This window comes from Crocodylus siamensis, chromosome 1 (assembly GCF_052110815.1).
Source record: "Crocodylus siamensis isolate JL-2025a chromosome 1, ASM5211081v1, whole genome shotgun sequence".
Lineage (NCBI taxonomy): Eukaryota > Metazoa > Chordata > Crocodylia > Crocodylidae > Crocodylus > Crocodylus siamensis.
Window position 1 is genome coordinate 153,689,211 of NC_143395.1, and position 72,089 is coordinate 153,761,299.

General features: G+C 43.8%; 1 long non-coding RNA gene across 1 annotated transcript; it reads left to right on the top strand.

Moving 5' to 3' along the window:
* Positions 1-19,089: 19,089 nt before the first annotated feature.
* LOC149873505 (uncharacterized) lies at positions 19,090-47,848 on the top strand. Its single transcript, XR_016439863.1, has 3 exons — positions 19,090-19,308; positions 38,934-38,987; positions 47,705-47,848. It is a non-coding gene; the product is annotated as an uncharacterized LOC149873505 (long non-coding RNA).
* The last annotated feature ends 24,241 nt before the right edge of the window (positions 47,849-72,089 follow it).

Genomic DNA, 72,089 nt, shown 5'->3' on the forward strand with positions numbered 1-72,089 from the left:
AACATGGAATTTTTAAAAAGTAATCAGTGCCAAAGTACAATTCAAGTTGACAGCAGCTTTGATGTTTGTAAAGTGATTCTAGATCCTTGCCTGGATGGAACTGCAGAAATACAAAGCATTATTATTAAACAGAACACTGAGTTATTCAGAGGTATAAAGCAAAGACTTACAAAGGGGAAGGTCTGGGATGATCCTTACAATGGCTCACCAGTGTATTACGTTTGAATGTCAAATAATAACTCCATATACACAGGGAAAGCCTACAGAATTCCCAGCCAGAGAAAGACGAATGCAATTAGTGCTGAACACCATCATTGTCAGGCTATCAGATTATTTCTGAGAAGCAAGGGATTTTACAAGCATCTTGTTAAGAAAAGGAATATGGGCATGGGCTTTTTGGAGAGGTGGGTAACTCCAAAACCTTTAATTTTTTTTAAATCACTTTCTGACCTGAGACCTGGGACTTAAACCACAAGCAAGTCCTTTAATCCAATGCAAGAAGCCTCTATACAAAGCAGGGTGAAGTCAGTCCTTCTGTTCCAAGCAATGATAGGCCTAATGACTGGTAGCCTGTTATTTTGAGACCCAAAAGAAGACAATCTTTTGGAGACAGCTCCTCTCCCCTGTTATCCTCTCTATGACTCTGGCAGCCTGGAGAACTCATGAACATAACGATCTGACAATGTGCATCTGAAGTAATTATTTTCTGGTTTACAAGAAAAGGAAATAAACAAAATTGTTGTTGGTGGCAGTCCCTCACTGTGAGGAAACATATGTTTTGAGAGAGTGTGATGGCTCTTGTCCAGTTTACCACAATTTACCCCAGTGCAGTTTACCTCTTGTCCTGTCATGTGATCCATTACCAGTCCAGTCAATAAGCCAGGGGAGGTTAGAGATGCTGTTCTTGTTTATGCATTTTATGTTCTCCATTAGTGTTAATGGGCTTATAAAAATTGAAGCTCCCCAGCCTCAGTATGTTAACAGTGGACACTTTTATGGACTGAGGACAGCCATTCTACATGGATGGCCACTCGCATCTTAATCAGTGTAGGGGGGTGTCTGTGTGTGGGTGTACAGAATAGCTGAAGTACCATGATGCGCCTGTGCTTGCTTAGCAAACAAAACAGCAAAACAATCCAATATCAGGGCTGAAGAACTGGATGGAGTTTAAGGAATGCCTCACAGGCAACTTTTTAAATCTGAGGGCTTCAAGTTCCTCTGGTATCCCTCAGTTGAGAAGGAGGAATGGTGGTGAATTTGTACCTCTAACCCAGAAAGAGCACTACTTTCTCAGGGTGCTATGTTGCTTGTCAACCTAGGCTTGCATCTTTTCTCTTCCAGCTGTAGAAACTGCCTTGGTTTGGCAGTGCACTGGATATTCTGTGTGCATGCGGGCAATTCAGACTGTATGCTATAACAGAACAGAGCTATAGCTGAGTGAAGGAAGACCAATGTAGTTGGTAGGATCTGCTTGTAACTGTAGATTTGAGATATAAATTAGTGGAGACAAAGCAGTATGCTGATCTTTAATCAGCAAAGGAGACTGACCAGTGCATGGTTACAAGCACATATGCATCTCCCTGAAGCATGCTGAAAATCTGATGCAGTCACACAACTCAGGGAAAGTGTGGGTCCCTTACTGAAGGGGGGAGGCAACCTAGTGACAGCTGATGTGAAAAAGACTGAAGTACTCAATTCCCTTTTTTACCTCAGTTTTCCTAGGCAAGGTCAGCTCCCAGGCTACTGCACCTGGCAGCACAGTTTGGGGAGGAGGTGAGCAGCCAACAGTGGTGAAAGAACAGGGTAGGGACTATTTAGAAAAGCTGGATGTGGAGCTGGATGTAATGTACCTGAGGGTGCTAAGGGACTTGGCTAATGTGATTGCAGAGCCACTGGCTCTAAATGTTTGGAAACGTGGCAATTGGGAGCGGTCCTGAATTATTTGAAAAAGGCTAATACAGTGCCCATCCTTTAGAAAGGGAAAAAGGAGGATTCATGGAACTACAGACCGGTCCCTGGAAAAATCGTGGAGCAGGTCCTCAAGGAATCCATTTCTAAGCACTTGGAGGAGGAGAAGTAGATTAGGAACTGTCAGCATGGATTCACCAAGGACAAGTCATGCCTGATGAACCTGATTCCCTTCTATGATGAGATGACTGGCTCTGTGGATGCAGGGAGACCAGTAGATGTGATATACCTTGACTGTGGTATAGCAAAGATTTTTGATACGGTCTCCCATAACTTTCTCACAAGCAAGCTAAGGAAGCATACATTGGATGAATGGACTGTAAGGAGGATAGAAAACTATCTGGCTCATCAGGCTCAAAGGGTAGTAATCAATGGCTTGATGTCTGGTTGGCAGCTGGTGTCATGTGGAGTGCCCTAGAGGTCAGTCCCGGGGTTGGTTTTGTTCAATGTCTTCCATCAATGGAATGGGAGTGCACCCTTAGCAAGTCTGTGGATGACACCAAGCTGGGGGGAGTAGTAGATATGCTGAAGAGTAAGGCTAGGATTCAGAGAAACCTCGACAAATTGGAGGCTAAGACCAAAAGAAATCTCATGAAGTTCAGCAAGGACAAGTGCAAAATCCTGCACTTAGAAACAAACAATCCCATGTGCTGCTATAGGCTGGGGACCGACTGGCTAAACAGCAGCTCTGCAGAAAAGGACCTGAGGGTTACAGTGAACAATAAGCTGAATATGAGCCAACAGCGTGCCCTTGTTGTGAAGAAGGCTAATGGCGTACTGGGTTGCACTGATAGGAGCATTGCCAACAGATCAAGGGAAGTGATTATTTCCCTTATTCCTCACATCTGGAGTACTGTGTCCAGTTTTGGGCCCTCATTTCAGAAGGGATGTGGAAAATTGGACAGAATTTAGAGGAGAGCAACAAAAATGGTTAGGGGGCTAGGGCACATGACTTCTCAGGAGAGGCTGAGCGAACTGGTCTTATTTAGTTTGAGGAAGAGGAAACTGAGGGGAGATTTAATAGCAGCCTTCAACTACCTGAAGGGTGATTCCAAAGAGGACGGAGTTAGACAGTTCTTTGTGGTGGCAGATGACAATAAGAAGCAATGACTTGGAAGCAAAGGAAGTTAGGTTAGATATCAGGAAAAACTCTCTTATGAGCAGGGTAGTAAAACACTGGAACAGTTACCCAGAGAGGTGGTGGAATCTGCATCCCTGGAGGTGTTTAAGACCCAGGAAGACAAAACCTTGGCTGGGGTGATCTAGTTGGGGATGGTCCTGCTCTGAGCAGGGGGTTGCACTAGATGACTTCCTGAGGTCCCTTCCAAACCTCATTTTCTGTTATTCTGTCATTCTATACCTGCACATAAGAAGAAATAACAATATCAAGTGCCCTTTTCAAACACCTTTGAGCATTCAGGGTCAGATCCATACTAACATCGTGAGAGTGCAAATTGGCATCTGTGCACTCAGGAGAGGCTACTCTACCTTTTAAAGGTAATGGGGCAAGTTACTCACTGCTGCGAATTGTTTCAGCTTGACTTAGGTAAATAGATTTGTGCTCATTCTGTGCCAGCTGGTGAGAGCAGCACCAGTTTATACCAGCTGAAGAGCTGGCACTGGATGTGTACCTAATTGTTAGGAAAATGTTTTGCTCTAACAGAAAGGTATCTGCCAGCCTGTTTGGACAAGTATCTGATTAATGCCAAAGCCCTGTGGTTTTCAAACTTCCTAAAGTCACAGAACCCTTTCATATTACTTCCTTTGCCACAGAAGTCCCATCTCTAACGTAAAGACTGACATGGAGCGAGGCAACCCAGCCCCATATTGGTGACATACCACCTCCCAGCCTATTCTGTTCTTACCCCCAATCTCTTTGAAGACTACTGATGACCTATTGTGGAACCCCAGGGTTCCCAGGAGCAGAGTTTGCAAACCACTGCTATACCCTTTGTTATTGATTTTGGCAGGGGAGGAATAAACCAAAGGAAAAGGAGCATGCAGTTTTCAGTATATAGGCCAATTCTGTCTGCTCTTTGTGACAGACATTCTCTGACGAATACTGTTTTGGACTGTAATAAGGTCAAGACACGGTATAAGAACCTGAATAGAACAGACGACGCTGTTCTGTGAAACATGCAAAAAACCCTCTCAAAATTAAAAAAAAAAGAAAAAAACTTGCTATAAACTATCTCTTTAATAATCCCCTTTTGCACCTTCTTTTGTTTATAACATTTATTTTGGAGTGGGGCAAGGAGGTGGGTTGGCTGCCTACCCTCTGGGGTAGAGAGCGCTGCCTGAAAGAAGACAAGAATGAGAACATCAAAAGCAGGTGGGGGGTGGGGGGGAAAGAAGAGAATAAAAAAGATGTCTCTGAGTAGGGGTGCCTGTTCATTTGTGCAAACTCAAATTCAATTATAATTCTCAAACTCTGATTGTACTGAATTTGTCTCATTGAATGGCCTGCAGAAATGGAATGGAAACTGCACAGCAAGACCCCACCCGCTATCACTCACAAAGTCTGCATGGATTCTTAGTACAATGTAGGAGATAAAAGGAAATGTGTGCGTGTAACTGGGCCTCTAAATCCATTATACACCCATGTCATTTTGCTCTTTTCTGTAACAAGCTGCTATGCATACACCACAGTGTGCTGACATACAGTGAAATCTCGGCAATCTAATTTTATCAATACAGCTGATTGCGTTTCTTCACTGACATCCTTGAATTTTCAGCACTGCACAGACTGAGAGACAAAGCCTTGTGGTGCACATGTCAAAATAAGAGGAAATCTGAATCGGCCTGAAACAGACATGAGCAGCATGGCTTGAACCCTTCTGCCCTTTTTCTCGATACTTACCCTGTATTGTTATGGTTACCCCTTGCTTGGAACACTCTTGAGAGCTCTCTTAATGGACTGAGCAGCATATTTTGCTACTTGATGACAGAGGTAACAGGCTCACGTTAGTATCATGTCGGCTCCTAGGCTACCTCCAAGCCATTAAGCTGGTCTCCCGCTTCTTTGCGTCATATTATTTGCCAAGCCTAAATTTCTCTGGTTTGACACAGCACTTTATCTTGAAAACACCTAATGGAAAATTGCACTGCAGGGGGTATCAGTGGTCATAGCTCCTCCTCTAGGTTCCTGTCTCACAGGCTCTTCAAGTTCTGTTGGCTCATCAGCTCGGCCTGTGAGACTGATGTGCTGATGCACTCATTTCTACCTCCGCTGACATAACAGACAACAGAACACCCCTGGAGACCCTGAGAGGGTCAGTACAGCCAGCCAGTTTTGGTCAGTTTTTCTTCTGCTTTGTTTTGGAGTGCAGCCACATTCACAACCTTCTTGAGCTAAGAACTTGTAGAGGTGATGGGGGATTGTTAGGTATCGAGGCCAGAAGGAACCACTGTGTTCGCCTTGACTGATCTCATGTTGTATGAGATAGGCCTTGGGCCTTATCTAAATCCATGCTTGACTGAAGTACAGCATAGCTCTTAAAGTAATATTCAATCCTGATTTAAAGATGCAAAACTTACCATAGCCTGTGCTAAGCCAGTTAATTACTTTCATTATTTGAAAATTTGTACCTTTATTTCTGGTATGAATATGTCTAGCTTTAACTTCCAGTCAGTGGATTTTTGTGTTTTACTTGTGTAAGCTATGCTACCTAGTCATCTGTTTACTCAATTCATTTCCCCCTGTAGATACCTATAGACTCTAATCAACTTACCCCTTAAGCTTCCCTTTGATAAGCTAAGAAGATACAGCTCTTGAGTCTATTATAAGACGGGTCTGACAATCCTTTAATAGTTCTTATGACTCATGTCTGAAGCCTCTCCCACTTTTCCACAATGGACAAAGAATGCAGTCCCTAGAAATGGACACAGCAGGGGTGGCACCTGTGTCAAATATAGACAACATATAACCATCCTGCTCCTATCTGATGTTCATGCATCCAAAGATAGCATTAGCCCTATGACAAGAATGTCACAACAGCAGCTCATCTACAGCTAATTATTTACCATGACCTCAAGGCTCTATCAGAGTTGTGGCTTCCTTGGAGAGAGTTCCCCATCCTGTAAATATGGCTCATATTTTTTGTTTTTAGATGCATGGCAATATTGGAAGGTATAGTGTTGCACGTGCCTAAATTATCAAGTGATCCAGGTATCAATAATCTGCCCGTAGATCTCCTTTATTTACTATACTTTTTTTCTACATGTCACCTGTAAACTTTGTCAGCAGTGCTTTTTTATGTTCTTTTCCAGGACAGATACTAGAATCATAAAGAAGTCAGGCTGGAAGGGACCTCCAGAGTTCACCAATCCAACCCCCTGCCTCAGGCAGGATCATCCCCATCCAAAAATGTTAAATTGGGACCAGAAATTGACACGGGAGGGTAGTCACGAAAAGCACATACCCACACGATGATGATTCCCTTCTCCTAACAACATTTTGAGACCCTCAGTTCTCTGAGTTTTTTAAATCTATGTAAAGTTGTTGATTTTTGTATCATCTTGTTGCTTAATCAAATGGTTGTGCAATATCAAGTCATATCTGACAAAAGTCTAAATTTTTATTGCATCACTTATTCCCTTTCATAAATGAACACTTATAATTCAATAAAAAAATGTTGTTAGCTTGACAATATCTAGTTATCCATAATCCAATGTTCTTTGACTTTTTTAGTTCCTTATTAATTGAATCATGTATCAACCATTCCATTAGTTCACCTGGGATTAACATCAAGTTGACAGGCCTATGCTTACATGGATCATCCTGTTTACCCTTTTAAAATACTGGCACAGCATTATATTTCTCTGTTTCACTGGAACTTACCCAGTTTCAAGATTTGCTGAAAATGAACAATAATGATACAGAGAAGTCCTTATCCGGTTCTTTTTTTAAACACCTCAGATGCCTGTTATTTGTACTTAGTGAGATAAAATATTCTAGCTTTATTGGTTGTTTGATATCTGCTATTATTTCTGTTGGAATAGAAAGCATTTCATTATCATTGGCCTAAATATAGAAAATGGTAATATAAATATGTTATTAATTGATAATAGCAGGAATATATGTGTAGTTAAATAAATATATGACTGACTTCACTGCTGATCCAGGGCAGGCTTTTAGCTAGTGTTTGGGGTTTTTTGGTTTGTGAAATCTGATTTTTTAGAAATCTAAAACTCAGCTTAAAAAATCCTCTGTTGCTATTCACTTTTTCCACAAAAATAAAAATCGTCTCAATTTCTCTTAATTTTCCTCAGCATTGGGAAATTAGTCATTTTAAAGCACCACATACATATGTGATAGGGTGGTATGCTCTTCAGTTTGCCCATGTTGAATATAATTAGGTTGTGATCACTGGATCCCTGGCAATAATCAACTTTCAGTCCAGAGATTAATTCATCTTTGTAGTCCATAGTTGCAGTCAGCAGTAAGTTTGAGCAGGGGAAGGGGTGTTTAACCCCTCTCCTTAGCTCCAGACCCCCAGCTGGGGGTTTGTCAGGGAGGGTCAGTTCCCCTCCACTGCAGACTGGGCTGCATCCTCAGCCCATTTGTTCCCTCCCCACCCCTTTCTCAGCCAGCCTTCACTGCTCCAGCTAGGGAGCAGAGGGACGGGGCCAGCCCTGTTCTCTGGAGCTGACAGGACAGCCCAACCCAAGGCTGGAAAGCATGCTGGGATGCTGGGGGACTGCAATTTAACTTGAACTAGGAAGGGGTCTGGGACAGAAGTTTCATAAACCAGTTTGACCCAAATTGGTTAAGTCTGATAGTACATTCAACCAGGTTTACCTTAAACCAGTTTCAAAATTGCTGAAACTGGTTTATGTGCACTGAGCTTCTGTTCTGCTACAGATTTAAACCAGTTTCTGATCACCTAAGCCAGTTTATGTGCAACTTCTGTCCCTAGCCTGTGACTCCTCAGATATCCTCGCAAAGCTGTTTCAGCTGTGGGTAGCCCTTGCCACAAATCCAGAGTGAGGTTCACACTCATGCCTCTGAGGGTATTCTGAGGAACCTTACCTGCTCTTCACTACAATTCTCTCCCATGCCAGTTTCCTATAATGCAGGTTTTCTTTCCATTCACTGCACAGGCACTTAACAAGTAACTGCTCTTGTTCTATGCTGCCATTCAGTGGGGTATAGCAGAGACCTCCACTTCCCCTTTCAGAGTGGTGCTAGTTAGCAGCACTGATCAATAAGCATTCAAGATCCCGCAGTTCTGAGCCATGTCCTCTTCCCTTTGCACATGGTTTTTCTACCCGCTTTTTCCTAAATAGGTTATAACTCGTGACTTTAACATTCCTGTCATATGAATCGTTCCACCAGCTTTCAGTAATGCCAATTATTTCAAATTTCTTCTCCATAAGTGAGAATTTCCAGTTCTTCTGGCTTGCTCCCCAACCTCTCACTATTCTGTCGTATAGATGCAACAGAATTCTTGTTTTTACATTCTTTCTCATCTTGGTTGAATTTTGTTTCCAACATGCTGAGTTTGTTTATATGCAGGTTTTCTTTCCATTCATTGCACAGGCACTTAATACGTAACTGCTCTTGTTTTATGCTGCCATTCAGTGGGGTATAGCAGAGACCACCACTTCCCCTTTCAGAGTGGTGTTAGCAGCACTGATCAATCAGCATTGAAGATCCCGCAGTTCTGAGCCATGTCCTCTTCCCTTTGCACAGTTTTTCTACCCGCTATTTCCTAAATAGGTTATAACTCATGACTTTAACATTCCAGTCCTATGAATCGTTCCACCAGCCTTCAGTAATGCCAATTATTCCAAATTTCTTCTCCATAAGTGAGAATTTCCAGTTCTTCTAGTTTGTTACCCAAACTCTCACTATTCTGTCGAACAGATGTGACAGAATTCTTGTTTTTACATTCTTTCTCATCTTGGTTGAATTTTGTTTCCAACATGCTGAGTTTGTGTGTACCTTCTCAGCCTACCATACCTGCATTGCTCAATGCCCTTCTGGCTGCCCTGGCACTCTCCAGCTGAGAAGACTGATGCCCCCACACCACCACTACTTGGGAGATATCTTGTCATCCTGTTCACAGAGATCCCTCTCTATCCAGAATGTGGCCCCACTGTTTCACAAAACCAAAATCTTCATGAAGCTAATAGTTCGTCTCCAGTGTTTTTAGACTTTCCTTTTCATCAGCTCCTTTCCAGCATCCCTGAAATCTTTTATAATCTGTGGAGTTCCACTTGCTAAATCTAGTACCGCTGTGTATAATCACCAGAAGAATCTTGATGGGCCTAATCTTACCCAGGCTGGTTGCATCCCATATTTTTACTCTAGAGACACAGCATGAGACAACTATTGTCTTTGTGACCCTCGCTCAATTCTTGGTCCACTCTTTTAAACATAGATTTGCTACTGTTAATCTTTACCATTTTAGGGTGATGAGAGAACTCCCCTTGGTGCTGCTTGTTTCATACTACAAAAATGCCCATGGCCTACAATATAAATTCCAAATATTCTGTTGAATTTCTCTCTCTAGCTTATTTTTATTTCAGCTTATACAGGCACTTAACAAGTAACTTATTACACGGGCACTTAACAAGTAACTGCTCTTGTTCTATGCTATGGGGTGTAGCAGAGACTACCAGTTCCCCTTTCAGAGTGGTATTAGTTAGCAGCACTGATCAATGGGCATTCAAGATCCCGTGGATCTTTCCCCTTCCATGTGCACTGATCTATATTACTGGTTTGGGCTTTACTTGGCTTGCACAGAACAAATGTATTCAAGTTAAGATCAATTGTGCCTAAGCAGCCACTTATTTTATTCTATGACCAATTCCTCTTCATCATTAAAGACCAGGTCTAATATAGAATGCTAATAAAGAGAATATAACACTTTTTGAGTTAGGAAATTGTCATCTGTATTATTTAAACATTCCAAGGATGCCTCAGTGTTTTCAGTTTGTGGCTTCTCAAATATGCCATTCAGCTGTATCTGTGCTCATGTGTAGTTTGTTAGCTAGTGCTATGCATTAGGACCTCGCTATTCAGAAGACACGTCAAGTGTCTCTGTGAATGTGAATCACATTAAAGGGGTCTGATTCACCATTAAGAAACTACTGTTTCTTCTGCTACATAACAATGGTCCAGGGAAGGTCTTGGGACTGAATATTAGCTGATGTAAATATGGGAAACTCTTATTTGATGGAAACTTTAGGCCAGATGAGGATCTAGCCCTGTGAAGTCTATCTGCAAAATCGTTTCAAGGACAATTTTCTCTAACCCGAAGTCAACTCTGCTCTCTCATTCAACTCATAGCTCAAGCTAGGGAAACCATCTTAAATGCTTTCACAGTCCAGGTGGCTTACTGATGGGAGGAGAAGTGCCTTGTGGATCTCAGACAATTGCTTATGTTCAGGGTGAGACATGGAATGCATCATGGGGAATGAAATGCTCCATGAGAGGTAGCTTTCAATACTTGAAACAAAAACTTCATTTCTAAACCACTGTCCTCAATCTCTGACATATATGCACAGTGACCCTAAAGAGACCTGGCTCTAGGTAGCTGATAAACACTGCTTTTCATTTTATTTATTTATTTTTCTGCCTGTTGCAACATTGGCCAGGGAAACCTGCCCCACCAGTCTTGCAATTCCTATTTCCTATTCATTTCTGTCTTCCAGCCGCACTATAAAGTCAATAGCAGTCAATGAAACAATAATGGGAGAGGAGGACTGGGATCAGACACAGAGCCTTGTCTCTCACCAGTAGACATGTGACTCCAGAGCTAAGTGTTGGCTGGTAATTATTAATAACAAAAGGAACCTGGAGGGTGGAAGGAAATGTGATCTTCCTTTTGTTCAAGGTCTACTCTTGAATACCTGTATAGAAAAACATAATCCTCTGCATAGTGGAGAAGAGTTGAGACTCCCATTTCTGGACCTGCAGTTTTTGTTTATCTATTTTGAGTGAATAAATTATGCTGTGGAAAATTTTGCTTTTTCCAGGTCTAATCTGTGAGTATCAGAAATGTAAGCTGTGTGAAGTAAAAATAAATCACTGTGTTGTTGCTGTTCTCCCTCTGTAACCTCATATTTTGTTCCAACAGAGATGTGATTGATGAGAAATTCCTTTGCTTTATTGTAGAGGGTATTAGATTATCTATCCATGTTCTTCAGCATAACTCAAGGATGATAGATGATTACACTGAAATGCAAGGGTATACTGCCAATCTGGACTGGTGTACAATGATTCCCTGGTGCATTCTATAGCTACCATGTACAGAACTGGCAATAATGGTCCTAATACAGTACCAAAAATGGATTTACGCGGTCCGAGGCCCTGGTGTACTCATTCTTTTATACTCAATAGGTGTAGCATTTGGAAGGCTTCTGAAGAAAATCTGACAGTCTTGATGTGAGATTACTTGGCTCAAGGTGCACTTCAGTGGTTCTTTCTACACTCAGCGGAATTAGCATCTTCACTAGGGCCTGAGAAACCACATCTTTCTCCATGTGCTGCTACAACAGCTGACTCATTTGATACCATCTTTACCCTGGAAAATCTTAGGCAACATTTTCAGTAAACTTTTTCAGTAAACTTGCTCACTAGTTTGGACAACTAGACTGTGAACTTTAAGGCAAATTGTAAGGTTTTCCTCTCATTCAGAGTTTTCACTCAAGCTGGTTGAAGGAGAGAGCTAGATCTCTACTAACCCCTGCTGAGTGAAGATCATCTCTTTTCTGTGTCTGTAAATTGCTAAACATAGGAAGCCTTTGAGGGCTACCATAGTATAAACATGCACCATGCTGGAAGTATATTCTATACATACACTAGCATCTGAACGTAAGGTTGACTCTTTTCAGAGATAGCTGAAAAGCAATTAATTTTTCATTGTTTTAAACATTTAATATGCATGTACTCAAACCAATGATGTAACATTCAGTTCAGTACATCATAGGTCAGAAACCTGTGGCTCACAGGCTGGATCCAGCCCACCAAGCAATTTCATCTAGCTTGTAAAGCCATGACATCAGTGGCAGGAGGAATCAGTGGCATTGGGCAACGAGGGGCGCAGTGGCCAGGTTTGCCAGTGCATTGTTGCATTTCAGTGGCAGCAGGTGGCAGGGGAAGCAGTGGCAACATCTGGGTCATGAATGGAGGTCTGCCTTTGGCCTAAGCTCTGCTAATTTGGCGTGCTGCTCCTACAGTGTTGTGACCCTTACAACACACAATTTTTGGCAGTCAACAGAACTGGGTTGGGTTTCCAACTGGTGGAAATATGAATAGCTGCATTGGGGCTACATGCGTTTACATCAGTGGGTGACCTTGATCAGAATTAGCAGTGTGTTGATGTGGCCAGGTGCCTGGGGCACAGGATCACTGGTGACATCTGGCTGCTACCTCACCAGTGGAGTGATCATGTGGCTGCCAGCAGCAGCCTGGTTTTTTATTTGCGTCCACCTGCCCGCCCTGCAATGGTGCCCAGAGCACCAGGGTCACTCCTCCCTTGGAAATGAGCAACAAGTATGCACCTCTCACACCACCAGCAAAGACACTAGCACAAGTACCAGCTCTGGATTAGGGGAGGCAGCTAGCTGCCACCCCTAAGAAGAGATGCAGGGTGGTCATGGTGGGCGACTCCCTCCTGAGAGGGACAGAGGGACTGATCTAGCTGGTTGGGTCATTCCCCACTAGTTAGCCACTGCCCAGACTATTCAACACTTACTTGGAAGCTCACACAGCAAAGCTCCCACCCTTAACACATTTACCTACATAAGTCACTTATATTCTCTTGAGAATACCTGATTCTTATTGGGTCTGTTCTCCTCCAGGATATTTGCCCTGTGTATAACGTTTTGCAGTGTCTTGGCTTAAATTAGGACAGAAAAGACAAACAAAAATCCAAGATAGGGAGGAAAGTCCAAATGTTGAGCAATGCAGTTTTTAATGAAAGCCTCAGCCTCTGCTTTTGGTAGGATGCCAGTTAAAAAGATATAAAGAAGAGGTGCATTTTGCAGAGAACTGAACGCAAGGCAGGAAGTTACTGAGGAAATTCCAGGCTGGGGGTGGGAGGGTGAGCAAGGCAGAAGGTGGGAGATAGGAGTGGGAGAAGACCACATGCGGGGTCCTTGTCTGGGTTTTGGTTGTCGATTTACATTTGTGGAAGCAAGAAAAAGAAACCGTTTTCTGCTTTTTCAACATGCCACCCTCATGCTCTATATTTGCCATCTGGGACTGGAGCAACAACCTAAAAAAAAGGCATTGGTATAAAAATAAACTGACTTTTTGTTATCTACTATTTTTATCAAATGTTTTAAATGAAGCATTGCAAAAAATGAAAATCATACCCATTCATTTGCCAAGCTCAATACAAATAGAGATGGGCTGGATTATTTTTTTTTTTAAATAAATACCCCTCTTTGAGGTCTTTCTCTGTCTTTCATACCAGGACCCTTTGTCTTTACTGGCTTGGTGTTTGATCCAAAAATACACGGAGATTTGCCAAACCACTAAATGCAAGCAAGACAAAGTTGAATTAAAATAGAGCCAAAAAAAGTTTTGTGTGTGGCTTTTTAAAAAGTTAAATCACTTAGTTTCTTAAACCTTTATATATTATTTGATATTACTTACTAAAGGAGACTGCACAGGTTAGGAGCAGGGCTCTTAAGAAGACAGAAGCCTTTGACTGATCTGTAGAAAATGGATGATGATGTAGAGAATGGAGATCAAGTACTTCTGCTTTAAAACTGGTAGAAGACATTCTTTTTTTCATTCAACTTGTAGTTAACCTAGTGGGGCAAGACATCAATGAGGCCACAGACTTAGGAGGATTATAAAATATTGGACATTTATATAGATTATGAGAACAGGAAGAGTTACAAGAGGAAAGACTTAAAGAAATGGAGCTTGAGGGCACAAACCAACCTCTAAGCAATGAGTAGGAAGAATCTTTCTCTATGAGCAAGTTATGCTACAATTTCCTATTGTCGGCTTTCTTGCATCTCCCTCTGAAGTAGAAGATGCACGCTAGGGAACAGGAGTAGATGAATTAATGGTTTGATTCAATATGTCTGTCCCCGTGTCCAGTATGTAGTGGCATAACTGAGGGGAGGGCAACTGGGGCAGCAGCCCTTAAATTTAGGTGCAGTTAGCTTAAGTTAATGAACATTAAAGGTGCGCATGTGTAGATGCATGCCAGTAATACACATTAAATTAGGCTAATGTGCATTAACACATCACATGTAAATGTGCCCTGCATCTATAGACAGAGATGAATACACCTATCCCCCATGGTGCAGGGATGAAGGTGGAGTTGTATGAGACTGATTCCCATGGATCTCAAAATCAGGTTCCTGGTTCCTACCACATTCTTTTTGGACTTTAACCTCACCACCCTAGCAATTTTTGATGAGAACAAAGTTTATTCCACAATTTTTTCATTCTAGTTTAGAAGCCATTTTTTCACTGCAGAGAAAATAGGATTTTTCCCCAGAAAAAAAATGTTCACCACTCAAAGGAGGCATGTACATTTTGTGGCCAATCCTCCCTCTCTCCCCACATGCTATAGTTTTTCACAAGTGGGCAGATGCATTATGGGATTTTTAGAATTTGTCTTCCTCTAGAATAACTGGGAGAAGTTATCACCAGAAGCAGGATATTGCATTCCATCCTGAATTCTTGTGCTCCTAGGACTGAATACAGCTGCCTAGAGCTAATTCTGTGTTCAGGCTGAGGTGTACTGGGCTTTATTGTTATCCAGGACTAGAATTCAAAAATGAATCTTACCCCAGTGCAAAAAGTGCAACTGGTGGCTGGATATATCTAGGAAAACACTATGGAATTGAAATGCAGCGTTCAAGGGAATCAGAAAGGTTGAAGGAAAGGGAACAGCTTAGATTTCTGGGTTAGTGGGGAAAAAAGGATGACATCATGGGAGGTCATCCTTTGGAAGTTGTCTGCTGGCATTGAGAAGGATGATCAGGGAGCAGTTCTATTTTTTTCATTGCATACAGATCAAATAAGAATCCAAAATATTTTGGGCTCATGCAAACATTTCCAAAGTGTATGAATTTCAATCCTTGTGAATGAATGATTAAATAATCACCAGTTTGCTTCATGCAAATACATTTGGTCTTTTTGCTTTGCTCTTCTTGTCTCTCCATTTGGAACTGTTTTTTTTCTTTTCAATTTGAAATGTTTGTACTTTAAAACATTTGTACTTCAATTTGTACTTTAAAACATTTGATTCTAGAACAGATTTTTGGAGCCACAATAGTACTTAGGCATCTAACCAAAAGTCACTCATTCATTGGAAGTCAATGGGAGTTATGTATCCAACTATGTCCTTGAAAATCTACCCCCTAAATCTAATCAAATAGTCTGTGGGTGCCTCGCCATAGCAACACACTATGGTGATGTAGTGTTTACAGGTGTCTACATGTTACTAGCATCTACTTAGCCTTAGCAGTGTGCCCCTCCATTATAGTGTGTCACTACAGCACAGTATTAAGCATGGTATGGTAAGAAGGTTGCTGTAGGGCAACATGTAGATGCATAGTGTTTGTTTTAAGGCAATGGTATCTTTTGTACATTCCTTGTTGACATGTTGTGCTGTCGTGCTAACTGGTGAATAGAATTGTGGGCAGTCTGGTCCATCTTGCAGAAGTAGCCTCTGGGTTTTACATTTCATGCCATGTTGGATCTAAAACATGACACAATGTAATGCTGAAACATTTAAAAGGACTAGATTATTTATATATATATTTTTTATTTATATATTTATATATTTTTTTATATATATATATTTTTTTTTTTAAGAAAGGAGACATTTAAAAAATGTATGGGAAACAGAACTATCCACCTACTTAAAAATGGCTTCCTAAAGGTGGCCCTACATCTCATGAAGCCACAGACTGAAGGGTGGCTCTTTCAACTCCTTTTTGTCCCTTCATGACAGGTCATTCTCTCCAAGCCAATAAATCTCTTTTTTACTCTACAGCTCAATGTGACACCTTCCTTTTCTCCTTCATCTGTGACTCTCCATGAAGTGTTTTGTTACTCCCTGTTAGAATCCATGCTAGATTTAAACAGTATTGTCAGAGGTGTAGCAGGGCACCTCTGTGCCCAGGGCAGCCACAGACACCTGGGACAGTGTAGGCTACCACCATGCCGATTGTGGTGCCATAATCAGCTGCATTGCAGTGGTGGCTGTTTTTGCACTACACCCTACAAAGGCATGATTTAGGCATCAAATTTAGGCAAGAGTAGTTAATGCACATTAATGTACATGTAGATGTGACCTGGCACTATCTGCCCTGTCACTAGGGGGCTGGCCTGAGCCCAACCCCAGCAAACATCCAGGGTTTGGGGTACTGGGCACCTTCTCCCTAGCCACCCCCCTCCCCGATTACACCCTCCCCGCAATCTGGGCTTGAAGACAAAATATTGTATATAGTTTTCCCCTTGTATATAGTTTCCCACTTGTAAGTGGGGTTTTTATTGTTGGTGTGTGGGGAGGGTGGTGGAGGGGTTCTGTTGGTTGAGGGGGAAGGAAGGAGAGGGTTGTGGTTGTTAAGAAATGTTTTTTGTTTCAACGATGCACATGTCCTGAGAGTGGTGCTGGGGGTGGTCGGGGGTAGAAGGTGTGTTAGTAGTGGGGCAAGTGGGCTGGAGTGGGGAGTGCAGGAGGTAAGGGTCAGGCAGGGACTCCCACAGCCAGTACCCTGGCCCCTGCTGGTAGGTGCACAGCTGTCCTGGGGCCTGGGCAGGGGGGGTTCTGCTGAAGCCAGCAGGGCTAGCACCATGGCCAGCAGGAGTCCTGGGCGCTAGTTATCACTGGCAGGGGCCAGACTGGAGCAGGTGGGTTTTGGCCATCACTGGCAGGGGCAGCGGCTGGAGCAACCCTGGTGCAGGGAGATAGAGTGGGCAAGGAGGGAGCTGCTGTATGCTACCGCTGCACTGGGCATGTGGCTCCTGGGCAGGTAAGGGGCTGGCCAGGGATCAGAGTTTTCTAGATGGCTGCCAGGTGCTGGCAGCTAGCTCTGACTTCAACGTGGCTACCAAGTGCTGGCAGCTGTGTAGCCAGAGGCTGGAGCTCCACCTGGTAGCCACAGGGGCACATGGCAGGGCCAAAGGGTCTTGGGACTAATTTTAGTGCCAAGTGCACTAACTTTTGTCCCAAGTCTGTACACATGTAGAGACCTGCCAAAAAGATCATTTAATGCACATTAGCTTAATGGGCATTTAATTTAATCATACTTAAATGCACGTGTAGATGCACCCACAGATAGGCAACCCAAGTAGGTTTAAAAATCAGGCTGTAGCTGACTGATAATGCCAAGACTGAGGGGTTGCTGGGAATACTGTATAATCTAAAAGAACTCCAAACCATGTAATCATGAGAGAAACAGTGCCTGCAGCTAGAAAGATAAAAAAATGAATAGGAGTAATTCCTGGTTGGCTCTGCTCTAGAGGGGTATGGAGGCAGAGTGATTAAAGTGTCCTGGTACAGCTTCATAGGCAGGCTCTGGAACTGTGCCATAGGCTCAGTTTATGGACCTAGCTATTAACAGGCATGTAGCCATTCATGCCAGAGAGTCAAAGATGGCCAAATGTGAGAGTTGACACAAGGATCCCTTGTGTGCTGTTGGCTACAGAAATTGGCTGAAATAAAACTGCTGTTGCCTTGTGGGTTGCTAGGTTCTGGATGACCTTTGATCTGTTTGACTGTCCAGCTTGGCCTGGCTGAGGCCATTGCTTCTAAACTCATGCAAATACATTTGTTTCCACTGCTGTTTGGCCTTCCTGCCTCTCTCTGCCTCACTTGTCTGTTTACTCACCTGTCTGAATCCTAGATTGTGAGCTTTCTAGGGCTGGTACTGTCTTTGTGTCATTTGTTTGTGTAATGCCTTATATGATGGGAGTCTAATCCCTGCTTTGGGTACTGAAGCACTAGTGCAATAGTATTAATCCTCTCTTTCCACCACCCAGTACAATAGCTGGCATCATGACAGCTGGGTGATCACTGTATCAAGTTTTGCAACAAAGGTGAATACAGGAGATGGGGTCAATGAGGACATGGTAGACGGCACTCTTGGTGAGAAGCAGAACATTGAGAACAAAGAGAAAGAGGCCCCTGATGTAGAGTATGAGGCAACCCTGCCTCCTTCCCACCACCTTTCTGCACTTAGCATGATAAAGTGTGAAAGTGAAAAAAGTGTGGATCCCATGCAGGAAAGAAAAAATATAAGTCTCTTGGCTCTGGGCTCTCTTCCTTGCTTCATCAAACTTAGACGTGGGTCCATCAGACAACCAAAGGAATGCAAGGGGCGGGGGAGAGCTCAGTTATTAGCACATAGTACTATGCAGTTCTGAAAATGTGGATTAGATCCCAGAATGGCAGATGAGTAGGGGTTGGGCCGAAGTGGGAGGCTGATAGCTGTCAGTAGCAAACTCACTTGTGTTCCTCTTAAACCCCCTTTACCTCTTGGCTTCCCTCTCCTGAAGGTTACACAAGCCCCCACAGGGGTTGCCTGCTAAGGCGGCAGCCAGCCTCCAACGAGCACAGGTGTGAATTTTGCCTGCTCTCACTCTCACTTGTGTCTAAGTGGGAGTGCAGGTAGCTGGTGGTTGGATCCTGCTCGTAAGAGCCAATTGTGTGCATGTGCACATACACATGTTTGGGGAGGGAGCCCAGCTGACATCAAGAAGAAAGAAAAGATGAAGCACCCTCATATTCCTCAGCCAAGAAAGAGAGTGGAAGGCAAGAGCCTGGCCAACACCAGGGGAGAAAGCCACATAATGAATCTGATTGTCAGCCCAAATACTTAGTGTTAACTCTGAATTTGCTTGATTAATTCAAGCCATTCCCTTAACGTAACTTCACCTGGACTCAAGTCATTTGGGGTTGTCTCTTTATTTTCTTAGTGAAATGCCGTGTCAGTGTTCAATAACTAATTAGAACCATTTTGCTGGTGAATGTGTGACAGTGAGTGTGTCTGCAGTCACAAGGAAAAAAGCTGCTAATAATTAATCTTTACTTGTGTAATGTGCCTTTAAACCAAAAGTTCCCAGATTGCTTTGCTGACTGTAAGGTCTTTGGGGCAAAGGCTGACTTCATTTGACGTTTGTACAGTGCAGTGGACTCCACATCCCTCACTTGTATTCTTAGGCAGAGCTGCCATGCAAATAATATATATTCAGATAGTGCCTCACCCAACACTGATGTGCAGCCACCTCTTGGATGGAATGTGACATATAAAAACCACTATGATATATTGTCTTTCAGCATGGGATTCTCTGCCTCAGCAAGAAGCTGATACTTAGCCACAGTAGATGGATTTTCTCCTTTAGCTGAGTTGGTAAGTGCTTGTGCTTTCATTGCTGGTGTTCTGTTGCTTGGGATTCAGTGCTGCCAGTGTGTTCACCCAATTTTAGTGAGTCAGAATTGGCCCAGATGCTGAAGCCAATAACTATTTTTGCAAAAGGCACAATAGGATCTTTGACTGCAAGCGTTTGCGGAATTTGGTGTTATGCAGCATTCAAGAGATGGCACATCCACTGTCCCACAGAATAAGCCTGTCAACTGTGGACTCTCAGTGCACATTCCTCCGAAAGCAGAAGAAAATTCTATTGTTTCTGCATCTACAACAGTCTTGGTCACCCTGGTACAGGTACTGTATATGGGATAGTGGAGGTTAATTTAATTTTCATGTACATTTTTCAAGAGTTGAATGGGGTCTTTGTCTTACCTCTTGGCTCAGCTGGGCTTTTCAATAAAGAATTCTGTCCAAACCGGATAGAATACTTTTTGATAATTAGGGGACACCTCAAAACAATGAGAAGCTATCTCTAGCCATTCATTTTTTTCTAAGGGAGAGAGTTTATTCGGGTTATTGATTGAAGGCTTGCTTGTTCTCCTGACTGGAGGAGATCCAACATTGATAGTACCTTGGTGAGTCCTTTGCAGCATCCAACAAGAGTTATGAAAAAGTCACTCTGTCTCTGACAAATACCCTTTAGCAGGCTGCCACATCAGAATCATGAAGACTTACAAAAGGAATAGATAAAGAAAATGAATCAGATGTACTGATGAGTAGAACAAAGATAATAACATGTATCTTGGGAAGCATAAGGGGGCACAGAAATAAATGAGCTAGTAGGGAGGTTTGAATGTAAGAGGGGCAAAGGGCCAGAGAATATGATTTGTCAGATTCTAAAAAGCGGACCAGGATAATCCCAAGGGCTGATGAAAAGAAGATGGTGTCTGCACTCATCCAGTTCAACCAGGGAGGAAATGAGTCTTGAAGTGAAAGGTATCCCTATAAAAGTGAATTGTGAAAGGCAAAGTTAATTCTTCAGCTGCTGGACACCATTCCACATTCAGGAAGTAAAAATGAGTTAAGACTGTAAATGAGGTAGATGCCACCAGTCAACTCCATATAAAACGTTTCCACCAGGATCTGGGGGAGGTTGTTCAAGCACCTACACTGAACACCTTCAAGAGCAAATTGGATGCTTATCTTGCTGGGATCCTGTGATCCCTGCTGACTTCCTGCCCCTGGGACAAGGGGTGGACTCGATGATCTTCCAAGGTCCCTTCCAGCCTTAATGTCTATGAAATCTATGAAACCATCCAGTGAGTCTACTTGATGAGAAGGTGTGCTGAATATTTCACAAAGAGCTTCACTGAAGCACAGGAACTTTTAGATGGACACACATCAGTGGCCTACGTACTCAGTGTCCTGCCACCAGCACTAGTCAGTAGGAAGGTATAAAACCCTGAGTTAGCTCAATAATTCATTCACAGGCCAATGAAAAAAAACTCTTCCCCATGCCAGGCAATCAGTGATCAGTTTTCTGTCCTGACCATCACTGTTTCTTCTCAGTATAACAGTTAATGATGTTCCCACTCTTCCTATTGGCCCAGATTTTCAAACAAGCTCAGTTCTCTACAGCAGCTGTCGGGTGCTGGGAATATCTGAAAATTTGACCACCTCAGTTAGGTATCTGATTAAGGAGCCAGGAATCTGGGCCCCTGTTCTATGAATCAGTTACCTTACTGGAAAACTAAGAAAGATGCAAATTCTGTTATCTATATTTTGCAAAGACAGCAGGGGAAATGCTGTGAATTACACTAGTGCATGTTCTTGTGGGACAAGGTACATTGTTTAAAAGAGGTTTAAATAATTCTGTTTTTAATCATCTAAGTGATCCTCATATGAAGAGGACCAACCAAGATGGCATTCGGGTGCCAAACACATGCCCAGGGTGACATGGTCAGGGAGCACCAAACACACACACACACACACACACACACACACACACGTGAGAAGCCTGTGCTCACAGCAGCGCTGTCTCCCTGGCCATTCTTACCCCAGGCAGGAAGAGCAGTGCCCAGCTCAGCTCACCCCCAGCCTCCAGTTGCTGTTCTGGAAGAGCTGGGCTGGGCACATGTGGGCAAGGTGGTACCTGCTCAAGTCTGCCTGCCTCGCTCCTGTACAGCAGCAGTGGTGCATGCCCACCCGCCTGCGTGGCGCACCATGCTGCTCTGCCTCCCCGCCGGACTGTGCCCCTACCCGCCTGCCTCTGGCTGTAGCAGTGCCACTGACTTTGATCGGGTGCCAAAATACAACTTTATCCAGAGCACCATTTTCCCTAAGGCTGGCTCTGGGTATTTGCGAAGGAAAACTCCCTCACCAGTATACCAGAATTCCTTGACTATATTAATAAAATAATGAATAAAAGTAGGCCTGATTTGGAATGATTTACATGGACTTTTGAAAAAGCCATAGTCAGAGTCCCTCACAAGAAGCTCTTACCATAACTATGTAGTCATGCGGCGAGAGACAGACAAGAAACCAGCTAAGAAACACAGAATAACTGTTGTTAAGGAATCATTCCTGTTGATGAAGCACTGATTTTTATGCTTCCTTGTAACTTAAGAAGGATGCGATATTTGAGGAAACTGAAAGGCAGAGTCATTTTCATTTTTAAGGAACAAAATATATATTTTTAAGACCTTATATAACTGGCCTGTTGAACATACCTCCACACACTGTCAGTGAGGCCAAGAGCCTCACAGAATTGAAAAAGCACTACTGGACACTTACATGAATGCTGTAACAGTTCTACCACTGCCATAGTAAAAGCTAAGAAGAAACAAGCAGGCAAGCAAAAAAAGAGCTTTCAGTAGGGAACTCGCCCCTCTTTGCATCGGAGCCAACCTGTAATGGAGGTCAAAAGAAACTTTCCCAGGGGGAAGGTCACCCCATAGTCGCCTATTGCAGAGTTCTTACCTCTTCTTCTGAGGCAAGGGTGTTCATTGCCCTGGCTCAGGGGCCCAATCTGACTTGCTGAGGTGTGTGATCTGACCCGTGGGGTTCCCTCAGGGTCTGGAAATTTAGCAGCAGGGAAGCAGTGACTATTAATGCTGCCACTGCTCCCCCACCACCAAATTTCCAAGCCCCATGGGCCAAGTGACATGATCCTGTATGTGTAATCTGGCTGTCATGGGGGCTGGGCCAGGGCATGCCAGATCAGGCCAATAGACTGGATCTGGTCTGTGGACTGACACTGCAGCACTCATTTGGCTTGCACAGCCAAAAGGTTGGGCACCACTGCTCTGAGCATCTATTACCAGCCACTGTCAGGGCCAAGATACCACTAGAGGGATTGCTGGGCTGACTTGGCATAGCAAATCTTATATCCTAGAATTATCCTAGAAATATTGTTACTTAGGACCCAGTTGTACACAGCCGAAATCAAATGCAGTGTCACTGCTGAAACTTTACCACTGAGCTTAATGTGAGCCGGCTCAGACTCTTAGTCTACCTGATTCCCTTTCTATTAATAAGGACCCTCTTCAAACAGGCAATTAGCCATGCCTAGTATTGCTGGCAAAGATGTGAAGAGAGGAACGAACACTAAGATTGCCACAGTTTTTTGCTTCCAGAGCTGGCCCCTTTAGGGCAGAGTTGAGAGCCAGGGATAGGGATGAGGAGTAGGAAGTGAAAAAGGAAAGGGAAGGAAACTTGCATCATAGCAGACTCTGCTGTATCTGCTTGAGGGATAAATTTAGCTCTTGGTTCTCCAATGCTGTCGATCTGGCATCCATGCTAAATGTGCTTTAAAGTGGGAAGAAAAATAATTATATAACGCAAACAAACAAAAATCGGTTTACCAAGAATTTTGTGGAGGCAGGATAACTGCACACACTACTGATTTTTGCCTCAACCACCAATTTACCTTGTCTTGAGGGCACTGGAATATGTTAGAGGCATCCAGTGCCCACAGACTTCTGCCACTTGCAGCCAGGCCTCTACATGTGGCGCCAGCATTTGCTCTGAGTTGATCCGATTCCAGCTCCTGTGAGGCAACGCCCTTCAGCTCTGACTCCTATTCCTAAATCTGCCCAGGATAGTGCTTGGCCCGTTTGTCACCACCTGGCACCCTCTCTGAATGCAGATATTTGTCTGGCAAAAGATTATATTTCTGTGAGTGGCAAGATGACTTGCCAGGATTTATGGGCAGGTTTAAATATTAAGACACAATATGTGTTTCAGGAGCCTTTTTGAGAGGGGAGGACAAGGCTCATTTCATAAGCAGAGATGAATGCCAGAGATGAAGCACTTCTCCTCCTCTCAGACACCATGGGCATATGTCCTCATGACACTGAGATTATTTTGGCCAGCATTATGAATTATCTTGGCATGAGTGTCTCAAATCTGCCCCTAAGAAAAGCCTCTGAAATGGTTTCTGCCCTCCTCTACCTCTATCCTTCTCATGGGGGCAGAACTAGATGTGTACTACAAACATTTAGAGAGGTTGGTTGAGCGCTGTACTAGTACTCTGGAAGCCTGGGTGCTATATGTGGGTTGTGCCACAGACTCAGCGAGTAACCTTGGACAAGTCACTTATCCCTTCAGTGCCACAGCTCCTCTCTGTAGAACAGGGAAAGCTGTACCTCTTAGTTTTCTATTTAGATTGCAGATTCTTTGCCAGCGGGGACCATCTGCTAGCCTGAATTCTGTACTGGGTCCTGCATAGTAGGGCCCTGGTGTCAGCTGGGGCCTCCAAGCGCTATAAGGAAACTTTCTCTGAGGACTCAGAGAGACTATTACACCCAGTTCTGAATGTCCTGCCCCCAGGCTAGAGAGAGGGGCATTTGGAGAGCTAGAAGGTTCATTGTGTAGGTACTTGTCTACTCCGCGCTGGTCGTTTGCCAGGTCTCTATCTTGAAGGACAAAGAGTATAAAGATATTTCATTTGTGTAGTTACAGATACCATAGAGAGGAATGAGGCAGCACCTACAGCACCTGGAGACCTGGAACTGAGTTTGCTGCCACCAATGACTTAACTACAGTTATCTGAGGTGAAACGGAGACTAGACCTGGTGATCCTCTCATTATTTCTAACAGAGAAAGGTCACTGTTATGGCTTCCTGAACCAAAGTGTCACTCTGGCTGCACCAGCAAGGCAGTTTGTCAGTGCCAGGTCATCTGTTTGGACTTTTTTCTCTCATTACATCACCTTCATATGTTTCCTCTGTCACACCTGTTTTGAGGTACAGAATAACCTGCTCCTGAATCCACAGGACCCTGCTGCATTCCAGATGTAAAATAGCTCTGCTAAGTGGTGCATAGGCAGAGAAAATAAAAAAGGTCTCTAGGCAAAAGAGAAGCATCTTCTTGAATGCTGCAGTCCCTTGAAAGGTGTTTCTGTTTAATCTGAAATTACAAGATGTAGGTAATTAAACGATTTAATCTGAATTACAAACTGTAGGTAATGCAAGAGCAAATAGCTAAAGCCAAGATGTTATAATCAGCTCTGAGATGGATCCCTGTACCTGCAGGAAGATGATTGTGGCATGGGGGGCCTAAAATGAGGGGCTTTGTCACTGACTGGGAAGCTGATCATATAAGGAGGGACAAAGTGTAATTTGTGGTGTTCAGTGATCACTCTGAGGGAATGAGTCTTACTGAGGTCTGCTTCATTTAGTACCTAGTTGTAACTGACCAGTATTGCATACATGAGCCCTTCCATATGTGGTTCCAAATGGCACATGCCGGGACCTCTTAAAGGTACAATTTTGCACAAAACCTATTGGCATGTGTGTTACATGTCTTCCCCACTGTGCCCCACTTAGAGAAGACAGGAGTTGTTACAGCCCCTAAGTGGAATTCGGGATTTTTAGCTCAAGTGGTAGTTCATACCTCTGGCTTAAGCAGTGCATGCTTCTGGCACTAACAAAGCCAGGTTCAATCCCTGGTGCTTTGTTAGGAGTTGACTGTCACAAAAGTGCTCCTGCACTTTGTTACAGCATCTATATGCTGCTTGAGTACTGACTGAAATCTCTGACAAGCCTCTACCTCAATGGATCAGAGTGAAAAGCAGGATTCTTTTAATGAGCTGGAAAGCATATTGCCTCTTATTTCACAACAGGCAAACTTTAGCCAAAATCCCCCCATTTAGCTAATCAAAGCTAGGCACTTATGACTGGGACTTCTAAAGGAGCCTCACAGTAAACTGGGTTCCCAAATCCTCTCTCAAGAGCCTTTGAAGACCTCCTCCTTAAATCAGTAACTTGATTTTTCTGGAGGTTCTGAGTTCCCACTGCCTATTGCAGGAGCAATGAATGCTCCAGGCCACTGAGAAATGAGAGAGCTTGCCTGTGTCCTCAAAGACAGATTTAGGTTCCTAACTTTAGGCACCCACGTTCGAAACTGTTGGCCTTTCTGAGCTCAGCTTGAGGTATTTCTACACTGTGATACTCAGTCCTCCCTTCTATTCTGGTGTCCTTTCGCCTACTCAAAAAATGCAGCCCATGTTAAAATAGTCAACTCAAGGAATTTTCTTTCTTCCCTCTTCCCAACTCATTCACATTGGCTATTTTTGTCCTGAGTCACTTGGTCTCATTTCAAAACAAGGCTCACAAACCTCAAGTGAAAAAAAGCCTGTCTCTTGCCTGAAAGAAAAGCAAGAACTGGATCTTAGAGGTCTTTGCTGGTTGATCTTTCTCCATATTAGAGACTGTATATCTAGCTTTGTTGAGGCAGCTTGCTCCTATCTCTGCTTCACTGAAACAAGACACAGCTGGGACTAGCCTCCCCAGCTCCTCTTTGCTAGGTCTTGATTTTCATGGAAACATAAGTCACTCTGACATTTCAAAAGATCTCCTCAGTGCTGGGGATCAAAGGCTCCAGCACCTTCCATCATGAAAAATTGTGCCAGCATTTTCATAACAAAATAATTGTGTGCCCTGCTCCACAGACATCACTAATGGCAGGCTCAAGGAATACCACCTCAGTACCTGGTAGTTGAGATGTAATAAAGCCTGCTATACTTAGGATCACATTGGCACTTCCAATTATAAACCCGTATTTTCAGGCTTTCAGAATGGTCTCATTTTAAAATTGCTTCTAGCAAACAGCCTCAACTTTGGGTATTTTTTTTTTCTCAACTTGTTCTTTAAAAAACAACAACATTGTTTTTGACTATTTTGAACTACACGTTCGAAAAATAAACAGAGGTTTGATGGCTTTGAAGCTATTTTTTGTGCTGGTACAAGTTAAAAATAGGTGTGATCTATAAAATTCAAGTTCACAGGGGGCACTATTTCCCTTACTGCCTGACATGTTTTTATCATGCCTCCTGAGGCATTTATCCTGCAAGCACCATGACCCAAAACTCATTTACATAATGGACCAAAATGGCTCCTCTGAACTTCAAAGTACTTTTCAGTGTAAACTGTTCATTACAGAGGAAATTCATCCCAGTACAAGAAACTGTCACAAGGGCTGTGCATCCCTGGAGCTTCGGCTGGCCCCATCCTTGTGGAAGGCTGAGAGAGAATAGCGTTGAGGGTCACTCACAATAAGTGCTATCTTTTGGCCTCATTGGGAGAGTTTTCCACTGGTCCTCTTTACATCGTTCACAGGCTGATCATTTTCTTTCTGTCTGGAATGAATTTCTCCCTTACCTCAATGTCATGGAAATGTGATCCATAAAACATTGGATCAAATGCACAAACATTTATCTAGAGCGGAATGGGTCTGGTAAGTCATAGGCATTTTAGAAACAAAACTGCCTTCTAAATAAAACATAAAGGAATTAAATGTTTAAAGCCTAACCAGTAAAAGCTGGGAAATGCATAGCTAAGACCACTCTGTATGGAGGACTGAGCCAATTTTGTACGCCATGGCGGAAGTTATACAGAAACGTCAATTTCAGCTTTAAATTTCTTGGCTTTGGTCACGTCCTTCCCAACTGTGGTATAATTTAGTGGGAAGGAGGCTGTATTTGGGACTGACATGAAAGACCAAGACATACAGTCAAATTCAGACTGGGATACATCCTACTAATACCAAAATACTGCCCCTTCTCCCCCTGGGTGCACAACATCTGAATAGCAGTGGAGCCAGTATGTCTCTGTTGTTCAGACTGAACCCATTACCCCGGACTACGTGCAGCAAAGCTCCTTTTTTGTGTGGGTTCCACCTGAAGGCAGATAGAGGGGAATTCTTCTGCAGGGCTCAGCAGATCCGCAGATTTACAAGCAGCTTAGCTGAGCATCACTGTGCATGCAGTGAAGTGTGGAATGGAAATGAATAATTTTTAGACTCCTACTGCAAGCTACTATTTGGGAAAGAAACGGAGGAAGAAGAGTAACACCAGTGTACAATGCATAAAGCTTTCCAGTTTGCTACTCACCAGTGGCTCACTTACTGGGGTCTGATCTCTCACCTACCCACCACTAGAGCTGCCTGTCTCATTAGACCCAGGCTATGCCACTCTTACATGCAGTACTGTGCCGTCATGAGTTTCTGGCTTCATACAATAGGTTTCAATGTCCTTCATCACCTGGGCAACTAATAACCAGATCTGTTTGCAGAACTGTGAGAAAAATGGCACATGAAAACCAATGAAACCCAAGCATAATAGTTCTAGTTAAATGAAAGCATGTAAAAGGACAAATTAGCCAATTTTGGTCATTGCAGATTTTTGACACCACTTGGCAGTTGTAAGGCTGCTTTTTTTTTTTGTCAATAGTTAATAAAAAAGAATATTAATTTTCTGACTGTTAGGTGAAATTAGCCAAATGACACATTGTGATAGTTCCCTGACTTTATTTAATTGTTGGCAAGAAAATATTTCAAAGCAAAGAGCAACTGAGCACCACTGATTTATATTTCTACAGCTTCTCTCTTGCATATCTCATGATTTTTCCCCCGCATTCAAGTAGGTACTGAATAAATGCTTTGGTATTCCTTAAGTCAGTGGTGCCCAACATAAGGCCCATTTGGCCCATGGAGTCACTCAATCCAGCCTGATGGATTTTGGGGGGCATGGCCAGCAGTGGGCATGCTGTGCTGCAGAATCTGGGGCACTCTGGCCCCGGTGAGCATGGCCTTTGCCAGCAGTCAGGTGAGCAAAGGCTGCTCAGACACAGTCCCACTTACCCTGAAGCCACCTAGACTGCCACTGTTTGCTTGCCTCTGCCACAGTAAGTGGCCACCTGGTTGGGGCTTCTTGCCCCACTGCTGCTATGATGCCTGCCACTGTGGTAAATGTTGATCCTCCACCGCCTCAATGGCTGTGGTAGCTACTACCATTCCCCTGTGCCCCATATTTGGCCCAGCCTGCAAGGACCCTTGCAGTCCAAATCCGACCTGAGGCCCCAGGTAAGTTTGTCAGCCCTGCCTTAAAACACCTTTTGAGGAAGGACAGTAGATGTCATGGACGCTGTCTTCATGCAGCACTGCAGAGCTCTGTCAAACAAAGTTGGTTAGGTCCACGTAACCTTCCTATGTATCTAGGCTGACTGCAGTGCTGTTAAATATTGACAGAGGAGAGGCAAGAGAAATCCAGACAAGCAAAACTGTGATCCAGCTTTGATCACTTGGCTAAGACCTTCTTAGATTTATGGTTATCTGACCCGTCATCTCTGGGCAAGTGGTGTCACTGGAAAGCACATTCCCAAGAATTGCTTTCTGAGGAGGAAGACTGTGCAGGGGAGACAGAATATTTTTTCAAGGTCACCTATTACTAATGGGCCTATTTGCAGTCCAGACTAAATGCTAAGGCAGTGCAAAACTGTAGAGCAATTGGATTTGTGTCTAAGAGCATGGAACACTCCAGTGGCACTGTGAGGCATGGACCTTAGCAACTGAGCTTGTTTACAACGTGTGTTTGCATGTGAGGGAAGGGAAGACAGGAGGTGTGTGAATAGGAAGTCAGGCAGCAAAGACTAGTGTGTGCGTATACAGAAGAATAGTTTTACTAGGTTGCCTCTTGTATAAGTCCCAAACACCTCTTATATATGCTCTTTATTGTCTAAAGAACAGACTCTTTCTATCATAAGAGTTGTCTGGTCTTGGGTGGCTTCACTGAAAGATGAGCAACAACAAAGATCATTTTGCTTTGCTAAACTAGGAAAAGCTGGAAAAATGTTTTGTAGCTTGGGCTTAAACATCCATACCGCTGCATTGGAATAGAGCCATGTGATTTCCACTGATGTCAGGATTCCCGCTGCTAACTCCTCAAGGAGATACTTGTTGTAGGAGTCAGAGTTTTAGGGCCTTTTCAGTTCCTGTAGGAGAGATGTACGAATTAAGGTAGAACAAATGTTTTCTTGCCAGAGGCAGAAAGCTCTAACACAAGTGTCTTACAAAGGAGATTTAAACCAAGTCACACCTCTTCAGGACAAGGCATCCCTGAGTCTTTACACATGCTCTGGGGTATGTGTCTGTGTGTGGCAGGGGAAGGCATTTAAATTAAAGTGGCTCTCAGGAGCCTATCTAATTAAAGCAACCTAAGCATCTTGTGTATTCATCATCGCACACTTCAAAATGGTGGCAGGGGCACTTTAACTAAAGTTTATGTGATGAGCTTTAGTTAAAGCGCCCCTGCCACCCTTTTGAAGCAAGGGGACACTGAACAGATGTGACCCTGAGGCTGCTGGAGCACACTAATTGGTGCCAACAGACTTAATTAATCAGAGCTAATTAGAATGCATCGGAGCAGGTGTCAGGCACATGTGTCAGTGCCCAGGGCTGCTCCATGGGACAGGATTTCTTAGACCTCCAAATGGAATTTTTTTTCTTTTTTTTTTTGATCAGAGCTGGTGGGGCAGTCTGCTCTATATGCTGATGGAAAAATGCTTGGGGAAAAACAAACCACTTCTACAGTCATTAGGACAACAGGAAAATAAATGAGACTCTCTCACCAAAACTATCTGATCTAAGGCATGAGAAGTGCTTTAGCAAAAATGAAGGTGAAGCGCTAGAAGTACTATGGTTGAATGTTATGCAGGCAAAGTGTCAGAGTCAGCTCTTCAGCTAGTATGACAGCATAGCTCCATGCTGACTTGCATCACCTAAAGAACTGGCTGAGTTACACTGCTCCAATCTAAACCAGCTATTCTCATCAATCAGCAGCAACCGGGGACAAAGGAAGTCTTGCTACTCATTCAGCTTCTCAAGTCTCATATTCTGCAAGTGAAAGCCCACACCTCCATGGCTTATATCTACCAAGCCTGGCATTTCACAGTGGTTCTCATCCAAGGCCCACGCTCAGTTGCATGCAGTTCAGCGTGGCCATTCAGTCCTAGCATCACAAAGGGCTTGCCTTTATCTAAGCTCACTAAAGTCAGTGCAAACACTCCCCATTCCTTCTTCCCCTCTCCCATTGCCTTTCAAGGGGACTTTAGATCAGTCCAGTAGAACTGAGTCTTCTAAGCTGTTTTCCCTTAAATGGACCTTGACAAGCCCATATAGGCTTTATTTCTTAAACCTTAAAATAATTCAGTCTGACAGGGGAAAGGTCATGGCAATGCTGCCACTGTGTCTGAAAACATTCTTCATTATATTACTCATGCTCTTTAAAATATCTTACCTATTCATTTCCGTTCTCCTATTTTGAGTGCCTGACAATGCTACAATAGGTTGTTCCCTCAGTAGTGGAAGTTAAGAGGCGCACCAGATCTATCCCTCAATGTTGTGTGTCGCCACAAGAACAACTAAATGAGTGGAGTTCTCCCAAAGCTGCCTAATACCTAGAACCAACAGTCCGGATGCTGGCACGAGACACTGTCTTGGTTACAAATGGAACCGACTAGTAATCCTGAATGAGTTGGACGGTTTCTTTCTTTCTGTCTTTCTTTTAATATGCACACAGAGCAGATGAGGACACTGGCACAAAATCTGTCGGAAAACAGAGTAATTTTACTGGAAAGCACCCCATAAAAATAGCCTGGGTGGGGTGGATAGTCAGGCACCCAAAATAAGAACAAAGGAATGAACAGGTAAGAAATCTAAAATGTCTCTTCCACCCTTGCTTTCAGTGCTGGACAGTTCTATCATGGCAGCTAGAAAAGCTATCCTGACAGCAGTAAAGTAGAGCAAAATGAAAATTGAAAGAGAGGAGGTGATGGCATCCTTAGGACTCTGGTGAGGTTCTGTATGTGAAGATTTTTACCTTGAGGCATCTTCTTATACAGAAGTGAGTTGCTAAAAGTTTGTTTGGCCTTTGTCAGTGCTTGGGATATCTGCAGATCCTAGTCACTAGCAATTAGCCCCAAGGCAAAGCTATCCAAAAAGATTTCAAGGTATGTTTAACCTTGGGGAGAACTCCCCACATTCTGCACTCCATTCAACTGGTGTCACCAACATCTCTAATGATTTCTTTCTAGTTAAATATCATATCCTGAGCTCCATATTCATATTTCACAACCTGTTGGTTGTTTTTATTATGCTCAATGCACCTTTTATTGCTATTTGATTATACCAGCTTTGATGATTCCATCTTCTCCTGGGTCTCCCCTGAAACCTAGTGTTTCGTTCAGTGGATGCACCTCATTTCCATTCTTTATCTTTTTGAGAGAGGTCCCACAGGATTTTGTTCTTGCTTCCCCACTTTTCTCCCTTTACTGTCCCTCACTGAGTAATATTACATGCAGGCAAATCCTTGACCACCACATCACGGCTGATCACTGACAAATCTACTGTCCCCTTCTATACAAACCAAAAAAGCTTAGCCTTCCTTTCTGACATTCCCTTGTGGTTATTAAACTGTCACATTGCATCTGATGTGGTGAAAACTTCGCTGATGGTCATTCTTTTGATTTGTTTCCATCGCCTCAGACAATACCACTGCTAAAGCCCTGCCTGAGTCCTCCTAGTGTCCAGCTGCCACAATGTCTTAGTGGCAAAAGCTTTGAATCTCACATGCATTTCATGTTAGCTGGATCTGGACAAAAATAAAATAATAAAAAGGGTTTGAAAGGACTTCAGAAAGTCATATATATAGTCCAACCCTCTGCTGAAGACAGGATCATCCCTGTCTTAAACCATCCTAAATAAATTATTCTCACCTGCACTTGAAAACTTCCAATAAATGGAGATTCCACATCTTCTCTAGGTAACCTGCTTCAGCTCTTAACCAGCCAGTTAGAAAGTTTTTAACCAACATCTAACCCAAATCTCAACTTTGTAATTTAAGCCCATCACTATGTGTCCTGTTCCCTGTGGACACAGAGAGCTGTTGGTCACCATCTTCTTTTATAACAACCCTTTGTGTGTTTGAAGATTGCTATCAAATCAGTTGTCTCTTCTCCAAATTAAATAAAACCAGGTCTTCCAACCATTTCTCATATGCATTATTTCCTAGATATCTAACAATCTTTGTTACTCTTCTCTGGATTGTTTCCAGTTAGTCTATGTCTGTCTTGAAGTTCAGTGGACATTGTAATCCAATTCCCTGGGTATTGAAACCAGTCTTTATCATCTTAGCACTTCCCAGTTGTTTGCCCAAGCTCCCTGTCATCCTAGAGCCTCAACCTTGAGGATATCTTATTTTATAGTTGGCTCTTTGGAGGCAAAGAGCAGATTTTGCAAACAAATTTTTTAAGGTGCACATGCACATGCACACGCGTGCACACACACGATTCATAGACATCAAAGAAAGCTACAGATCTAGGCAAACAACAACCACCATGTGAACCCAATTTCTCTCTCAGGGTCCTCACTACCCCCACGCATACTCACAACTTTTAGGGTTTTGGTCGGTGTTCTTGGCCCATCAAAGCCCTTCTTGGCCCATCAAAGCCCTTCTAATTCTTTTGTTTCCACAGATGACCGGACTCCCTTTGCTTAGGGAACAGGTTTTTCTTAACAGCACACTCATCTGTTTATCTTTTTCTGGTAGAATTTCTCTGTGCTCCAGCCCCATATGGGATTGCTGGCACAGCATGGTTGAAACTCAGTGGTTCTGCTGGTGGCAAATATATTGTTCTGTTTAGGGTCAGTGCCCTTTGCCTTTCCTGGCATAATCTGTTCTTGTGACAAATCGGAGGTTCTGATCCATACATGTGTTTATAATCATAAACACTGCCCATGAAGAAAGGGATCCACAAGCTGAAGTAGATGTATGAACCACCCAGCCACATACTGGGGTATCTGGTAGCAGTAGAGTTCCTTGACTAACAGCCATCAGCTCTCATCATTAGACCCATTGTTCCTGGCTCTGCTCTCTCTCTACACTTATGCACCCAAGCTGCCTCTAACTCTTGTAATTGTATCCTCCATAGCATGTTCTGCCCTTTCCTCTGCCCACACAACTAAAGCTCTCTTCCAGGCCTTTGTCTTTTTGTATCTCAACCACTGCAGTCTTATTTTCTCTCCTTTTGACTGTTACAACCTTGTTCCCCTTAAGTCCATTAATTTTAGATCTGTTTCCTGGCTCCCTGTTTTAGCCTTATCCTGTTCTTCTGCTGCATCAAACACAAGCTTATCATTGCTATGAAGGCTCTTCACCATTAATCACTGCCTTACCTAGTTATGCTATTAATTAATGGACAGCCATGTTGAATGCTACCTCACTTTACATTCCCTAGTTCAGTTTCACCCTCAAGTGCCTCCATGTTTTCTTCCATTGACCCCCAAATGCATTGAAAAACTATAGCCACTATGTTATTATCCTCCAAATCTTTCCTGAAAACTCACACCTGCCAAGATATCTACAAACAGCTGTGAACTAAAGGATAATAGCTAGGCAGATGGTAAGCTGCTGTTATCATTGCTCCTGAGTATTTTATTGCCACTAGGAACTGCACATGTTGTGAGGATTGGTAAAAACATGCTTTTATTTCTGCTACATCACACACTGGGGACATCTGGATGAATAAGGCCCCTCCTCCTTCCCTTTACAGGATATTAAGATTAAGCAGAACACCTATGAGGAATGAAGAAGGGAATTAATCAGCAAGGAGAGCTCCATCTCAGAGGTCAGGGTGCAGAAGTAACTTAAGAATGACCCACAGCCTCATTAAGCAGGAACTTGTAAAGAAAATTAAAATAAAATTAATTTACAAGCAAAAGGTCCTGCAGCCCCATAAATAAAAAGGCAGAGTAGCTAATGGAAGCAATGGAATTTGCCGTATTCAAGGTGGAAGTAACGCTTAGACTGCTTACTGAGATGAAAATGGGGGTAGGGAGCAGATAATCGTCATACCAGGATACTGAAAGAACAGCCAAGTGTATTTTTAAGGACCAGAGAATACCAAACATAGTGTCTATATTCAAAAAGGAGGTAAAAAAGACCCAAGCAACTATAGGCCCAAATCTTACAACAGATTTTGAAAGAGGAAATCAAGAACTTGGAGGTAAATGGAAAAAAGGCAAAATTTATCCAATGTAGATTATGTCAAGCCAGCCCAATATCTTTCTATGGTAGAATAACTGACTTATTAGAAAAACACAGACAGTGGGCCCAACTTATTTAAAATTAAGCAAAATACTTGATACTGTGTCTCACAACAAAGAATTATCCAAAGTAGAAAAGACAGGGATTGAGGCTGGCTAAAGTGAGGATGACAACGGGTTACGTTAAAAGGGGAGCTATCAAAATGAAGAGAGGTTGTAAGTGATGTGTCTCCAGGATTGGCCGTGGGACCCATTCCATGTAATATTTTCATTCATGACCACAGTGCATAGGAATCAGGTTGTGTGCTTATGAAATATGCAAGTGACACAAATTTGGAAGGTGTTGTCAATACTGAGGAGGACTGGATTATCATACAGGAAGAATTTGGAAAACCTTTCCATTGGGAATAGTTGGGCCAGTATGAAATTTAATAGCACAACATTCCTAATCTTGTATAGGTGCCTGTGCCAAGAACTTCTGCTATGAGCTGGGGGCTGGTAGATCGGAGGCAACAGGGGATGGAGAAGGATTTAGGTATATCAGTTGACTGTAGGATCATCATACAAATGCTACCAGTGTAACATGACCATGAAAAAACTTAATGAAACTGTAGGAAGTATTGGGTAATATTTTTTTAGCAAAGACAGGGACCTGTTAAAATCATTGTATAAGGCACCAGTAAGGTCCCATTTGGAATCTTGCGTATGCTCCAGTTCACCCATGTTCAACAAAGAATCATTCCAATGGCAATAAGTGTGGAGAAAGTCTACTATGGTTCTCCCTTCTCTTAATTATCTTATAAGGGGAAACTAAACGTGCTTGTCTGCTCTATTCTAGCTAAAATAAGATTAATTACTCATTATTAAATATATTGGTAGGATAAATAAAAAAAAAGGAGAAGACCTATTTAAGGTAAAGGATAATTCCAGGTCCAGATGGAGTGGGTATAAAATGGTCATGAAAATTAATGAAAGGCTTCTATCCACCTAAGTCATGAAGTTTTGGAATGCCTTTACAAACCAGGTAGCGGGGACAGAATTTCAAGATGCAGCTTGATAAATTAATGGAAAGACTTGGGTGGAGGTGAGCTTAGACTTAGTAATTAAACCTTGTGGTAAGGATTTTGGTGTTTAATATGCTAGTAATCCCCAAAAGGGGACTGCAAGGGGGCTTGACCACCATATGGCCTTCTTGCACGTGAAGGGGGTATCTGGTAGTAGAGGAGCTCCTTGACTTCATTGATGGTGCGGGCAGGATGGCTGTAGCAAGAGAAAGTGCTCACAAGGTGAGGCTTAACTTCCTAGTGGTAGGGAAAGGGTAAATATTGGAACTTTTTTGCCAGTAGGGAGGCAGGTTTGCAATATCCTGATTCTTCAAGCAAGCCTGATATCTTTGTTGATGATGTGCTCATTCATGGCTTAGATTACAGGAAATTCTATGGTTGGTGTGCACAAGTGCAAAGTTGGAGTTTTTAAGTGTGATGGCCCCTTCTGGATTATGTTTCCTTTCCATGCCCATTCTCCTTCTTCTTGAACTTTCTATACTTGTTGCACCATATTTATATTTCCACATAATCCCATGCTTCAATATATCTGCTGGTTGCCTGCAATGACTAGGAAGGAACTTAACTTTTGGAGTATTTCATCCCTTATGGGCCCCCTTCAGAAACATCAGAGATGGAAGAATATGTTGAAACCCCTGGTGACTGGCTGGTGGGTCTTGCTCACATGGTCAGGGTTAAACTACCTCTAAGTTTGGGGTCAGGGTTTGAGGAAGGAATTTTCCTTTAGGTCAAATTGTCAAGTATTGTTGGATTTTGTTTTGTTTTAGTATCCCTCTTTAGCATGTGGCTGTCAGGGACTCTGATCAGGCAGAGCACCCTGGGCCAAGTACTATTAGGGAATCTGGGCAGGCAGACCAGCTTGGGCAAAATACCTCAGCAGCCACACCTGCATTAAGCCTCAGCAGATGAGCTCTGCTCCAATTTAGGAGCAATGAGCATCCTGATGGGTGTTGGGAGTGCTGCCTATCCATTTAACAGCAGCTGGGGCCCTGGGTTTGCTGGCCAGTCAAGAGTTGTGTGATGTGCCTCATCATTCCTGCACTCTGGTTTTCCTGGTTCCTGACCCTGTTCTTGGCTTGTTTCTGGACTTTGGCTTTGGATTTCCCTCGCATCTATCTCCCAGCTCCTGACCTAGGTTTGGCTCCACCCTTGAAGTTCACCCTGTGGATTATCCCTCAGATTGGTATTTGATATCTGATTCCTGGACCCTGACCTTAGACTGTGTTGTGAACTCTGCCCCTGGATTTTCCTCAGGTTTTGGTAGTATGGTCCCTGCCCTCTGACCTAGCCCCAGGCCTCTGCTTTCCCTCAGTAATCTAACCATTATGAAAGACTGCCTATGCCCCAGTCTCTTCTAGTGACATGGTCTACTTTCTAGAATCACTTGCCTGAATATTTTACCTAACAAATTCCCTACCCTTGCCATGACCTAGGGCGCTGGCAGTATCTGTGGTTTCACCTGCTCTCTCCCTCTAGCATGGGGTAGGTTTTGAGGCTTTGGGGAAAGAGGTGTTTTACAAAAGATGCTAAACTTACTATAGGTTGTTAAGTATATTTTTGTGGACCCTTTTGGACTTGACACCTAGTATGGTGGTTCTTAACCTTCTTAGACTCAAGGCACTTCTCAGGAAATGCCAGCTCTAAGATTTCACTGTTTTTCTGACTACAGAAAAATAATAGAACAATTCTTCTCTTGTAAAGATCTCAGAAAGGCCACAGCAGGTCAAGATATTTTTCTCACTATGGATTCCTATTTGAAATCTCTGGGTTTATCCTGTGAATCACGTGTACGTGTTTGCACCTCTTACAGCATTCCTATTGAACAACTCCCTGTGGCACCCTTAAAAGGATTTCACAGCATTTAGAGGTGCCCTGGCTAAGAATCACTGGTCTATTACATGACTGCCTGTACATGAAGGGACTGGACTTACTGATCCAGGTGTTCCCTTTTAGCCCCATGTTCCTATATGTTCTGGTTGTTTCTATGTGTGCTAATTGAGTTCTCCTACATGCTGTAGGTGAAAAGGGAAAAAGAATTCATTTCAACTTTACCAAAATGTTTAAGGCTTAAATTATAATTTCTCATGTAAAATTTTAATAATTTTTCAACTATTAAATTGTCATATAATGACAGGTCATGACAAAACATTTTTACTTCTTATGCTATAATAGTCTAGAGCAGAAAAAATCATGTTGATAAAGGTCAAATGAAATGTTTTGAGCCCACCAAAATGTTTTTCTTTGACAAGGCGGAATTTGTTTAATTTTGATAAGACCGAACAAAACGTCACTTGGCTTTTTCTATAATGAAATCTCCAAATTTTGATTCTTTTTTTTCATCCATAATCTAGATTTTTTTTTAGAAGGGTGAAGTTACCTACTTTGTTCTCATATCATCAGGGGAACAAAGGGGATCGACAAGAGCCACTTCCACGTAGTGATCCCTGGCAACGTCTCTGATGGCCAAGAGCTTCCAAATTGCCAAAAATGCCAAAGGGCACAAAGGTAAAGATATAGACACCATTTTTCTCATATAAAAGAAGAAGAGGAACAAAGCAGACTGGTGCTTACCCAACTGGTTCTGGAGGCAACACATCTACAGGTCCTGCAGTACCAAGGGCAGACTGTAAAGTTAGTCTAGCCCCTGTCGAACTATACTCACCTCTTGGTTTGTGTTGCTTTCTTCCAGTCCAAGTTTGTCAGGCCCTTCTGTTCTGGGAGCCTGGTAGATGGCCAGGCCATTCTTGAAGCCAGGCTATACTGACTGAGGAGCAGGCATGGCCAGTGCGTTCTCTCAGCAATCAGCAGCAGCGAGATGCTTGTGGAACCTGGTTACAAAAGAAAGCTGCCCTCCCACACTGCAGCTGCCAAAGAAGGGCAATGATACAAACATGCCCTAATGCCAGTGAGAGTTGGACCTGTCTTTACCTACTGCATCTCCAGCCCTTACCTTGTGTGGGATACAGCTCTGATCACAAATCTGCCTTTGACCTGTTCCATGTTGTTGGGCACCCTTTGTTTAGCTAAACTGTAGTCTCCTTGAGACAGGAACCATAACTTATTCTGTACAATTCACGGCACAACCAAGCTTTGATCACTGTTGAGACTTTTAGGGACTACCACAGTAAATCATGTAGACTTTTACTGGGCAACTTTCAATTGTGTATTGGCTTCTGGGTGCTTTGGAAATGTATTAATGTCCCTTGTATGTTCCTTTTTCAGGGCCCTCTGTCCAGGGATTGCCCTCTGTTTGCCTGGCTTTGCTCTACTGCACAGGTATTTGTCTAAGTGGGCTCTGTTGTGTTTGTGTCTACCCAGGTGGCATGCAGATGCAAACATCTGACAATTCTTTACACATCCTTGTTTCCCAGATGATTGATTAATAGCTCTCCCCTTTATCAGCTTTTGTTTCTCATAATGGAGGGTCAGCTTGCATGGTCTAACACCTTCAACTTTACTATTTCCTATATACATCAGACTTCACTAGCTTCCTATTATCTCAGCCCTATCTGAACCTTTGTTCAATTCAAGACTAATTAAACTCAAAGCCAAAGCAAATGTCAGGGTGATAATGAGGGAGATAAGACTTTTTTTTTTCCTTTAAAAAAAAAGACCTGAAAAATACTTGAAGTGCTTTCTGGCCAACTGCCAGTGGAAAGTTTAATCTGGAGCATAGTTATAGTCGTAAGAATGACCATGTAAAAAATGGCAGCCCCTCATTTAATGTGTGCACTGCACCCTTTCTGCCAGAGCACTCAAGCATATAAAAAGTTGCACTGAAGTTGTTTACTTACATGCTTAAAGTTGAGCATGTGCTAAAGTGCTTTGTTCAACCAGGGCCAAAATCCAATGCTGCCTGAAGTGGCTCTAACTTAGTAGACACATCCAAATGAGCATGCATGTGCAGGGGCACGCATTTTCTGCGGCACAAAAAGGAGTGGCACATTTGCGCCACTGCTTTTGTCCCAGGACATGCCCCTGCATATGTACCCCGGCACAGCAAATTGACTTGGGTGGGGTAGGGGAGGCTGGAGCCAGCAGCTGTGCTGGCCCCAGCAGCCTTACCTGGGGTCCTGGGGAATCTCCTGGTGTCAAATTTTGGCATTGTGCTGCAAATTAGCAGTGCAGTGAACAGGTGCATGTGTGCTGTGTGTGGTTTGCAGTGCATCAAACAGCTCTGTGGGGTCACAAACTGCATGTGCACGCTTGCCTGGATGTGCCCAGTGAGTGCAGTCCCATTAATTGCAGCAATGTTAACAGCATCTATGGCCCGATGTGACTATGAGCCAGTGCATCTGCCATATCATTAATAATTATGTGTTATGTGAACCCATAGTCTGTAAGTAGCATTGGGGGGCCCACTGTGCTGGGTGTCCTATAAGTATGTAGAAAGAGCTACTGCCTGTCCCATAGATTTTTCCAAGATTATAGCACCCTTGTGCTGAGTGGCACCATATGCCACCAGCTATTCACTAGTTCCTGCTGAGCTTGACATTCTTCACGAGCTAAAATGGTGGAGTGGACCTTGTGCTGCTTTCACTCAGGAGCAAATTTTACCTCTTGGGAACACTGCGTGCGTTGCCAGTGCTGTGAACTTGTGTATGTTGGCAAGAGCCACCAGCACTGGATGGCAAACTGTCTGTGCTGTCCTCTTTTCTTCTTTCCTTTTTTTTTTTCTGGATTGAATGAGTTTGTAACATGAACTAGGTCTACTTTGGAGCTGTAAAGCAGGGATGAAGGGGGGGGAAAAGGCCACTAAGCAGGAAAAGGCTGAAGCATTCACAATAAGCTCCAAAGCCCTGAGCAGAAGGGCAACTTGCGACGCATGCACATGTTGCTGCCTCGGCAGCCCATGCTAGTTAATGTTTTACTTAGGCCCATGTGTTTTTCCACTGGATATTTTTATCTGCTGAAGTCCACTGTACTTGGCTGTGTACAGTAAACACATCTCTGCTCCTCTCGCACATGTGTTTACTTTGCTGGTGCTGTTTGGGGAGTATAGCTGGCCATATTGGTTGTGGTTGCCCTAGGCTCATGCCGTGAAAACAAAGAAGTGGCAGAAGTCTAACCTGGTCCAGTTCACCACGCCCTGTCCTCAGTCAGCCCCTGCTCTTCCCTGTCTCATGCTGCTTGTTGATCCCTGTCCCTTCTCCTCCCCCAGGAAGTTTCCCATAAAATCCTTTCATAATGGGTGTTGTCCTCACTTATCTCCCTTCAATGTCTCCTGTGATCTAGCCACATACTTTGACGGACCCTATTAACCATCTTCCTCAAATGAGTTTATCCACAGAGAAGGAGATTTATCCCTGCTTTTTCCAGATGAAAAACAGAGGGCCGAAGCCACAAGTTACTTTGCTGATGTGATGCAAGATGACTGTGGCAAAGCCAACACAGAGAGGTTTCCTGCATGTCAGTGCAATAGCTTAAACAAAAGGCCACCCTCTCAGCAGCTATTCTTTTTGCCACTCTTTTCTGGTGGATGCTGCCATATCTGGAATTCTGTTAAGCCCTGGAGTACAGGAAACTTAATGTGATGAATTTAAGAAGAGTTTATTAATATGAAACAGCTGGAGCTGTCTCAGAAGCAAACAAATGAGGAACACAATAATCTATTTTCCAGAAAAGATGTTACATGGGACATCCAGAGAGCTAAGTAGAAACCAAGCTCTGGTTTTGCAACCACTACATGTTTCCATCCTGTGAGCAGATTTTGCACCAAAAGTCACATTGTGGCCTGCAATGAACACATATTCTGTGTCCCTTTCCACATACTCCCATGTTTTTTGGAACTGGAACAAGGTGAGAAACATCTCAATTGCAGATGATTCTCTGCAGTATATCGGTCTATGATTGCAATAGTTTCTGTCAAACAATGTTGTAGAGGGTGGTTTTTGCACTGACCAGCTTTGAATATAGGTACCACCATAAAAATAAAAGGAAGAAAGTAAAAACTATGCTTTAGGGCATGAGGTAGGATCAGTGACATTATACATTATGTTTAGCTTGCCAGCTCTCTGGAGCAGACTTTTTTTTTTCCTATTATGTATATGTACAGCACCTTCCACTATGGGTTACAGGTCCTTGACTGAAGCCTTTTGATGCTATTGTGGTGGTGGTAGTATTAGTTAAATGAACAAAAGAAAAATAAAATAGAATAAGAAACTCCAAACCAAATAACCTTTTAGAGAGTCAGTTTCTCATTGTGCAGATGAATATGGGAGAAAATGAAATTTGCCATAAAGAGAGTGGGCACAGACTTCACCCTGACCTGGTTTTTTTAAGAACGAAAGCAAAGCTAGCGAGCAGTCTTTAATTTCCAGTGGCACTGCTGGTGTTTAGAGAGCTTGACCCAAAGATTTATTAGATGGCCAGGACATTCTTGAAGCCAGGCTATAGTGACTGAGGAGCAGGCATGGCCAATGCCTGGTGTTGCTGATATGCGGCATGTTGTAAATAGTCTCCCTACTGATCTGCTATGCTTACGTAACAGTAACAGGCCAGTTCCTTCTGATACCAGGCACGTTGTGTAGCGTGGTGCCATTCTGACTTATTACCTCTCTAACAGTTCCTGCTGCATACAGGGAAAGGGGATCAAGTCTCTTGCAACTATGCATTTTTGTTGTTGTCTTTTTCATCTGTCTTAATAGAGTTAGAACTGAGAGATTATCTCAAGTTTATCAGGTTATTGGCATAAATCACAGCATCCCTTAGGCAATGATTCATCGCAAGCAATTACATGGAGGAATGATCACCCACAGTGGTCACCAAATGTTACCAATGGATAGAGGACTCCCCTGGAAGAGGCACAGAACTTGTCGTCAGAGAGAATGCAGAGTCCGGCATCCACTGTGGAAGAGCAGTGGGCTGAGCCTTCCTAAAGTATGGAATTGGGCACCTGGAGACCTATGGGACCGTGAAATCATATGAGTTTACTTCAGCAAGCTAACCAGGGAAGAAGTTCAGATATTGAGTGATATCGTCATTCCCTAGCTGATCAAAAGAGGACTCAGGAGCTCCCACCTGAGCTGTATGATTTGCCTTTCACTGAACATCATGAAGGCTTTGATGTAGGCAGCTGCTATAACAAGAACAGCCAAACTGCAACTTGCAAATCACATGCAGCTCCTGGGCAGTCTAAATGTGGCTCCCGGAGACAGAGACGTAGCAGAGCACTGTGCACTGATCACTGTGTCATCCCAAATGTATTGTGTCCTGTGGCACTCAGCCATGTCAAGATTTTGGTTTGTTGCAAGCAGGATTAGGAAGCTTGCATCCCATCCCCCGTTCTATAAAAGTGTGTAGGAGCCTGAAAGCCATGGTAAAGTCCCTGCTTTAATGCCACCTGGGGAAGTTTCAAACATCTGGACCAGTGTAGGTGCAAATTTACCTTGCCTTCTGCCCAACTTTTACTAGCAGGAGGGCTGGGATAGCACGGGTGTTAAGGTGCCTGGTTGACAACCCAGAGGTTGCATGTCTGAGGCTATATCAGATGTGCTAATGGTGCACCCTGTCAGGTTGCAATAAATCTGTGAATTCTGCTAAATACCTGTCATAAGGACATAGGGAAAGGAAAGGAAGGTAACTACCTCTCTCTGAGAGTACCTCTACCAGGGATAGCAAGTTTACCATGTAGACGTAGCCTCAGAAGTCCAGACTTGTTTCCATATACAGCCAGGGAGGAATTGTTTCCCACTGTCTGCACTGGTACAAGAAACCTTGACCATGGGATAAAGTGAATAGATACCACCAAATAAATTCTTGGTGTCATTCCATTGAAATTTATGGAGTTACACCAAGGCTCCATCAGGCCTGCTCTGAGTGAGAGACCACAAGAAATGCTGTCGATTGGAATGAGGCTAGGGACTACAACAAAGGCTGATTAGGAAACGCAGACTCAACAGAAGTCCAGGTAGTAAGATGCGCTGTAGCTCTTACTCACCCTCCTTAATGCCCTTAGTCCTAAAAACCCTTCTGGGTATACTTAAAACCCCAGCCACGTGATTATTTACATCATTCTGTTTGATATAAAATTTCAATGGAGTAACAGGATCTGGTTTATATTACTACAGTATATATAACATAACTCAAGAGGAGGGGCAAGTGAAAGGCCTGTGTTTAATTCAAGATGCTGGTTCCTCTGGGCAATATCAAAGAGAAATGTAGGTGATGTTTAACTGTAAGGACTCTGCAGAGAAGCCAGTATAAGAACTTCAGAAAAATAGATAATGATTTACCAACTGGAAAATCAGGACATGAGAAAAGACAATAAGCTTCTTATGGCTGGTACTGACAAAGGCAAGTTAGTGGAATGCTGTTGGGTTTTATTATATATTTTCTCTGCATTCATATCATGCTTTTAAAGATGGGCCATTTTTAGAATCTGGTGAGACTTGCAGACCCATGTTGCATAGAACTTTGTCTGTATTTGTGATGAATAGCAAGAATGAAGGTAACTAGCTTCCCTACCTGCTAATACGTGTGGGCATAACAAGCAGGTGCAAAATGCTCCAGCAGCAAGCGTCACAAGCCCAATGCTCAGGTGAAAATTTGGGCCGCAAAGAGTAATCCCAGATTCCAGGGCACTGAAGATATAAATAGAGAATGAGGTGATGTGCAGAGTCTGCCATTCAGATAGCATGTTGACAGGCCTGGTCTAAGAACCAGAATAGAATGGAACAGAGTGCTGTCCTGGGGATCGGATTTATCGAGAGTTCTTGAAGAATATCATATAAGCATTAGTCAGGGTTTTAGAACTTGCCTGAAGGTTTAGTTGAAAAAGCTTCCTTGATATGATGACTTTCCCTGGTGAATGTCATCAGGCCAATGAAACAGTCCTGGAATGGACATCATATACTATAAAAGCATAGCATCTGCTACCTGCTCTGGTTGAAGGAGCCTAGACTTAAAAAAACCCTTAGGGCCTTTCTAGGGATTTTCTGAACACCTCACACCACTGAAGGGGGCTTGAAGAAAGAGACCAGGGCCTTATGATAAGGACATGGCACTGCATATCAACTAGCCAAAAACAAAAGATGACCCATTGTGTGAAGCATCAGGATGGCAGGGAGTGGTCCAATTTTGTGACCTCAAGAGCTTTTTTTCGGATTCTTTTTCAAAGTCTTGCTTTGTGTTTTCTCATTTTCCTGTAGTGAGGAATGGCATTTGTCCAGGTCAATGGTGCTTTGACATACCTCTTTTATTTGTTCCCATCTCAAAATTGTAGGCTTCAAAACCTCTCTATAGGGAAGCTTTGTTTTCAGTCTACAACTCTTAGGATGACTCAGTCCTATTCACTAAGATCACCCTGGATAAAAAGCAGTTCTGTCCTCAAGCCAGAAAAAAAAAATCTATTTCAGAAGCTGATGACAACTAACCTACTTATTGTGCTGAAGTTGGGAAAGCTGAGGAACATCCTATTCACAGTTTTTAAAATCTTTTTCCTTTCTAAAGTTATCCATTTGAGCTCAACAATCAGTGATAGGGATACTGGAAGAAGGATTGCTACCTTGCCTTCTGGTCCTATGCACTCAGGGATCCTGTTTTTGTTATATGAGCAATGTCTAAATTAGTGATCCCCAAACAGTGTGAAAGGAACAGGAGCATGCTGCAAGATCCTCTGTACAAGGAGGTGTAAAAGCTCTTTTACCATGTCTGGCACCCTGCACCAGCCCCAGCTACTCCAGTGGTGCCTGTGGATGCTCCTTTGGGGACTGCCACCACCACTGCTGCTGCCTTCCCTTGCCCTCCCCCCAGCCCCAGGCCATGCCTGTAGTAGCCCCTGCCATATTCCTAGCCCTGCAAGTTGGGTGGGCAGGCAGAGGCAGACAGAGTTGCACTTGGCAGCCCAGGTCATCTCCTCTACTCCTCCCATGCTCCCAGAGCTCCACTTGGAGGGACCTTGGGGGTGGTCACTAATGTGTGAGATGCTGCAGGATCTGTCTAAGCTCAAAAAAGTTATGGAGGGTTGCCCTGAGGTTGAAAAGATTGAGAACCACTGGTATAGACATTAATCCTTTGCTTAAAAAAAGATGTATTTGGTGTCATATTTTAACAGTGCATCTCAGCACTGGCATGATTTCCTCTGGCTGGGTAATAGAACACATTATGTGTTTTGAAAAAGTGTGTGTGTGTGTGTAGGCCTTTTCAGGTCTAAGAGTGAAGTGTGCTGCCAGAAATAGTGTGCCTCAGATATCACAAGTCTGGGAACCACTAGTTTAAACCCTGGATATCTGGAGTTGAATTAACAAGATTGTTAGAATCATGCCTGTTATGGCTATCAATGTGCTTACCACTGGCATTAGACCTGGATTCTTGTGAAATGGAGGGCAGGGACACTGTGCCCTCCTTCAGGCAAAAAGAAGGGACTTTATAGTGTAGAGTATATCTATAACACTTCTGCAGTGCTCTTGTGAACACTGCCAAGAAGGCTGGCTCCACTTGCCTGCTCTCTTCTGCACTAACCAAATCTGGAAATGAAGCAGGGGTGCTATCTGGGGTGCCACTGCTGCTGTTACTCTTCAAGTACCCTAGAGGCAGAACACACCAGAATGGCCATGGGAGGTGCTTCTAAGGTGGCTTCCCCACCTTGCTCCCTAACATAGTGCTCACAGAGCAAGAGAAGCAAGGCAAAGCATGATTCTTTGTGACACCCTAAAGAGTACCACAGAAATGAGTACAGACCTGCCCCAGGACCTTTACAAAACAGTAGCTAGCAAGAGATCCTTGGGAGTCTTCTGTTCCTTGTTTTAGTTGAAGAGAGGAGACTGCTTTTTAGTATGTAACTAAGATGAATGGATTCTGCTGCACAGTCATTTCCATCTGTGATCTATTTAGCCACCTGCTTCATTTGTTAGGTCTCTCTTGTTCCTGTAATTCTTCTTATGTATATATTGAGGATCTTCCCACCATTGCTCTCTTGGATTCTATTTAGTAGAAGCTTGAGATAAACAATTTTTGGATGAACATTCAGAGGAAGGTGCAAGAAACCTTGCGGTGGGAAACTAAGGATATAACCCACCCACGAGGAAAGTTTCTCCATCAGCCTATTAGTCAGGAGCTGGCTTTAGTTCTGAAGCATGAGACTTTATATCCTTTCCATATCTCTTGGTTGCCTGGATTATTTGTCAACTCAGTAGAAAAGTGAATGCCAGGGAGAGGTAAACACAGGAGATAAGACTCCAAACCCTGTAGCTTATTTGTCATGTGCTATTTAAATAGAAGACAAAGCTGTATTAACACAGGACAACAAGCTTTGCGTTCACCCAGAAGTCCTATCTTGCCCATTGTTTCTACACAGTCCATGTACTTTCTCAAGTGTCAGGTCCTTGGTTTATACAGCTGCTTCAAAGACCACCCCAGGTAACAGGGAAAAAGCATCAGCCCCTGAAGGATCTTCTGGGAACTGGAAGATGTCATGTTATTTACCCAGTTGGATTTATGTGTGCATGTGCATGTTTAACAAGGAGCCGGGTGCCTGCTGGACTTCTGAGGCTGGAATTTATACAGGCTCACATTTGGCTGCTGCAGTTTATCTTGAATGAAAGAATAATAAACTCAGTTGGCAGGATGATGTATTCAAAGCATCTTCTCCTCCCATGGCGTGTGGTAGGGATGTCTGGTTTGCATGAAGTTGTATTATTAAGTGATTAGCCCCAAAATATTATCAGCATCAAATTATTTAAAGGTTTGGAGGGATCAGTTGTGTAGTAGGACTAGCTGTCCATCTGCAGGAGTGACAGACTTATGTTGGGAGAATATCGGCAGACAGGCATGCTAGCCTTGGGAGAATAGCAGAACAGGGTGAAGCTGTATGTTATAACTGGCTCACTTAAGAGTGAATGCCTGATGAATTGTTTTAATGGCCTTTTTTGTGGCTTCTCATTTCTTGATCTCTTTTGTTGAATGTATAAATCAAACAAATAAACAAATAGCCTCCCCTGTCCCCTGCTCTCCCCCCTGCCCAGGGTTTATTGACCACTGTGCTTTCCTGGCAGTTCTTGGCTTTATTCGCATGGGATGAAACAGACCCTCTCAGGATTTTGGATCAACCAGCATAATGACTTCTATGCCCATGCAGCTTCACTCTCCTCTTCTAATTCTGTCAGCACAGATGGTGGCTGTCTGGAACCTGAAAGCATCCCAGGTATTTGGAATTTTCTCCCATCATGCAAAAGGGAAATGAAGGGATAATGAACTCACTGACAGGTATGAGGTGTGTTTTCTCTTGCAGGATCGTTAAGGCTCAGGTGTCAAAGGTAAATCCGTGGGGGTTGGGCTCCAAAACAGGATCAAGGGCTCTACGTGCCTTTGAAGATCTGGCCCTAACTGCTTTACAAACTGGGTGAGTCTACATGAGACACTAACTGCACAGTAGCCTAATAACACTGCACAACAGCATGCCGGGCAAAAACAGTACTAATATGCTACTTCACAGTAGTATTAGGCTATTGCACAGTAAGCATCACTAAAAGCCCATGAGCTGGCACTACTGTGCAGTAGTGCAAGTTACTGAACATTGATTTAGTATTTGGTTATCCAAGTACTAAATTTAATGTGCAGTAACTACAGCACATTAGTGAATGTGTAGACACACCCAACTATGTCATATAAATGCTCCCACCTGTGAAACTTCAAGCTGCTAACGATGCAACCCTCCCCTGTGGATGTTTTTTCTTGTTGATAATTTTTGTCATGCGAGGGTCAGCAGATCAACAGGATCTGGAGTAAAGACCTTCCACTGTAGCAAACCAGGTAGCCTTACACCACTATATATCGAAATTTATATAATAGTAATAAAAACCTAGAAGAATATAGGAATTACATGCCATTAAAATTCAGCCACAACTGAGATGCAGGGTAACATGTGGAGGGTAAAACACGGCCAAGGAAGACCAAAACAAACTTCTGTATGATCCGTAATGCCCATGAAGAGTGGGAAGACCCTCAGTTTGTAAAACTTTGCCCAACTCCCTACTTCCCACAGTAAGCTGTATGGAATCCCATTTATCTAGTGTACATCAGGAGGCTCCAGGACTGGGATTTCAACCTGTAGTTGCAAAAAGTTGAGATATTTCAACTCTGGTGATCTCACAAGTAAACAGTCTTCTTCCCGGATCTTATGTCTCACATGGAAGACACAAGTGGAAACAACTGTTCACACAGAATTCAGCTCTACCAGACCAAAATACATCTCCAGTCTGCCAGCCTATGCTTCACATGGAAGATAAAAAAGAAATCCTTATGTCGATTATCTTTGGTGTCTGTTCAAGGTGCCTGAAGAAATGTATCCAGAAAGACTGGTACAGGTTTGCATCAGGGTTGAAGATGAGGGAGATGTCAGTCTTATGAATATTGGTAGATTAGAGAGGCCTTGAAGGCTTTTCCCATCTTCATGAGACGAGCCCTACAGAGTTATTGCACTGCATTCTTTTCATTGGCATCTGATACTACTAGTTTCAATGTAGGCTGCAACATAGTTACCTTTTGCACTGGAATATAGATTTCTATAATTATAAAGTCAATGTACTGTTTTGATTTTTACAGGACTCTGTTAGCGGCAGGTGCTGTTTAGACAGAGAGAAATTTGCTGGGGCTGTGAGAGAATACTGCTGTTTAATGTAGATCATATTGCTTTGCAAACTACAGGACACAATAATTTATTTCTAATCCATTTTTCTCAATGCCATGTTTCTTTTCTCCCAGGTACATGGGAGTTCCTGCTATTGTACAACCAATTACATCCATTCTTTGTGCCATTAACAAAGATACCATCTCCCATGGGAAAAAATGGGTTTCATCCAAACTTCATTAAGGGCAATAAGAGGGTCTCAACTGATTTCAACAAGCTCTGGAACTGATCTAGAGAGGTTCAGTCCTCATAAACCTGAAACATTATCCAGAGTCCTCATTTTTAATTTGTGGTTTGTCATATTTTCTGTATCCTGTCATCTATTTCCCTTTTGAGAATGAGAACATTGTTATATGGACATTTTGTTGATATTAATCTGCTCTTCTTTTGAAAGCTCCTGTATTATTTCTCCATACGCCAACTTCCCGTGCACAGAAACTTCCTTTTCTTTCCTTCAGCAACTTTCCCCCAAAGCCACCCAAGTTTTAAACCATGGTTCTAAGCTATCCAGTTCTGTAAGTGAGCCACTGTGTCGTTTTTTCCATGACAAACTCAAAAGAACAAAACGTGGTGGAATGGATGGGTTCAGCACCATTTCCCTCTCTGTCTGGGTTTTGTGCCATCAGGGATCATGTTCTGCCAGTCTGGGATGATTCAACACACACAAAGCTGGAAAACTGATCAAGAACTCCCTGCAGCTAAGCTTATCTGAGTGCCCAGTCTCCCTGGCAGCATAGGCAGCTCTCAAGCAGCTAGATTCGAAAGGTCTGCTAGTAACTCCAAACTGGCCCAGCTACCTTTGTATAATAAGAAATGAACTTGGTAAGAAAAGAGAAATACTTACTGCGTTAACCCTTTGTGACAGCTTATTTGAAGCGGCCATAACAGTACTGCCTCTTAGAATAAACCCCTTTCAGTGTTTAACTGTCACATCATGGTGGCACTGAGCCAAGTCACCAGCCATTGTAAATTGGCACAAATCCCTTGATTTCATTGGAGATAAACTGTTTTACACCTGCTACACTTGGAGGAGGGGGCTCATTGGTTTCAGTGAGGATGTACTGATTTGCCACAGCTGAGGACCTGACCAAATTCTGTCTTTAATAATTTGCTGTAGGAAGTGCAGCCATTTCAAACAGGTCCATTTGTTATGTAGGCATCATGGGCTAAGGCCCACTAGGAAACTACAATCCACACTCAGTGGTTAGAGGGAGGCCACTAGGTACATACAAACTGAAACCTTGGAACAAATTGTGGAAAAAACAGGAACAACATAGGCAATGGCATTTCGGAAAGGAAATTTGTAATATTGGGAAGTAGGTTCAGCTCCATGAGCTGAGAAACAATACACAGAAACATATGAGCAAGTAGTGCCTGTTGGCTAGTATAGCACCTGTCTGGTACTATCAAGGTGTTTGTGCCAGGATGGCTGGGGAGTGGTTGGGCAAAGAGCATAGGCGACTGGTAGGGGGTGCACGGGGGTGCATGTGTCCCCCCTGATGGGGCCAGTGCCCTGCCTGATGGCTGACATTCATGCTGTTGGTAGGGCTGGTGCCTGCCCCTGACAGGTCTGCTGCCATTGGCGGCTTCTGCGGGTGCCCGCCCAGATTCAGGTACCAGTCACTCATGGCAAAGAGTAAAGACTTCTTGTTCCTTGTGCCTGCATATAGTACCTGAAGTACTTAGGTGTGTGTACCTGTACTGTATACACTGCAATAGATGTCAAAAGAATTTAAACACAAAAGCTTTGGCTCATGAAACATGGAGTGGCATCATAGGGTGCTTGGACATGTGACACCATTACCATGTACACGTGATGAAAATGTCACTTTGTGTGGATTAATGGTGTCACACTGTACACATGCAGGACTTTTGGGGGTTCTATAGGAGTTTGCATTGTTGCAAACCAAACTACATCCCAATACAGTTTAGTTTGCAACAATGCATTGCAGCTATTAGTCCGCTTGTCCACCCCCCTCCCCCACAGCTGCAGAAGAGGTCCACAGGCTCCACAGAAAAAAAGGATCAGGCCCCTCACAGCTTCTGCCTTCATCAGGCTGGGTGCTGCCACTGAACTGGGCAGCTCCCGGCCCATTAGCACCCTGCCCAGGTGGCCCCAAGGGAGGACCAGAGCCATATGCAGAGGGAAGGACCAGGGCCTCCTGCAGCTCAGGGGTCACTTAGCACGCCAGTAGCTCATCCTGTGGCCGCAGGCAGGCTCTGCTGAAAAAAAAAACATTGGACCCTTTGCCATTAGGTCTGTGCGAAATTTCGCCGGCCATTTTGTTTCGACACTGTTTTGACTCATTTCGAGGTCAAAACAGCAAAATTAAAATGAAACAAAGGGCTGCAAAACCAACACTATGGTTGAAACAGCCTTTTGGTTTTGACAGAACAGAATGGAAGAGCGGTTTCGAATTGAAATGACAATTGAAATGGAACACTGTTCCATCCAAACTCAAGGCCAAACGGAACGGTGCCATTTTGCACAGCCCTACTTGCCATAGCAGCTATGGAAACCCCTAAATTGAAATGGTAGGTTTCAATTAAAAACCCACCATTTCAATTTAGGGGGCACAGAATGCAACCCTAAGGATTAAGCCCCCCATCATGTGTACAAGCGCCCATAGAGCCAGACTCTATTATCACCTCAGCTGATGGAAAGTTCTTGTGTTACATGGCAGGTCTGAGGTCAAGAACAAGTGGTACATACTGTAATTGATTCTGGTTTCAGTGCAGAGTTATTGGCATTTCGGAATCCCTCCAACCCTTGACAAGGTGAGGAAAGCTATCAAGCCAATGAAGAATGACAAGGCATCTGGAGCTGATGGAGTCCCCACTGAAATCTTTAAGCAGTAGGGAGAGGAGATCACGTCACAGCTCAGTGCCCTCACGTTAAGGATATGGAATGATGAGGAAATCCCAGGTGACCTTAGGGACACCATGATCATGACAGTCTTTAAGAAGGCAGATAGATCTGACTGGAAATTACAGAGGGATCACATTGCTGTCCACCACAGGAAAGCTCATGATTTATTTTGACGCTATAAAAATAGCAGTAGCTCTTTGGAGCACAGATAATTTTTTCATTGGATAAGTTAATAACACTAAACAAAATGGGGTCTGCATACTTACTGAGGTCTGTAGTGACTACCATAATAACAATTATTGCTATGAAAATCTATATATTAGCAATACCTTTGGATATGGGTCTTTCACTCATGCTGTGTTTTGGGCATTAGTTTGTTTTCAGTTGTCATGAGCTGAAAAATGCTAATTAAAAAGGTTAAGATAAATTTCCACCAAGATCCTTGTTCCTTCTACTGGAGTGGTTCCACACACAGACGCACACAAATCCAGATCTTATGGGAAATGCTTTATTCTCTCTGAAATGATAAATTGTAATGATTGTGGAAATGCCACACTAGCATGGTGAAAAGCAGATCAACTCTAAGAAGTAGGAAGAAACCTTCTTTCCCTCTAACCTGAATTACTATTTGTGCATTAGTCCTAGATCTAAAATAGCTCTGGAAGTTTCGGGAGTTTGGATATCTTTTCAGGAAATCCAAATAGAACGAGTTCAAGATTGCTTTTTCTAGCCCAATACACATACAAATAACAAAAGGAGTGTTCAAAAGTGTCTGGAAAAAAGCTAGACAGAGAATACCTAAGATGAGCTTAATTGTTTGTGTGTGTATTTCTGGCTTTTGGAACTGTGGAAACAATACATTTTTCTTTAATGCTTGGGTACATTGGATATACTGTTCAGACAGGAGCACTGCTATGAATCTGGCACTTATTCTATTGCTTTTTCCAAAATGTCAGTGATAATCATGATAATGACCACCAACACCACCACAAGGAGTGGGGTGGAGGACCAGCAACCAAATTTAACAATACTGGATACAGGTTAGCCAAAGCCTTCCAGGTCTCTTATCAAAACTCAGGCATTAGGCAAACTCTTGGTGCACATCATATTCTTACAGATGAAGTATATTGGGGAGTGGTGGCAGAGTAGTTAGGTGTGTTGCTATTGCTCTATAGAGATATGAGTTTGAGGCTTACTCTAGACTTGGCACTGTAGGTTACCCCCCAGATATAAATGGGTACCTTGACATTTGGACTGGGGAATCAAACTTTGCCAGCCATGATGCTAGCTACGTAACTGTCTGGCGTTCTGTAGATTATTCAAACTGATGTGCCTTAACTATGCTAGTTCAACAAGTCACTAGGTTTGTGCGTAGACCTTTGATCTGTAGCAATGTGTCTCTAATTTCAAACCATGCACCTGGCCTGGCTTGTTCTCATCTTGAAACACCCATCTGTAAAGCTCTCCTTATCAGTGGAAGAAGTAATTATTATTAATAATCTGCATTTCTACAGTGCTTTTCCCCTGGACTCCTCTGACTGAGTTTCAAAGATAGATACTATATCTCTATTTTAAAAATGAGAACAAGCACAAAGACAAAGGTCCTGATTCTCATTTGTACTGGAGACCAATTTTCATCATTCAGGCTAGATAAAATGACCTCAGATGAGGTGTACATTCCACTTTCACTTTCTTTAAAGTCTCTTTGAACTTTAAATGGTAGCTGTAGCATAAATGAGTCAAAGAGTAAGTGACTTGCCTGACCAATGTGATTACCTTCTATGATGAGATGAGAGACCAGTGGGTATGATGTACCTTGACTTTAGCAAGGCTTTTGATATGATCTCCCATAGCATTCTCACAGGCAAGTTAGGAAGTATGGGTTAGATGAATGGACTGTAAGGTGGACAGAAAATTGACTGGATCATTAGACTCAGAGGATAGTAGTCAATGGTTCTGTCTAGTTGGCAACCAGTATCAAGTGGAGTGCCCCAGAGGTTGGTTCTGGGGCTGGTGTTGTACAATGTCTTCATCAATAACCTGGGAGATGGCACAGAGTGCACCCTCAGCAAGTTTGCAGATTACACCAAGCTGAGGGAGTAATAGGTATGCTGGAGGGTAGGGCTAAGATTCAGAGTGACCTAGAGAAATTGCAGGACTGGACCAAAAGAAATCTCATGAGGTTCAGCAGGGACAAGTGTGAAGTCTTGCTCTTAGGGTGGAACAATCCCATGCACCGCATGCAATCCCATGTACAGGCTGGGGGCTGACTGGCTGGGCAGCAGCTCTGCAGAAAAGGACCTGGGGGTTACAGTGGACAATAAGCTGAATATGAGCCAATAGTGTGCCCTTGTTGCTAAGACAGCTAACAGCATACTGGATTGCATTGGTAGGAGCATTGCCAGCAGGTCAAGGGAAATGGTTATTCCCCTTTATTCAGCATTGGTGAGGCCACATTGGAGTACTGTGTCCAGCTTTGGGCCCCCATTACAGAAAGGATATGAAAAATTGGACAGAGTCTAGAGGAGGGCAAAGAAAATGGTCTGAGGACTGGGGCACTTGACTTTTGAGGAGAGGCTGAGGGAACTGGGCTCATTTATTGTGGAGAAGAAAAGACTGGGAGGGGATTTAATAGCAGCTTCAACTACCTGAAAAGGGGTTGCAAACAGGATGGAGCTAACTGAAGACAGTCCAGCAGAGAGCAACAAAAATGGTGAGGGGGCTAAGGAACATGACTTATGAGGAGAAGCTCAGGAAAATGGGCTCATTTAGTGCGAGGAAGAGAAGACTGAGGGGCAATTTAATAGCAGCTTCAACTACCTAAAGTATGGTTGCAAGGAGGACGGAGTTAGACTGTTCTCAGTGGTGGCAAATGACAGAACAAGGAGCAATGGCCTCAAGTTGCAGCAAGGGAAGTTTAGGTTATACGTTAGGAAAAACTTTCTAACTAGGAGGGTAGTAATACACTGGAACACTTTACCCAGAGAGGTTATGGAAACTCCGTCCTTGGAGGTTTTTAAGACCCAACTAGACAAAGCCTTGGCTGAGATAATCTAGTTGAGGATGGTTCTGTTGGAGCGGGGGGTTGGACTAGATGACCTTCGGAGGTCCCTTCCAACCCTAATTTTCTATGATTTTATGTTTCATAACTAATATGAAGGTCTTTTGGCTATGTTTTATGTTCTTAGCACAACGGAGTGCTTCCTGGAGACCGTGCATTCTCTCTTTCATTCCATCTCTGACTTTTCTTCAACCTGAAGATGGATATCCATTGATTATAAATGTGGGTTTTACCTACAATGCAATATAATGAAGAACTTCATCTTGATGCTTTAGTGGATATGATACAAAAACTAATGAATATGAGATAATTGAAAGCCTTTAACTTATGACTGCAAGAGCCTGAGAGAACAATTAGGGACATGAAAATCTTGCTTGACAAGTCACAGTGCTATTCAAGCAGAAACTAGGGAACACTTTAAAGCTTTGTGGAATGGAATGGTTATACCAGAGAAACAAGAGGGTTAAGAGATGCTCAACTGATGTGTGAAATAGGGAAAGCTGGGATGATCTTTTCCCACTGAGGCAGAACTTTGGTAGGAAAGGACAGCTTTGAACTCAAGCCTGACTAGTAGAATGTCCTACTATGCTCATGGGAACCACAATTCAAAACCCAGTGTTTAAATCAAAATGTAAGCTCAGATTTTCAAAGAAGCCTAAGGGAATTAATCACTCAGACCTCTATCAAACGTCAGTGGCATTTAAGCACCTCACTCCCTTGAACTTCTTTGGAAATCCCAGACATGGTTCTTATACATTCAAATAGGTCATTCCATCTGCATGGTGGTTCTGTTATTCTCCACCATTTGAAGGTGTTTGACAATGAATCGCTTGACAGCCACTGAATGTCCAGGTAGGACACACCTGCTGTGCTGCTGAATGACCCCAGTAGGCCAGGACATTCCAGTGGCTGCACTGGAATGTTAATGGACAGCAAATAGCCCAGCAGGAGAGTAGCAGCAAGTGAGGAAAAGCTGAGCGAGGAAGGTGTGTATTCATTTCTGTTTTGCACATTATAATTCATTAGACCTTAGATGGATTCTTACCCCTCACACCATCCTACTGACTTCAGGTAAACAAGTGATAGCAGAATTTTTCCCATTATATTTAGGTTACATGCTTCTTGAGGCAGAAATGCAGTTGTCTTCTGTGTCTTACACTTATACTTAGTGAATGTTATACTGTCAATCGTGCAGTTCATTAGGATAGTCAGACTGATTTTTTTCCCCTCCACATGTGGCCTTGTGGTTTTGGATATTAAGAAGTCAGTTCCCTTGACTACATAAATTGTTTAAAACATGAATTTAGAGAACTGGGTATATAAAGATGCTGCCTTTCCAATGGGAATTTAGGTTTGTTTTTTTCTTCCATTTCTTAAAAATTATCACCTCTGCATTGGTTCCACTGACTTTGCCTGGAGTTCCAAATACGTAATTTTAAACTACTATGATTCACACGATCCCTGATTAATGATGCCTACAGTGGAAAATCTGGGAGTTTCACAATGAAAAACATGTTTGGTGTGTAATCCATATATAATGTAAACTAGTGGAAATAAAACCAACAAAAAGGATACACTGGTAAAGATCAGAAATGCAGCCTTTAGAGTAGGAAGCTTCTTTTTTTTAATAATTATTTGACATTTAAAGGATTTGTTGGAAACATATACATGAAGGATTAAATATCAGTCCTGCCCATGTTTAGGGTTGATGTTTTGATCTTTCTCCTCACTCAGGTACTAGGGTAAAGACAAGGAAAAACCCCTCTATTTGTCATTAGTGTTTGTGTTCGAGCTTCTCCTCTCCCCATTCAAAACTGGCCTCTCCTAAATCCCACATCTTTGCTATACTATTAATCAGTTGTGATATCCCAATGACCTCCGGCTTCAGCTTTTCTTGGTCCTTATACTCCATTGGCTGAACTATTTCTAACTGGCTAATCAGTTTATCCGGTTTGGCCCTTAATGCAAACCAGGTCTAGACATAATCTATTCCTGTGAGGCCCTTGGGTTCAGGGGGCCAATCTCACACTCTGTCCATCACTATTGTCAGCACGGTACTGTATCTCAAAGACATGCCAATGGACATTAGCAGGAGATTAAAATGACAGCCTGGGTTTTCTTACATGCCTTTTAATCATCTTAACATGCAGTCTAATGTTTCACTCTGTCTTCTCTTTCCAGCAAGAGCATGTGCTCAAGGAAAAAAAGTGACAACCAGGAGGGATGAAAGTGGGGTCAAAGAACACAGCAGGATGACTAACAAATGGATGTAATTAAAATGGGGAAGGTGGAGAAACAAAAAGGCAAGATATAACAGCCAGACCAAGAGCATCAAATATAGATTATTCGGTTCCTTAAGGCAGCTATGGACTGCAATGCTTGATAGGTACCAGCTTGCAACCCCAACCTCGGCACCAGTGTTTTCAAACCCTGATGCCATATTTACACATCTAACCAGGAGCAGTCTGATTTTTCCTAAGTGCTCAGCACCTGTAAATCCCACTGAAATCAAGAGGAGTTTCCGGGTCTTAGCAGTTTTGAAAAATTAAACCGGTTTTCTTTAGACATCTGGCTATGATTTGAAGAGGCAGTCTATTAGTTGGAATGTAACTTATGGCTAGTTTTATTTAGGCAACTTAAAAACAAAGTACATTCATCAAGGCAACTGATTCTGCAGAATTTGGAATCCTTTCCCCAGCATTTGGAATCCAGATATACCCCATTCACTGTGAAGATTTCTTGGCCATACAGGCTCTCCCTAATAAATGTCTATGAAGAATTGGCTAGGGCTGTTCACTTAATAGAATTATTAAAACTTTTCCAAGGCTGCTTCCAGGGTTGTACCACAGCCATTCCCTGTAAGAAGCTTTCACCAATTTTGCCCAGCCTAGAAGTCTGAAAGTTCCTTGGACTGGAATCTATTTTCGTAGGCTTAATTTTACACAGGGCTTGGGCAAGGTACCCAGTGCTGTAAAGTCCTGTGATAAGCAGGGGGGATTGCAGAGTTCCATATGCCTGATCCTACCTTTTTAATCTGAGGCATATTTCCCTTTGAACTGATTGCTCCACTGCATTTGTAACTGAAAGCATGTACCTGCTATGGCTGGCAGTGACCAGGCCAGGATCTAGAGCTGCTGGATACATGTGTGTCTTTTCTTCTTGCTGCCATGTGTCTCCTACAAGGTTTAGCCAATGTAATATGGGTTCCATAGCTTGTAAACCCCTTGGTCCCAAAGCATTAGGTTTGTGGGATGTATGGATTCCTTTAACTAATGATCTGAGCATGTAATTAGCTACATATGCATTCACAAAGTATGCATATGTTTTTTGATGTGCATACAGTTTGTGAAGTTTCCAGCTAAAAAATAAATTGGTGAGAAAGTTTTAAGAAACTGAAAATCAAGTAATACATAACTGGTCTCTGTTTTCTCTCCACTACATACTTAATTCTGTCTATTCCCTAGTCTCTATATCCATGTGCTTCCATCTGGAACTGAACTCCTTAGAACTTGCTGAAAACCGTACTGGATATACTCAGGTCTGTATTTCCCAGTTTTATTCATTTTATTTTCTGGGAGTTGTTTTAGCTTCCTAAACCATTAAAGATGAAATTCACTCTGTACAGAAGTGCTAACACATAGCCTATTTTATCACTTATGTCCCATCTACACCTCATGGAACTATTACATTTCATATTTTTGGACATAGAATCACAGAATCATAGAAGTAGGGTCAGAAGGGACCTTGTAAATATTCAAGTCCGACCCCCTGCCTGGGCAGGAGAAAAAACTGGGCTCAAAGGAGTCCAGCCAGGTAGGTATCAAGCCTCCTCTTAAAGACCCCCAGGGTAGGAGCCAGCACCACTTCTCTTGGAAGTTGGTTCCAGATCCTAGCCACCCTGACTGTGAAGTAGTTCTTATGGATGTCTAATCTAAACCTACTCTCCAACAACTTGTGGCCGTTATTCCTTGTTATACCAGGGGGCGCTAGGGGAAACAAGGTCTCTCCCAAACCCTTCTGGTCCCCCCTAGTGAGGCCCATCTGGTCACCAGGTCCCCCCTCAACCTTCTCTTGTGAAGGCTGAACAGGTTCAGGTCCCGCAGTCTCTCATTGTAGGGTCTGCCCTGTTGTCCCCAGATCACGCGGGTGGCTCTCCTCGGGACCCTCTCCATGTTGTCCACATCCCTCCTGAAGTGGGGTGTTTCCTCGCCTTCCTGTGGCCCCCTCCCCCAGCGAGGCTAGTTTAAAGCATGCCATATGAGATCAACTAACCTGGAAGAAAAGACACACTTTCCTTTAGGAGAGAGGTGAAGCCCATCCCACCCTAGCAAGTCCCCCGCCCAAAAGCATGGGTCATTATCTAGGAACCCAAGGTCTGCCTGGTGGCACCAACTGCATAAGCACCGGTTGACCTCGCCAGTGCAAGCCTTGTGTTGCTGTCCCCGCCTACTCACCGGAAGAAGAGAGGAGAATACCACCTGTACCCCTGTCTCCTTAAATTTGTCCCCCAGAGCCTCGAATTTCTTCATAATGCGGTCAGGGTTGCCCCTGGCCCTGTCATTCATTCCCACATGGATGACAACCATGGGGTACTGGTCTGCAGGTCGGATGTAGGCCGGGATCCTCTCCGTGATGTCCCTAACCTGAGCCCCAGGCATGAAGCAGACCTCTCACGCCATGGGGTCAGGCCACCAGATGGGACCTTCCAGTCCTCGTAGGATGGAGACATAGTGCTCTGGAGGCAGCCCTTTTACTGAAAAGTGATGCATCTCATCCATGTTTTGTATCATAAAAAGCTTTGTTTAAGGATGTAGGCTTAAAAGCAATTGGTCGATCAGGGGTTGATCAGGGTTCTGCATTTGGCATTCTCTTTCCAGTGTTTTTAGGAGTATAAAAATAGGCTTAAGCCAGACTGAACTGGTGTTCAGCCCTTACACTGGCCTCTGCACAGGGTCAATTTCACCCTGCTGGTAACGCCTTAATGGTATTTATATAGCAAGTCAAAGTTTCAAAATTGAGACATTTTCAGTGGAAAAAAATTATTACAATAGTTTCCATAAGTAGAGCATTCCCTGTCCACTCAAATGCTCAATGTAATGCATACTGACATATTATTTATATTAAGAAATAACAGCTAACATTCTTAAATACACAGACGGCCTTTTTCTCCCATTAAAACCCAGTCCATTCTTTGAATGAACATCACATCCAGAGAAAAAAGACGGCAAGAATACAATGTCTTCCAAGTGGGTCCCGTTTTACAAAAGATCAGATCTTATCCAGTTTCAACGTGCATGTAAATCAGCAGATTAAAAAGTGCAAACTTTTTGCCTTTTGCCACATGCTCCAATTAGACAACTCATTTTGAATTTTAAGAAGTGAAAGCCTGAACTAGAATCCACTGAAGACAATGGAAGTCTTTGCAACAAACCTCTGTTCTGTAGATTCAGGTTTGATTGTGCAAAATCATGCAATAGTTTACTGGAGGCAAAGCCATAAAGGAAAAATTATGCTCCTTTCTTCTGAATTCTGACATTGCTACAAAAGGCCACACAGACTGAAGATTGGGAATGCCAAACACTCACTACTGAACATTTTGACCCATTACAAATATGCTGCAATAAATCTTGCTATATTAAATAAAGTGTAATGTCACGGTATCACAAATACCATTTTTCAACAAGATGGCTGCCTCTCCAGCACTACGCTTGTAAATGCCAAATACAATATGTTGCACTGTTTATTCATAGAATTCCTTCTAACCCACTGAATTTTCATATTGCTGGACTGAGCAAAATCATTAGTTTTCCTTAGAATAAAAAAACCATTAGAGAATTCCAGGAGACTTCCTACATGCATTAGGAGCCTCTGCGAGCACAGCATGATTAGTTTATTTGGTTTTTCATTATTGCTGATTGGAACATACTGTTGGGGAATATCCAGAGTTTCCTAAAATGCTCCGTAGCAATTTAACCAAGCACATACGCACTTCAAACTTATACAGTAACTCCAAGCCAGAGGCTATAGGTGTGAAGCAGCCATCTGGATGCAACTGGGAGTCTTACCCTTTTTTAGCAGGATGCCCTTTGTATTAGGAAATGCACCTGTCCTCTTTCAGAAATGAATAGGGAACTTCTTGGCAGTATTAAAGGCTATTTGAGTCATTCATTGGGATGACAGAAGACTTGGGAAGAATTTTTGATCAATTTTAATTGAATGGTGCACTCTGGTCTTTTACATAGCATCAGTTTACTGAGAAACATATCAGTAGTCTTGGCAGGATTTGATTTTTATTAGTAAACATTAATTTCACCTGTCACACACAGACCAATGGGAAAAAAAATATCAGTAATAGCTGCAATTAATAGAAAGGGGAAGTAAAAAAAAAATCTGGGATGGGGGTAAGGAAATCTGGGGCAGGGTCCAAGCCCTACCTGGTAGGCACTAGCTGAGGAGCAACCTGGCTGCTTGACAGCATGCAGGGGCTGGGCCAGGCAGGAGGTCTAGGAACATGGAAAGAGGCATCATGACTGGGACAGGCTACATGGAGGTGCCCCCAGGGCCCAGCTGCTGCCCCTGTGCTGCCTGGAAGGGTGGGAGGCCAGGGCTGTCAAGAGGCCAGGCCACCCCTCCACTGGTGCCTGCCAGGTGGGGCTTGCCCCCTAAGCAGCCGTGGGAAGCAGGGAGCTGCTTCCTGCCCTGGGCTGGATGCCCACTCCTAAAAATTCAAACTAATAAAAATAAATAAAAGGTGAAAGAAATGCTTAAAAAATGAAAATTGATTTTAACTATTGAAATTATAAAAAAATAAAAATCAAATTCTGCCAAGCCTATATATAAGTTTCCTCAAATGCAAGAGCAATGGTTAATGAATTGATTGAGAGAGTCCTCCAAAAATACAAATCATAGAATCATAAAAAATTAGGGTTGGACCCTAAGGTCACCTAGTCCAACCCCCTACTAAAAGCAGGACCACCCCCTACCAGATCATTCCAAATAAAGCCTTGTTAAGCTGGGTCTTAAAAACCTCCAAAAATAGAGATCCCACAACCTCTCTGGGTAACCTGTTCCAGTATTTTACTAGCCCCCCCCTACTGAGAAAGTTTTTCCTAATATCTAACCTAAACTACCCTTGCTGCAAATTGAGACCATTGCTCCTTGTTCTGTCATCTGCCACCCCTGAAAACACTCCAGCTCCATTCTCTTTGCGACCATCCTTCAGGTAGTTGAAGCTGCTATTAAATTGCCTCTCAGTCTTCTCTTCACACTGAATTAGCCCATTTTCCTGAGCTTCTCCTCATAATTCATGTTCCCCAGCCTCCTCACCATTTTTGTTTTCCTCTGCTGGACTCTCTCCAATTTGTCCACGCCCTTTCTGCAGTGGAGGCCCCAAAACTGAACACAGTGCTCTAGATGTGGCCTCACCAGTGCTGAATAGAGGGGAATAATCACTTCCCTTTATCTGCTGCTAACACTCCTACCAATTCAGGCCAGTATGCTGTTAGCCTTCGTGGCAACAAGGGCACACTGCTGGCTCATATTTAGCTTACTGTCCACTGTAACCCTCAGGCTCTTTTCTACAGAGCTGCTGCCCAGCCAGTCGGCCCCCAGCCTGTACTGGTGCATGGGATTGTTCTGTTAAGTGCAGGACTTTGCACTTGTCCTTGTTGATCCTCATGAGATTTCTTTTGGCCCAAACCTCCAATTTTTCCAGGTCTTTTCGAATCCTAGCCCTACCCTCCAGCATATCTACTACTCCCTCAGCTTGGCGTCATCTGCAGACTTGCTGAAGGTGCTCTCCATCCCAACTTCCACATTATTGATGAAGACATCGTACAAAACCAGCCCTAGGACCAACCCCTGGGGCATGGGCGACTGGTGCCACCTTAGTCAGGGCCCTTCCCAGTGACCAGTCAGTGATGGGGGGGCCAATCTCAACGACTGGGGTGGTCCCCACGGCAGATCACACCGACCGGGAAGCGGCCACAGTGCTCTCAGAGGTGGCTGCAGAGCATCTGGTGCTCCCACTCTCCGGCTGGCACTCAGACGGGGGGCACCAGCACTCCTGCCTGTCTCTGCTGCCCATCGCCTAAGTGGAGAGTGTGACCTGTCAGGAGTTGCACCAGCACTCTCAGGGGGTGCACATGCACCCTCATGCACATGCTACATATCACCACTGCCCTGGGGCACTCCATTTTATATCGGCTGCCAACTAGACATTGAGCCATTGACTACTACCCTCTAAGCCTAATGATCCAGCCAGTTTTCTATCCATCTTACAGACCATTCATCCAACCTGTACTTCCTTAGCTTGCTTGCGATAACGTTTTGAGAGACTGTATCAAAAGCCTTGCTTAAGTCAAGGTACACTACATCCACTGGTCTCCCCGCATCCACAGAGCCATTAATCTTGATATAGATGGCAATCAGGTTGGTCAAGCATGGCTTGCCCTTGATGAATCTGTGCTGACTGATCCTAATCACCTTTTTCTCCTCCAAGTGCTTAGAAGTGGATTCCTTGGGGACCTGCTTCATGATTTTTCCAGGGGCTGAAGTGAGGCTGACTGGTCTGTAGTTCCCTGGATTCTCCTTCTCTTTATTGAAGATGGGCACTATATTTGCCCTTTTCCAGTCATCCAGGATCTCTCCTGACCACCGTGCATGTCAAAGATAATGACCAGCAGTTCTGCAATCACATTAGTCAACTCCTTCAGCAACCTTGGGTGTATTGCATCTGATCCAATGACTTGTACACATCTAACTTTTCTAAATAGTCCCTAGCCTGTTCTTTTGTCACTGTTGGCTGCTCATCACATCCTCAAACTGTGCTGCCAGGTGCTGTAGTCTGGGAGCTGACCTTGTCAGTGAAGACTGGGATGAAAATGGCATTGAGTACTTCAGCCTTTTCTAAATCCTCTGTCACTAGGTTGCCTTCTCCATTGAATAAAGGAACCATACTTTCCCTGATCTTCCTCTTGTTGTTGGCAGACTTGTGGGAACCCTTCTTGTTACCCTTCATGACCCTTGCTAGCTGCAACTCTAATTGTTTCAGTTTCATAGCTTGTAGGGTCGGAAGGGACCTGAGCAGATCATCAAGTCTGACCCCCTGCCATGGCAGGAAAGAGTACTGGGGTCAAACGACCCCAGCAAGGTGATTGTCAAGCCTTGTCTTAAAGACCCACAAGGTAGGAGCCAGCACCACTTTGCTTGGAAGTTAGTTGCAGATCCTAGCTGCCCTGACAGTGAAGTAGCGCCTCCTGATGTCTAATCTGAATCTACCCTCTGCCAGCTTGTGACCGTTATTTCTAGTCACTCCTCCTGGCAGTGCTCGGGGGGAACAGGGACTCCCCCAATGCCTGCTGGTCCCCTCTGACTAGTTTGTAACAGGCCACTAGATCCCCCGCTCCGCCTTCTCTTGTGGAGGCTGAACAGGTTCAGGTCCAGTAGCCTCTCCTCATAGGGTCTTCCCTGCTGCCCCCTGATCATGTGAGTGGCCCTCCTCTGGAGCCTCTCCATGTTGTCCACATCCTTCTTGAAGTGCGGCACCCAGAACTGGACGCAGTACTCCAGCTGCGGCCTGACCAGTTACACATAGAGGGGGAGGATCACCTCCCTGGACCTGCTTGAGATGCATCTGTGCTGTCAGGCCTTCCTGACTGCATCCCCACACTGCCGGCCCTGTTCATCTTGGCATCAATGATGACTCCAAGTTCCTTTTCTGCCTCTGCACTGCCGAGAAGGGAGTTCCCCAGCCTGTAGGTATGGTGCTGGTTGTTCCTCCCCAGGTGCATCACTTTGCACTTGTCAGTGTTGAATTCCATCCTGTTCTCATCTGCCCACCCCTGTAACCTGTCTAGGTCTGATTGTAGCCTATTCCTTCCTTCTAACATGCCCATATAACCCCCACAACTTAGTGTCATCAGCAAATTTGAACAGGGTGCTTTTTACCCCCTTGTCCAAGTCACTGATGAAGATGTTGAACAGTGCGGGCCTGAGGACCGAGCCCTGCCGGACCCCACTGCCCACATCCCTCCAGGTTGAAAATGACCCGTCCACCACCACTCTCTGGGTGCGGCCCTCCAGCCAGTTGGCGACCCATTTGACTGTGTGGGTGTCTACACCACCCCCCCAGTTTCTTAATGAGAATGGGGTGAGAGACAGTGTCAAAGGCCTTCCGAAAGTCCAGGAAGACTACGTCCACTGCTACCCCTGCATCTAGGGATTTGGTGACCTGGTCATAGAAGGCCACCAGGTTGGTCTGACAGGACCTGCCTCTAATGAACCCCTAAGGATAATCTCCTCTGCTGGTCCCTCGTGGACATGTGCCAGAATAATTCCCTCAAAAAGCTTACATAGGATCGAGGTAAGACTAACTGGCCTATAGTTCCCCAGGTCTTCCTTCTTCCCTTTTTTGAAGATGAGAACCATGCTGGCCCTCTTCCAGTCCCTGGCACCACACCAGAGCACCATGAGTGCTCATACAGCCATGCCAGGGGTCCCGCAATGACCTCAGCTAATCCCCTCAGCACTCTGGGGTGGAGATCGTCCAGACCACCTGATTTAAATACATCCAGTCCCTCCAGAAGTTCCCTAACTAGATCCTCACTGACCCTTGGCCTAGGTGCACCTCTTCCGGGGCCTGAGGGGGGGCCCAGTGAGGGGCTGATCCAGTCCCTGCTCAGGAAAATGGAGGCAAAGAAATCATTAAATATGTTAGCTTTGTCGTCTGGTGTGACAACCAAATTTCCTAGTGTGTCTTGCAGGGGGCCCGCATTACCCAGTACCTTCTTTTTGCCCCCTATGTATTTAAAAAAGGACTACATGTTGTCCTTGATCTGGGAAGCTAGTCCCAGTCCCATCTCCGCCTTGGCCTTCCTGACCGCCCCCCTGCAGCCCCAAGCAACCGCAGTATAATCCTCCCTGGTGATGGGCCCTCCTTTCCATTGGGTGTGTGCCTCCCTTTTAGCTAGGAGACATTCCCGGATGCTTTTGGTGAGCCATGGGGGCTTTTGCGCCCTCCTGCTCCATTTGATCCGTGTTGGGATTATCTCCCTTTGGGCTTGGAGGATCGTCTCCTTAAGGAGCGATCACTCTTCTTGGACACCTGGCTCCCCTCCCCTCCAGGACCTCAGTGCTTCCCCAACTATTCTCCTTAGCTCATTGAAGTCTGACCTCCTGAAATCTAGGGCTGCTGCCTTGCTGCAGGCCTTTGCCACCTTGCGCTGGATGGTGAATCCCAGCAGGCAATGATTGCTGTCGCCCAGGTGGTCACGCACCCGCAGCCCCCTCACCAGGTCGTTGCCCGTGGCCAGCACCAGGTCCAACAGGGCGTCTCCCCTGGTGGGGCTGTGCACCTCCTGGGTTAGATGGAGGTCCTGCATTTGGGCTAGGAACCTACGTGAGTGGTCAGACCTGGCTGACTCCTCTTCCCAGCAGATGTCTGGAAAGTTCAGGTCACCCATGATGATCACGTCTTTTGACCTAACTACCTCTGTGAGCTGACTTAAGAATTCCTGGTCTAGCTCTTCCCCTTGGTTAGGTGGTCTGTAGTAGACCCCCACCATTGTGATTTGGCCTGCCTGATTTCATCCCTGCATGCCCAAGCAATGCTCTTTTACTCCTCCCTAGTCATTTGTCTAAGTTTCCAGTTGTTATAAGCTTCCTTTTTGTGTTTTAGCTCACTGAAGAATCCTCTGCTAAGCTAAGCCGGTCTTCTGCCGTACTTGCTAGTCTTCCTGCGCGCTGGGGAGGTTTGGCCCTGCATCCTCAGTAAGGATTCTTTAAAGTACAACCAGCTGTCCTGGACAACTTTCCCCCTCAGACTGGCCTCCCAGGGGATCCTGCCCATCAGTTTGCTAAGTGAGTCAAAGTCTGCTTTTCTGAAGTCCAGGGTCTTTATTCTGCTGCTCACCTTCCTTTCCTCAGGATCCAAAAATCATCTTGTGGTTGCTGCCATGCACTATTACATTCCCCACCAATTTCTCCCTGTTTGTGAGCAGCAGGTCAAGAACACCATAGCCTGTAGTTGGCCGCTTCAACACTTGCACCAGGAAATTGTCCCCAACACTCTCCAAATACTTCCCGGATTGCCTGCGCGCTGCTGTATTGCTCTCTCACTAGATGTCTGGGTGATTGAAGTCCCCCATGAGAAATAGGGTGTGTGATAGGAAAACTTCAGCTATCTATTTGAAGAAAGCCTCACCCACCACTTCCTCTTAGTCTGGTGGTCTGTAGCAGACACTCACCATGGCATCACCATTGTTGCTGCCCCCTCTGACCCTACCCCAGAGACTTTCAACAGACCTATCTGCAGTTTTGTACTGGAGCTCTGAGCAAACATACAGCTTATTTACGTAAAGAGCAAATCCTCCTCTTCTCCCTTGCCTGTCCTTCCTGAACAGTTTGTACCCATCCATGACTGTGCTCCATGTGAACTATCCCACCAAGTCTCTTTTATTCCAGTCACATCATGTTGTTCCAGGACAGTGCAAAGACTTCCAATTCATCCTGCTTGTTTCCCAGGCAGAATAAGAACACCTCCCCTGTTGCAACCTTCTGCTTGTGTTTCCTCCAGGTCACCCGCTTCCCCGCTTACCTTAGGGCTTTATTCTCCATCCCCTGATGAACCTAGTTTAAAGCCCTCCTCCTTCATTAGACAAGTCTCTCTTCTGAATGTGTTAATGTGAAATAAGTAATTTATCAAGCAAACATTTAATCAAAGTGAAAGGAAGAGATACTGGTCCTCCTCTGGAATGGGATGGAGGCTGCCAAGATGTGTTTTAATTGCTTAAGAAAACAAACTGTGTCAAGCACTGGTTTTAAACAAGCTGATGCTCATTTATCATTTGTTGTGCCTGTGCATCATATGCTTGGGACACTGCCCAATGCAAGTTTTCTGAAATGAAAATGAATATACGGGCATTACCTTAGAAATCAATTCAATTCATGCTGCAAGAATGCTGGACAAAACATGTATTCTTTCAGTGATTATTTACACTAATGAATAATAGAAATAGGAACAATTGGTTTTCAGAGAAATTGGTTCTTTGAACAGGCAGGTTTGGAATAATGCTTTATATTCACTTACTGAGTTTTTGGTGTCTTATCAACATGTTCTTTAAATAGTTCTGTTTCTTTTAGAGGTTATTGCACTGATATCACAATGGTTTAACTCTTTGCTTTAGAATAGAAGCCAAAGAAAACTGGGGCCCAAATGTACTGTACAAACATGCTTTTAAGAGAGGCAGTCCCTAACCTATAGAGTTTGCAATTTAAATAAAATAGAATATAGGCAGAAAGCAGGTGCACTTTATAGAGTAACTACTCTGCTTTCTACCTGATTTCAGACTGACAAGGCTATACATCTCCCTCTGCTCAAGCTAAAATATATTTCACTTGCTGTAACAAAAGCAGTTTCATCTAATAGATATTCATATGGAGTAAAATCCTTTAGACCTTAAATAATTCTTCCAGTGATAATGTCAAATTGCAATGTAGGTACAGAGTGCTGTGCTGTACTCAAATTATGGCACAAACAAATGAACACAGCTCATAAGAAAGTAAGAACTGCCATTTCCTGGGTCAGACTGTAGGTCCATCTTGCTGATTCTCCTGTATCACACAGTGGCAAACAGTGGATGCTGAAAGGGAGAGTGAGCAGTGTATGACTATGGTCTTTTTTTCTATTGTTCCTCTCCCACTTGCACCCTCCAGCATTTAGGATCTAGGACAGGGGCAGGCAACATTTTTTGGCTGGAGTGCCGAAAAAACCACAATGTCTATCTTGGAAGGTGTCAGAGTGCCAACATGCCGGAGCCTGGAGCAGCTGTTTGCAGCCTGCCAGCTGCAGCTGGCCCATGGAGCCCGGTCTGCTTGCAGCAGGGCTTGCAGCCTCCCAGTCGCCTGCTGGCAGCAGCCTGGGCTTTGTGGCTGGCAGCAGCTGCTTAGAGCCGGGGCTGGCAGTGGTGTGCCGAGCAAAATGGCCTTGCATGCCATCCTCGGCATGCATGCCAGGAGTTGCTGACCCCTGGTCTAGGAAGTTCAGGTTCAGAGATTGTACCTCTAACTCCCATGCTCAATAGCTACTGATACCCCTTTCCTCCAAGAAGGTGTCTAATCCTTTTCTGAATCTGGCTAAGCTGTCAGCTTCCACAACATCTGGTGGCAATGAGCTCCACACTTTAATTATACAGTGTGAAAAAGAACTGCCTCTTGTTAGTTTTAAACTCAAGACCTACTAGTTTCATTTTGTGACCCCTAGTTCTTGTAGTGTGAGAGAATAAATAATAAGTTGTTATTACTTTCTCTTCACCTTTCCATATTTTGTGAGAAGGAGGGTTAGAGAAGCATCAGCATTCTTATAATAAGCCCACATTTTCTTAATTTGCATGAACAGTTATTGTAGCTGTTGGAATCACATATGGAAAAGTCCAGTTAAAGTTCTAACTGGTGGTTTGTGAGCAAAATTAATCCAAGTACAATTATTACAATTATAGGGCTGAACATTTACAAGAGATCCAGCTCATCCCAACTTGACTCACCAGTGTCTGAGGTCTTAGCTTATATCCATTTCACATTTCACATTTCACATTTGACTTGAGCAGCACCTGAGACTGTGTAGAAACAAACCTATATTGCTCCCATAAACTTAGTTCAGTGACACCATTTATAGATACTTACCTTGGAATCAGTCAGCATTGTTCAGCTTTATGGTACTGGAGATGAGTCAGGAGAGCCTAAGTGACCAGTGACCTTCTATAAAATAAATCCCTCCCATTTCCACAAATTTACTGGAATTTAAAGCAACTCCTACTTTCCTTTTCTGTTGTATTTCCTCGTCAGTCATTTTACAAGTAAAAGGACCCAAGTAGCTCCCTACTGTAAAACACCGCCTCTACCTAAACATGAAGTCCTAGAATAGTGTCTTCCAGTCTCCTTGTGGACAAGATGTTGGAACACAGCTTTTCAGGGCTGGGTATAGACATTACATATAATCCAGAGAAAGTGATCAGAAAGCAAACCAAACCCATAACTATTCAGAAGTTTGGGGCACATAGACTGATCTAAAACTGGTGGAACGTGGTCTAAGGGCATTATACATGTGCTCTGGGAGTGGTGGGGGGTGGGTGGAGAGTGCTTTAGTTAAAAAAATTCTGAGAGCTGCTTTAATTAAAGCGTCATGGGTATCAGTGTTCCCATGCTGAAAAATGGCAGCGAGGGCACTTTAAGAAAAGCTTGTCAAACGAGCTTTAGTTAAAGTGTCCCCACTGCCATTTTTCAGCTCAGAAACACAGATGCACGTGACACTGGAGTCTGCTGGAGCATGGTAATTGTCATGCCCCAGCAGACTCGATTAATTGAGTCTGCTCAGCTGAGTGGCCAGCAGACCCCACTCCTGAGCTCTCCCAAACCCAAGCCAGAAAAGCCTCTGTCCCCAGCCCTGCCTCCTGCCTGCAACTGGCTGTCAGCTGCAGCCAGGCAGCAGGAGTGGGGGAGAAATGGAGACTCCTCCACGCAGATCCAGAAGCCCATGGGGGTGGCCCAGCTGCTCGGCTTTGCTCAGCATTCTCCGACAGCCCGGCGACCCTGGGGGGCCGGTTGGAAGGCATACAGGAGCATCCCCAACCTACTGGTCTTGGCCAATGCAAGCAGACCATGTTCGCACCCCCCTCCAAGGGCAAATGTGTGTTCTGTTCACTCCCAAACTAACCTATGCCACTTACAAAAAACCATGGAACTTAGATCGATTCTGCCTCAGGCTTTTTGAATGTCTGTACCTAGCCTAGGTGTTTTGCGCATGGAATGAACAAGCTGGCGTGGGATGACTCAGCAGAGGCCAATCACAGGCAGTAAGATGTCTTTGCCAGGGCAGATTCTTTACAACCAGGAAGGCCATTACAAGCAATAAGGCCATACAAGTAAACAAGCAATAAAGCAATTTTCTCCAGCCTGAGGAACCCACCTGTTACTTGGGGCCTAGGCAGAGATCTCTGCCTCTCCTTTGGCATTATCCTGGCAATGATGCCATGGTCACCATAGAAATGTTTCCCCTTCATCAGAACTCCTGTGTGAAATAATTGTGCACACTGTAATGGACAGTTTGCTTCTCCATCTGCTAGTACCTTCCCTGTTGTGCTGGCCTGTTCCTTCCCTCACGCACAGCAAGTCACGGTTGTCAGGCCCCATTGGACTGTTGCTACAACCTGCCGACATACCAGCCCAGGAAACTGTAGGTAGAAGTAGGAACTGTAACACAGTGTCAGATTCTAGCAACATCGTGGGCTACAAATCGACGTGACTGACAGCCTTGTAAAGTTATATGTGGAATAGTAGCATCCCAGAAAGCTGTATGGCTGCCCCGCAGCAATCAACAACAGTTGTATCCCATTAAGGCTATATATGCACTTTTCCAGTTGTACAACCCTGTCAGTTGATGCAAAACAGTGCTAACTATGCTTCCCCTCCCCTTCAAAAGCTGGAATGTGCAGGGAGTGGGTGTAGCACTGCATTGTCAAGCAACTCATAGAAATACCAGAAACCCACCATGGGACACCACAACTCATCTGATGTTGCTAGATAAGGCACAAATTATGGTAACTAAGCAAAGGCCTTATGATAACAACTTCTGTGCTTCGCCCCATCTCTTATCTGGTTATCTGAGTGGTGAGCCTCAATTTTTGCAAATCAAAATGTCTGGAGTTATAATTTTAACCATTGAAATATCCTCCACAGACTCAAAAAACAAACAACAACAGCAAAAACACTTACCAGTCATTTGCCCTCCTAGTTTTGCAAGTACAAGTTTGCCGTCTGCAAGAATCC